The following is a 72,089-nucleotide window of genomic DNA, read 5'->3' as shown; positions in this document are numbered from 1 at the left end:
ATTTAGAGACACCAGGTGTCGGGCCGTACAATATATCACGCCACATATATTCACCGAGCCACCCGGCTATAGCTCGCCTCTCTTGTGATTAGCAAGTTTTATGTTTCAACAGTGTGGTACAATTATCTAAATTGTATTATCAACCCCGGAATGTTGTTATACCTCACAAGTCCCCGACAGGAAGTCACCTCCGGGTTGTAGTTTTGAGGCACCTGACCATGGATTCTTTTTTAAGAACATTAGTGGATAGGTTTTGGACATCAAATTATACGAATTTTGCACCACTATGGTATACCAAAGAGTATATTTTATTAATGAGATCAGTTGAACTTCTTAAAGTTCTGTTGTCAGCCAGGGACACATTATGTATACTTAATCTGTTTACTGCTTTAGCTACGTAGTATGATGGGGATCCAAAAGAACTTACTAGGGGTCTGATAGGTTTATCTTGTTTACAGATTATTGGATCTGTTGGGTTTGTAAATTCTAATTGGTTTCTTACTTCAGGATTAAAAATATCTGTGCATTTGTTAATAATGCGGTAGCTTTACATTTTAAGAGGAAGTTAAAACATAACTTCTTATCTTAATAAATATTAAATTAAGTTTTTATAAAAACATAGTAATCAAGGTTTAGTTTTAACTATATTTCCAGGTAAAATAATTTTCCTTTTAAAAAGTTGAAGTCTTGAAGATTATAGTAAAGAAAGTCCCCTAATTTTTTTTTTATTTTACTATAAAGCCTGGCATGCTGTAACACCTCACAGGCACCCGACAGGCAGTAACCCCCACGTTGTTATTTAGAGACTGCCGGTGTCGTGGTGAGCAATATATCTCGTGTCATATATTCATTGAGGCACCTGGGTGTTCCTCGTCTCGTTTTTCCCTTTACAAGATTTAGGTAAAAACAGTGTGGTATCATTGTTTTTATTTTGGTATCAATCTCACATGTTGTAACACCTCACAGTCTTCCTACAAGCAGGTACCTCTCGATGTGATTTAGAGACTCCCGGTGTTGGGTCGAATAATATTCACCAAGAGACCTCGCTATCCTTGTGGCTTGCAAGAGTTAAATGAAAACAGTTTGGTATGATTTTATTTATTTTGTTATCAATCTGGCATGTTGTAACACCTCACAGCCACCCTACAAGCAGGTACCTCTCGATGTGATCTAGAGACTCCCGGTGTTGGGTCGAATAATATTCACCAAGAGACCTCGCTATCCTTGTGGCTTGCAAGAGTTAAATGAAAACAGTTTGGTATGATTTTATTTATTTTGTTATCAATCTGGCATGTTGTAACACCTCACAGCCACCCTACAAGCAGGTACCTCTCGATGTGATCTAGAGACTCCCGGTGTTGGGTCGAATAATATTCACCAAGAGACCTCGCTATCCTTGTGGCTTGCAAGAGTTAAATGAAAACAGTTTGGTATGATTTTATTTATTTTGTTATCAATCTGGCATGTTGTAACACCTCACAGCCACCCTACAAGCAGGTACCTCTCGATGTGATCTAGAGACTCCCGGTGTTGGGTCGAATAATATTCACCAAGAGACCTCGCTATCCTTGTGGCTTGCAAGAGTTAAATGAAAACAGTTTGGTATGATTTTATTTATTTTGTTATCAATCTGGCATGTTGTAACACCTCACAGCCACCCTACAAGCAGGTACCTCTCGATGTGATCTAGAGACTCCCGGTGTTGGGTCGAATAATATTCACCAAGAGACCTCGCTATCCTTGTGGCTTGCAAGAGTTAAATGAAAACAGTTTGGTATGATTTTATTTATTTTGTTATCAATCTGGCATGTTGTAACACCTCACAGCCACCCTACAAGCAGGTACCTCTCGATGTGATCTAGAGACTCCCGGTGTTGGGTCGAATAATATTCACCAAGAGACCTCGCTATCCTTGTGGCTTGCAAGAGTTAAATGAAAACAGTTTGGTATGATTTTATTTATTTTGTTATCAATCTGGCATGTTGTAACACCTCACAGCCACCCTACAAGCAGGTACCTCTCGATGTGATCTAGAGACTCCCGGTGTTGGGTCGAATAATATTCACCAAGAGACCTCGCTATCCTTGTGGCTTGCAAGAGTTAAATGAAAACAGTTTGGTATGATTTTATTTATTTTGTTATCAATCTGGCATGTTGTAACACCTCACAGCCACCCTACAAGCAGGTACCTCTCGATGTGATCTAGAGACTCCCGGTGTTGGGTCGAATAATATTCACCAAGAGACCTCGCTATCCTTGTGGCTTGCAAGAGTTAAATGAAAACAGTTTGGTATGATTTTATTTATTTTGTTATCAATCTGGCATGTTGTAACACCTCACAGCCACCCTACAAGCAGGTACCTCTCGATGTGATCTAGAGACTCCCGGTGTTGGGTCGAATAATATTCACCAAGAGACCTCGCTATCCTTGTGGCTTGCAAGAGTTAAATGAAAACAGTTTGGTATGATTTTATTTATTTTGTTATCAATCTGGCATGTTGTAACACCTCACAGCCACCCTACAAGCAGGTACCTCTCGATGTGATCTAGAGACTCCCGGTGTTGGGTCGAATAATATTCACCAAGAGACCTCGCTATCCTTGTGGCTTGCAAGAGTTAAATGAAAACAGTTTGGTATGATTTTATTTATTTTGTTATCAATCTGGCATGTTGTAACACCTCACAGCCACCCTACAAGCAGGTACCTCTCGATGTGATCTAGAGACTCCCGGTGTTGGGTCGAATAATATTCACCAAGAGACCTCGCTATCCTTGTGGCTTGCAAGAGTTAAATGAAAACAGTTTGGTATGATTTTATTTATTTTGTTATCAATCTGGCATGTTGTAACACCTCACAGCCACCCTACAAGCAGGTACCTCTCGATGTGATCTAGAGACTCCCGGTGTTGGGTCGAATAATATTCACCAAGAGACCTCGCTATCCTTGTGGCTTGCAAGAGTTAAATGAAAACAGTTTGGTATGATTTTATTTATTTTGTTATCAATCTGGCATGTTGTAACACCTCACAGCCACCCTACAAGCAGGTACCTCTCGATGTGATCTAGAGACTCCCGGTGTTGGGTCGAATAATATTCACCAAGAGACCTCGCTATCCTTGTGGCTTGCAAGAGTTAAATGAAAACAGTTTGGTATGATTTTATTTATTTTGTTATCAATCTGGCATGTTGTAACACCTCACAGCCACCCTACAAGCAGGTACCTCTCGATGTGATCTAGAGACTCCCGGTGTTGGGTCGAATAATATTCACCAAGAGACCTCGCTATCCTTGTGGCTTGCAAGAGTTAAATGAAAACAGTTTGGTATGATTTTATTTATTTTGTTATCAATCTGGCATGTTGTAACACCTCACAGCCACCCTACAAGCAGGTACCTCTCGATGTGATCTAGAGACTCCCGGTGTTGGGTCGAATAATATTCACCAAGAGACCTCGCTATCCTTGTGGCTTGCAAGAGTTAAATGAAAACAGTTTGGTATGATTTTATTTATTTTGTTATCAATCTGGCATGTTGTAACACCTCACAGCCACCCTACAAGCAGGTACCTCTCGATGTGATCTAGAGACTCCCGGTGTTGGGTCGAATAATATTCACCAAGAGACCTCGCTATCCTTGTGGCTTGCAAGAGTTAAATGAAAACAGTTTGGTATGATTTTATTTATTTTGTTATCAATCTGGCATGTTGTAACACCTCACAGCCACCCTACAAGCAGGTACCTCTCGATGTGATCTAGAGACTCCCGGTGTTGGGTCGAATAATATTCACCAAGAGACCTCGCTATCCTTGTGGCTTGCAAGAGTTAAATGAAAACAGTTTGGTATGATTTTATTTATTTTGTTATCAATCTGGCATGTTGTAACACCTCACAGCCACCCTACAAGCAGGTACCTCTCGATGTGATCTAGAGACTCCCGGTGTTGGGTCGAATAATATTCACCAAGAGACCTCGCTATCCTTGTGGCTTGCAAGAGTTAAATGAAAACAGTTTGGTATGATTTTATTTATTTTGTTATCAATCTGGCATGTTGTAACACCTCACAGCCACCCTACAAGCAGGTACCTCTCGATGTGATCTAGAGACTCCCGGTGTTGGGTCGAATAATATTCACCAAGAGACCTCGCTATCCTTGTGGCTTGCAAGAGTTAAATGAAAACAGTTTGGTATGATTTTATTTATTTTGTTATCAATCTGGCATGTTGTAACACCTCACAGCCACCCTACAAGCAGGTACCTCTCGATGTGATCTAGAGACTCCCGGTGTTGGGTCGAATAATATTCACCAAGAGACCTCGCTATCCTTGTGGCTTGCAAGAGTTAAATGAAAACAGTTTGGTATGATTTTATTTATTTTGTTATCAATCTGGCATGTTGTAACACCTCACAGCCACCCTACAAGCAGGTACCTCTCGATGTGATCTAGAGACTCCCGGTGTTGGGTCGAATAATATTCACCAAGAGACCTCGCTATCCTTGTGGCTTGCAAGAGTTAAATGAAAACAGTTTGGTATGATTTTATTTATTTTGTTATCAATCTGGCATGTTGTAACACCTCACAGCCACCCTACAAGCAGGTACCTCTCGATGTGATCTAGAGACTCCCGGTGTTGGGTCGAATAATATTCACCAAGAGACCTCGCTATCCTTGTGGCTTGCAAGAGTTAAATGAAAACAGTTTGGTATGATTTTATTTATTTTGTTATCAATCTGGCATGTTGTAACACCTCACAGCCACCCTACAAGCAGGTACCTCTCGATGTGATCTAGAGACTCCCGGTGTTGGGTCGAATAATATTCACCAAGAGACCTCGCTATCCTTGTGGCTTGCAAGAGTTAAATGAAAACAGTTTGGTATGATTTTATTTATTTTGTTATCAATCTGGCATGTTGTAACACCTCACAGCCACCCTACATTCAGTCCTTCCCAGAACGTTTAACAGATCACGAGACATTTTCCAATATATAATTTTCATTCTGTGCAAGGCCTTTCTGAATCAAAGATTCCATCATCAGGCACTTCACAAATTATCAAATGTTTACATTTTTAAATAATAATTAATTTTATAATAACATATGGTTAACAATTTGGATGTATGGTTAGCCAGTATAAAATATTTAATCAGAATTACATTTTTAATTTCTTTATAAATTGAGATGAGAGTAAAACTGAATTTTGAATTGGTCCGTCTTCATTGTTGATAAGTTTTTCTTGATTTGTGTTAATGTAAAATGTTTCCCAAGCATTTAAGTGTATTGTGTTAGTAACTTCTTTTAATAATCGTAAATTTTTATTAGAGATGGTGTGTCCAGATTCAATACAGTGATTCGCCACAGCAGATTTTTCATTTCTTCCATATTTTATATGTGCAAAGTGTTCTTTAAATCGTGTCTTGATGTTCCTTTTAGTTTGGCCAATGTACAATTTATCACAGTCGTTGCATTTAATTTCATAAATTCCTGATTTGTTTTCGAATGTGGTTTTGTCCTTGGGATTTCCTAATATTTGTGATAATTTGTTGTTTGTTTTATAAGTGATAGATTTGTTTGTATGCTTTTTAAAAATTTTTTGCAATTGATTTGAAATGTTACTGTATGTTGTACAGATGTATTCTTGTTTCTTATCTTGAAGTGGTAGTAATGTTGTTCTAGATTTTCTTAATTTTCTTTTGATGGATTTTTTAAGTATGTTGTCAATAAGTTGTGTGGTGTAACCGTTAAAAATAGCAATATGTTTTATGTAGTTTAACTCTTTGTTGTAGTTATCGATAGATAGTGGTGTATTCAAAAGTCTGTAAATCATTGAGTTGAAACTAGCTCTTTTTTGTTGAGGTGGATGGTTAGATTCGTCGATAATAAATCTATTTATATGCGTCGGTTTCCTGTAAATGTAAAATTCAAATTTCGATTGGTTTCTAATTACTAAGACATCTAAAAATGGTAAAGTATTGTTTTGCTCAACTTCGTATGTAAATTTAATTGTAGGGTAAAATGAATTTAGGGTCGAGATAAAGTTTTGTAGATTTTCATTCTTATTAAATATTGCGAAGACATCGTCAACATATCTTATCCACTTTCTTGGAAAATATTTCATTTTTGTTTTGGCCGCAGTTTCAAAATAACTCATAAATATATTTGCAATGAAGCATGAAAGAGGATTTCCCATCGCTGTACCATCAATTTGAGTGTAGTATGATTCTTTAAATTGAAAAGTATTATGATTCATACACAGATTTATTAACATGGAATATTCATCAACTATATTTTTCTTTTTGTAAATTTATGGAAGACAACCAATTCAATATTATTTCCATTGTATCTCTAATTGGAACATTAGGATATATATATATTTCCCTATGGATTAAATCTTCGATAAATTTAAATCATCTGAACACTCATCACATCTTTACACCCACAGTTTGAACATATGTTTATCATTTCAAGAATATTATGCTTATTCATTTATTTATCTGTTTACATGTATGTTTTTAATTATTTTATGTGTTTTGTTATGTTGTTTTGACCTGAAGACGCGAAAAGCGAAATATAGTTAATTAATATTAATATGTTGGCCTTTTTCTACATATATATATATATATATATATATATATATATATATATATATATATATATATATGTATGTATGGTTTATATATATAATTTTATATGAAATTATTTAAACTCTTATTCTACAATGAAGATACTTTTTGACAATATTTGTTCGATAAAATATAACGATTCTTAAGTACTCTCCAATCAGAGCATGGTCACTCAATAAAACCATCAACCGTGCTTATAATGGTTTTTTAGGTCGACTATATAGTATAACACTATAAAGTGTACATAACTTATATCAGCATTTTTATAGTTTATCCTTTGTCTATAAGATAGTAAGGTTTGTGCTCATATAAGATTATACGTAATCATAGGCCTAGAAAGCATTTTATCTGGTCGATTACAGACATTATACCAAGAATGAGTTAACTACAAAAAATTTATTTTTCATTGCGATCCACTATAAAAAAATAATGAGAATTATATAGTTTCTTTTATTTACATTTATTACGCTTTCTTTCTCTAAAAACTGTCTTGAAACATTAATGACTGATACCACATGTTTTATAGATTTGAGTTTCCACTATAACCCATTGCGCATGAGAAGTAGAGCTATACTCCACAAGAGACACAATTTAATGATGTAATGGCAAATGCACACTTCCTTGTTAGATGTTACTTTAGTTCCAATGGCTTACTGCTAAAAAGTTTAAATATATTAAACTCTTTAATACCCAAAATGTTTGCCAGTAAGGATCCCGCGTATAATCAGATTTCATCGGTAATCTACAAAATTGTCGATTGAAAAAATAACTGTTACAAAACTCCCAATAATGGTTACTTTTTTACTGGCCGAAAGAATATTTTTAAGTTATGTTGATTACTTTTAACAAAATAAAACACCAAGAAAACATTTGAACGTTGTTTAATGCTTTTAAGTTACATAAATATATGTTTTAGTTTTTCAGTGTAACATTGTTTACCGCGAATGCCACTGATAATTTGCAAAGCATACCCCATCAATGGTTAATCGAACATTTCCTGAATGATTGGAATGAGGGAGCATGTAGGACAATCAATATGAATAAAAACAGTTTACATTAAACGTTTTCTATAATAGACTAAATAAATCATTATGGTGTTTACGACTGTTTTATTGCTTATCTTTTATTCTTTATCTTTTATTTTCTTATTTTGTAAATAATAACTATTTTTACTGTCTTCGGAATTTAAAAAATATATTCCTCATCCAAACATTATTAAAAAAGAGTGTATGAATTTAATAAAAGTGGCTAGTCTGGTGCTGACATACGAAAAATTATTAATGATATAAATCTTGATAAGGAAGTGTAAACAATTATACGTATTTATATATTCATGAGTTCCTAAGAGACTACTTCGGAGGTTTTTTCTCCCTTTTGCAAGCTTGATCTTTAGGTTGCTGGGAGGGGGATTTCTTGAACCAGGTCTTAGTGTCCGTCTCTGCTGACTCTTCCTCCTTTTTATTTTTGTCTACCTCCGATTCGCCAGGACTCGAAGCTGCGGGATTAAATGCGGGACACAGGGGATGCTTCTGCAATGAAGTCTCCGTCGAACAGCATGCCACCTCACATGACTGCTACCTCACAGGACTGCCACCTCACAGGACTACCACGACTTCCTAAGCTGGAGGAGGTGTTGATGGTTGGAATCAATAATAAAGATACCCTGCTTCACCTCATGGCTGATTTTTTTTAAGAGTCACAGCCATCGCAGCCAGTGTGCTTAGAAATTTGCGGAGATACCCCTCATTTTTCTCCCGCTAGAGCTTCGCCAAGACTCGACGTCCGGTTGGTGTTGACATGTGATATCGACACCCTAGACCTGCGTATATATATGGCAAGACCCAAAGTAGATATAGTGTTAGATGTATGAGAGAGCAGAGTAGAAAAAAAGAAAAGCAAAATATTTCAACGTTATATGTCACCAAACGGAGATTTGCTTGTTATAGAATTTAGATTGGAATCTGATATTTCCTCTGTGAGATATCAACTGAGTTTGAAACTTTTCCTCCACTTCTCATTAACAGCTTTCCAATTATTATAAAACTTCTAATTGGTTTCCATTCATGAAAGTTTGGAGTAGCTTTCATTTAATAATCTCAATAATTAAAGAGAATTCCAAATAAAGTGTAATAGAATCGAATTCAGAATTCCAATAACAAAATAGAACAAACTATAAACTGTTAATCTATAAATCTCAATAGGCGTGCTTATTTATATATGGAGTTTTAAATATACAGGGTGATTCAAAACTAAACGGCAATCTCTCGAGAGCTTATTCTATAGCTAAAAACAAGTAAAAAAGTTCATATAACCATATGCCCGGAAACGCTTCGTTAGCGAGTTACGCCTAGCGAAAGATTTCGCCCGGATTTCAGAACCCTTGGTGAAGTCAGGCCGTATAAAAATGGTAAAGGTAGTTACAAAGATACAAATACGATTGTTTTTTATGTTTTTATATCTGTCAAATTTATTAAAATTCGTCCCAGAGCTGTAAATGCAATACTTTCAGAGATATCTTACGTAAAACATAAGAATTGGTGCAAAGAAATAACACATTTTTGTGTTTAACGTAAGATTACTTCCATAAATGTTAAATAAAGGACATTTTTTTCTTAAACAGATTTGTAGAACATTTAATTCTGAAAAGATTCATGTGAATTACTTAGGAAAAAAATTAATAATAGGTATTGAAATTTAGCTTTATTTAAAAATAAAACAGACGCACAAAAATGCATATTCTTATCTGCATAAAATATTAACTAATGTTTAGGTTGTGAGTAACAGCTGATCATTTATTCTAGACTGAACATTAACATAAAATGTATTTACCTTTATAAAACTGTAATAATCACCTATAATAGTTGCTCAAAGTGTCCTCCGTTGTTAGCAATGCACGTTTTCGCACGACGAATCCACTCTTTTCTAGCGCTATTACAAAGATACAAATACGATTGTTTTTTATGTTTTTATATCTGTCAAATTTATTAAAATTCGTCCCAGAGCTGTAAATGCAATACTTTCAGAGATATCTTACGTAAAACACAAGAATTGGTGCAAAGAAATAACACATTTTTGTGTTTAACGTAAGATTACTTCCATAAATGTTAAATAAAGGACATTTTTTTCTTAAACAGATTTGTAGAACATTTAATTCTGAAAAGATTCATGTGAATTACTTAGGAAAAAAATTAATAATAGGTATTGAAATTTAGCTTTATTTAAAAATAAAACAGACGCACAAAAATGCATATTCTTATCTGCATAAAATATTAACTAATGTTTAGGTTGTGAGTAACAGCTGATCATTTATTCTAGACTGATCATTAACATAAAATGTATTTACCTTTATAAAACTGTAATAATCACCTATAATAGTTGCTCAAAGTGTCCTCCGTTGTTAGCAATGCACGTTTTCGCACGACGAATCCACTCTTTTCTAGCGCTATTACAAAGATACAAATACGATTGTTTTTTATGTTTTTATATCTGTCAAATTTATTAAAATTCGTCCCAGAGCTGTAAATGCAATACTTTCAGAGATATCTTACGTAAAACACAAGAATTGGTGCAAAGAAATAACACATTTTTGTGTTTAACGTAAGATTACTTCCATAAATGTTAAATAAAGGACATTTTTTTCTTAAACAGATTTGTAGAACATTTAATTCTGAAAAGATTCATGTGAATTACTTAGGAAAAAATTAATAATAGGTATTGAAATTTAGCTTTATTTAAAAATAAAACAGACGCACAAAAATGCATATTCTTATCTGCATAAAATATTAACTAATGTTTAGGTTGTGAGTAACATCTGATCATTTATTCTAGACTGAACATTAACATAAAATGTATTTACCTTTATAAAACTGTAATAATCACCTATAATAGTTGCTCAAAGTGTCCTCCGTTGTTAGCAATGCACGTTTTCGCACGACGAATCCACTCTTTTCTAGCGCGTTTCATAACGTTTGGAGCATTCTTGATAGTTTCTGCCGCCTCTGTAATGCGATTACGTAACTCCTCTATGGTGTTAATCCGTTTTGAATAAACAATTGACTTCATCCAACCCCATAAGAAAAAGTCTGCTGGCGTGAGGTCAGGAGAACGTGGTGGCTATTTTACTGGTCCATTTCGACCAATCCATTGTCTACCGTATGTATCATTTAAATAGTTTTTCACATCATTAGAAAAATGTGGAGGTGCTCCGTCGTGCATAAACCATGCATTTATTCTGTTTTGAACAGGAATATCTTCCAAGAGGGTAGGCAGGTTTTTTCTTAAAAAATTTAATTACGCTACTCCATTAAGTCGATTAGGGAGGAAAAATGGACCAATCAAATTATCACCCAGAACACCAAGCCATACATTGACTGAAAATGTATGTTGAAAATGCCTCCTCGCAGTTTCATGTGGGTTGTCGTACGCCCAAGTATGGGTATTACGAAAATTTACAATTCCATTTCTAGTAAAACAGGATTCATCAGTAACGAGAATACGCCGAAGAAAATACTGATGTCGTAAACAATTTCTTCTTAACCAGCGGCAGAACATCTTCCGTTTATTAAGATCTTGCGGTAATAAGTCTTGAACACGTGTTATATGGAATGGGTACAACTGTGCTTCATGAAGTGTCCGCCATACGCTTGACTGGCAAATATTTAACTGACGTGATAATCGTCTGGTGCTTGTGGTTGGTGATAATTCTACAGCATTTATTATTGCTTGTTCATTATTATAGTTCCTTGCGCTACGTTGACGACCAGTATCTATTCGCTTCGGTTTAAAGCTACCAGTTTCTCTAAGTCGTCTCTCCACAGCTTCAAATGTTTTGCGATCAGGTGTTCTTCGATGTGGAAAAGTATCACGATATTCCTGAACTGCAGCTAAACCATTCTTGTTAACTTTGCCGTAAATCAGTATCATGTCCGTATACTCTTCAAACGAATACATACCATTTACATTATCTGCCATTATTTACTAAGATAATTACATACACTTTTATAAAAATATTTAATAAAATATTTTATACACTTGTATAAAATATTTCCAAACAATCACAGGATCTCACAAAATACAATCTTCACACGCCACAATACAAAAACCTCCATAAAGTTTATTCAAATATTACTTCATGAACCTAATTGTTGATCAGCTGATATTGCCAACCTTTGCAAAGAAAATATGACGATAAAAAGTGTTGAATAAATGATCAGCTGTTACTCACAACCTAAACATTAGTTAATATTTTATGCAGATAAGAATATGCATTTTTGTGCGTCTGTTTTATTTTTAAATAAAGCTAAATTTCAATACCTATTATTAATTTTTTTCCTAAGTAATTCACATGAATCTTTTCAGAATTAAATGTTCTACAAATCTGTTTAAGAAAAAAATGTCCTTTATTTAACATTTATGGAAGTAATCTTACGTTAAACACAAAAATGTGTTATTTCTTTGCACCAATTCTTGTGTTTTACGTAAGATATCTCTGAAAGTATTGCATTTACAGCTCTGGGACGAATTTTAATAAATTTGACAGATATAAAAACATAAAAAACAATCGTATTTGTATCTTTGTAACTACCTTTACCATTTTTATACGGCCTGACTTCACCAAGGGTTCTGAATTCCGGGCGAAATCTTTCGCTAGGCGTAACTCGCTAACGAAGCGTTTCCGGGCATATGGTTATATGAACTTTTTTACTTGTTTTTAGCTATAGAATAAGCTCCCGAGAGATTGCCGTTTAGTTTTGAATCACCCTGTATATACAAGTTAAAAATAGTATTGAACTTCGTTTTGATTTGTTTGATATTTAAAAAGTGAATTTTTAAGTGAAAACAATTTAAGTGAATGTATTACAATTATAACTGTGTTTACTAAAAATTTAGTTTTATACAGTTAGACGGAAGTTTAACTAAATTTTTGGGAGGAGGGAGGGGGATGGTATGGGGAGAGAGAGAGAGAGAGAGAGAGAGGGGGGGAGAGAGAGAGAGAGAGAGAGAGAGAGAGAGAGAGAGAAATAATAGAATTCTACTGAGATAAGATACAAGCTGTAGGCTGCAAACATTAAAATTGGCTATAATCAAGTGAATCAATTACGAACATTCCATTATATTTTTGCAATTTTTAAATATACCTCAATAATAAAGGAAAACCACAACAAAATAAAATTATTCAATAATGTCAAATGAGAATTTCAAATAAGTTATACTTATTCAAAGATTACTAAATAATTTTTCGCTTAAAATTTCAATTTTATGGCATTTGACTAAAAATTGTGAAATGACTGGTATTTATCGATCTGACTGGTATTTTACCGTTAAATAAGTATTTTTAAATTTACTTTGGTGATTGGGGGATATGTCAGAATTGTCTGTTTCTCATATTTGTGGATTTAACATTATTCTTACAGTTTTATAAAAAATAGATGAAAATAACGGCAAATATAAATGTGACAGGAAAGCGATGAAGAGGAAGGATTATCCTAATTTCATGTAGGAGTTGTGGTCACACTAGATTGTTCTGTGCATCACTCCAACTACTAAGTTCGAATGGTTCCTTCCGAGAACAATGATTATTCTTACCTTAATATTTTCGTTTTTTAAGTACTGTGGTCTCGAAGACTACAGAAACTAACATTTAAGTAATCGTGCATGCTGAAAATAGGGTGCTGCAGGCCAGAACAATATCATATTTTTAAATAGAGAAAACGTACCAGAATGATTCACTACTTCCGCTGAGAAAGCGTCAATCGAGGTGATCGTATACACCGGAGTGAATAGAAATACCCGAAATTTAAAATGTATTTATATAATAAATTATTACTATTTATTAATCGAGTTGTGTATTATAAGGCAAAACAATAATTCAGAATTTTAGGTAATTCTTGATAATGTTTGTTGTTAAATGTCTTTCATATCACGTACAGCTTCCATTTATCACGCGTAAAAAGTGTTGACCTGTTTATAGAGTTGAAGAAATAATGAACACGATAACTATTGTGGTTCCTAATATATGAAGTCTAAACTTCACACAAAGTCAGTATTTATAGATAGTTTGGATGAATTCGTTAGCTGTTGTAAAGCCATAAAACGTTTCAAGATGGCGGTAATTCCCATTTGGAAAACATTTTAATATCGAGGATTTCAAAATAAGAAAAATTGATACTTTTCTTAAAATATCCAAGCACTTCTAAGCAACATTTATAAATACTTATTTTTCGATAACCTCTAAGCTTTGCAAGTGTTATGCCATTTAAAGTTATAGAAGAACACAACTGCTCCATTATAATTTAATATAATTACAAAGATATTTTCGAATTATTTAACTACAACTAACTTATGTTCATGTAACTACAAAGAAACTTATATGGTTATAACCATTTTTGTCTTGTAAAGTCTCAAGTGTATGGACTTATAACAAAATTTAAACCTATACATACTTACATACATTATCAAATAGCTTTAGCAAAATTTAAAAAAAAAAATTGATATTATGTCTGTTACTATTATGTGCAAAATGGTAGACTTTTATAAAACACAATAGGTGGTAAAGTAAAATGAATATTCTTCATGGTAGATTATCTTTGCAATATTATAGGTAACAGTATTCCTCACACTAATGCGATGCGATGTACTACATTAGAGCAGTCAAAATTGTGAGATGTGGAAAGTAGAGGCGTTAAATATAATCTAATTCCGGGCGGTAACATTTAGCGTTCTGTACAGATCTGGAGTAATGAGATCCCGCTCAGCCCTTCTTCGCCTTCCCACCCACTACCCAGTGTGTTCTTATACACCGCCAATCGTGTACACATTACTTGCTCCTAAGCAGATGAATACAACACTAGGAATATAATACTTGAATTTTTTGAAGGCCTGTGATCCGCTACCGCTCCAAGTGATCCATTATGCATTTTTAAGTAATTGTTTTGTTGGCGTAGCTTTGAAATGTATTGTATAGAAATCTACGTCATGCAGTCAACTCCCTGATGTAATTACGGAAAATTTCCACAAATATTTGCCACTGTTTTTTAATTATTTAGTATCAGTGGTGTTGTCTACAGTAATAGTTACAAATTTGAAATAATTAAGATGCCTTTACAAATCAATTAGCAGTCTAAAATATTACATATATAGAAATAAATATGAGTAAATAAAATTGTATATAAAAATATATGACAGCCATATAACAAAAAGTAACAGAATAACAGAATTATTGCTATTAACCAAATGTAAAATCTTTTACTGCTTGTATATTATGATCAAGTGTAGTTCAATGAGTAGTGTGCGTGTTCGCATGAATGAGTGTGTGTTTGTACATGTACATATATATGTTAGTTAGTTTATATGGTTTGTAAGTCTTAAAGATGAAAAGAAATTGAAAAATTTGAGAGAATGGTGGAGATAATTTCCAAATTGTAGGATCCTTATTATTGTGTAATTGAGAGCATGATCAACCCACCACTACGAATATCTACAAATATCATAAATAACAAAGATACTGTTACTTGTTTAGTAAAGTTTTAAGAGAAAAAGGGTAGTGAAATTGCATCCCATTGGAAATATCTGAAACTGTCAATCTTTGCTTTATATTTCCAGACTATGATTTCTTTCATGTAGTCTGTAGCATATTCGTTTATATATAGCGATACAGGCTTAGCTGATACTACATGCAAAATTTAACTCGAATTTAACACGCAAGAGTGCTTCAACTAATATAATTTCCGTTAAACTACGCAGCAAACTACACGCAAGAGTGCTTCAACTAATATAAGTTCCGTTAAACTACACAGCAAACTACACACAAGAGTGCTTCAACTAATATAAGTTCCGTTAAACTACGCAGCAAACTGCACGCAAGAGTGCTTCAACTAATATACGTTCCGTTAAACTACGCAGCAAACTACACGCAACAGTGCGCTGAATTCAAATCTGGCCCCACCTTTTAACGTTGCCTTTCAACTATCTTTTTCGTTTACTCTATCAATAAAAATGTAACATGATAAAAGCTTATATTATTGTACTCAGTTTGTTTAAAAATTGTTTATTCTAATATTTTATCGTTGCTAACATGCCGATGCAAAATTTCACACTGCTTATAAAACCGATGCGTAAATATTTGTAACACTCAGTCAAATCCCTTGATTATATATTATATTGCAGAAATGAATTATTATGCAAAATTTCAAGTCTGTAGGTCTGTTTTTTGAGATATCACGTGGACAGGCAGACAGACAGAAATGTATTTTTGAAGCTTGCGGCCACTTAGGACAGACTTTTATTCGTTTCTACTATTATTTGATTGGTTAAAAATACTAGTTGTACATTATCTTTTTTACTCCCAAAGAGTGCAAATGTGGTATGGCAACTGCTTTGGCATAAAATTAAATTCATTTCCAAATTACCATTGTTATGTAAATGGCACTAGCGCAGAATTATTGTGACTAAATATACTTTATCCAAGATAATCACTATATTTAGCATTTGTTTGTCTCACAATAGATGTCTTAAGAGTAGAATCAGGCAAACCTCAACTTGAAGGATAGGATTGCCCACTTGACAATACACTTTAGAATCCTTCTTATTCTTGTATTCATATCAGTCTCAAGAATCCTTCTCATTCATAGCAGTCAACTTAAATTCCTACAATCGTCCAATACGTTGACATATAAAATACAAAAGGTTCTTTCATAATTTTTATTTGTTCCCATAATCAATTCAAATCTATTATTTCCCTTTTTGTATTACAAACCCATCTTATGTATGTGAGTATTAGGGCTTCATTCGATGGATTAGATTACATTATTCAATTTCGTAAAAACATTTCACTCGGAATCTCATAAAAGGAGCTATTGGAGTACTACGTATGGAGGTAGTCAGCGACGAAACTGTACATATAAATTAATCAAATATTTATTTTTACTAATTAGATAAATAATATTACTAAACTAAAGGATAAGGGTTTTGTAAACGACAGAAATTTGTTCGTTCTACATTTTAGATATATTTATTTTATATTATTATTGGAGTTGAAGGTTAAATTTTATAAGAAATTGTTCATATATACTGTATTAATTACTTGTTGGATATTTTATTTCTTATCAAACAATTTAAAATATTACATATTTACATATACGTTTTTTATTGAAAGAAAGTGTATTACAATATGCTTTTTAATACTCCGAAGTATTGGATCGGAAGTGTGAATATTGGCAATTATCCGAATGATTGGTTCAGGCTAAAATCCTCCTCCCACCCCCACCAGTGCACCCCCACCTCGTAACCCACTCCCTTCATTAATCGACTTTTCGTGCATGCCGAGTTATGCATTGTATATTTAGGTATTTAATTATTTCTTTAAACAATTTTTGAGAAATATTAAAAATAGTAACAAACCACTATTGAATTTCACTTTTGTGTACCAAATATAGAATAAGTATGTGGTTTACAGAAGCCTATGTATGAATTAATTTAAACAGAGTAAAGTTTTAAAATCTCATAATTCTTTAATCGTGGAGTGTTATATGTAAATATATATTTATTTTCGTGTTAGAACATATTTAAATTTATTCTGTAACATGAAAAATATTTATTATTATTGTACATATAATATAAATAATATTATATTATTCAATCATTTAACAACAGCATATTGTGAATATAAAGCGTATGTTTAATGTTATATTGATTATAATAAAACATAAATTCCATTTAACATGAGATACTCTCTTTACGACTGAAATCAGTCACTGTATCAATATTAAGTGTTTAATGTTAGTGAAATGTTAAAAAGTCAGCGTTAAAAAATGTTAATGTTAAAAATATGTTTTTTAATAATAATATTAATATTACTGAATAGTGTTGATATTAGAAAGTTATGGTTAAAATAAAGGAGTTATTAATACAATTCGAAACACGTGAATCCGAACATGGAAGGACGGAGCTAAAAATAATAAAGAGCGGATGTTTAATACGAAATTTTGATGCCAACTCATTGACGCTAATCCAACTTAATTCCTGGCTCACGGGGGCGGCATCTCAGCTTGGTCAGAGCTTCTAGGGCTGTATTACGAGGGCCACTTACGAGACCTCTCTCTGGACACTTTATCTCTTCCAGGTATTCTCGAACACGGCATCTCAGCTTGGTCAGAGCTTCTAGGGCTGTATTACGAGGGCAACTTACGAGACCTCTCTCTGGACACTTTATCTCTTCCAGGTATTCTCGAACACGGCATCTCAGCTTGGTCAGAGCTTCTAGGGCTGTATTACGAGGGCCACTTACGAGACCTCTCTCTGGACACTTTATCTCTTCCAGGTATTCTCGAACAATGCAGTATCCTTTTAAAGTAAGGAACTTTTTAAGTTTATTCAGGAATTCCCTGTCATCGGTAACGCTTTTCAATTAAAGAGGAAAAGTGTTAAAAGACGAATGCAGGCATAAAAGCTCTGATTTTAAAATAATTTTGTTTCGTGGCAAGGTAAGATAAGGTCATTTCTAATCCTTAAATGGTAATTATAGTTAACATTTTTTCTGACAGTGAAATTTTATGGTTACGGTAGACTTAAATGGAAAATGTTCCTTATGCGTCAATGAGTTGGCAGTATTAAACATCCGCTCTTTATTATTTTTAGCTGAAGGGTGGGCGCTGACTTAATATTGATACAGTGACTGATTTCAGTCGTAAAGAGAGTGTTAAATGGAATTTATGTTTTATTATAATCAGTGCTGTTGTTAAATGATTGCAATAATAATAATATTTTTCATGTTACAGAATAAATTTAAATATGTTCTAGGATTAAAGAATTATGAGATCTTTACTCTGTTAAATTAATTCATACATAGGCTTCTGTAAACCACATAGGTACACAAAAGTGAAATTCAAGTGGTTGTTTACTATTTTTAATATTTCTCAGCCTAAATATACAATGCATAACTCGGCATGCACGAAAAGTCGATTCGAGTGCATAGGAGGATTTTAGCCTGAACCAATCATTCGGATAATTGCCAATATTCACACTTCCGATCCAATACTTCGGAGTATTAAAAAGCATATTGTAATACACTTTCTTTCAATAAAAAACGTATATGTAAATATGTAATATTTTAAATTGTTTGATAAGAAATAAAATATTCCAACAAGTAATTAATACAGTATATATGAACAATTTCTTATAAAATTTAACCTTCAACTCCAATAATAATATAAAATAAATATATCTAAAATGTAGAACGAACAAATTTCTGTCGTTTACAAAACCCTTATCCTTTAGTTTAGTAATATTATTTATCTAATTGGTAAAAATAAATATTTGATTAATTTATATGTACAGTTTCGTCGCTGACTACCTCCATACGTAGTACTCCAATAGCTCCTTTTATGAGATTCCGAGTGAAATGTTTTTACGAAATTGAATAATGTAATCTAATCCATCGAATGAAGCCCTAATACTCACATACATAAGATGGGTTTGTAATACAAAAAGGGAAATAATAGATTTGAATTGATTATGGGAACAAATAAAAATTATGAAAGAACCTTTTGTATTTTATATGTCAACGTATTGGACGATTGTAGGAATTTAAGTTGACTGCTATGAATGAGAAGGATTCTTGAGACTGATATGAATACAAGAATAAGAAGGATTCTAAAGTGTATTGTCAAGTGGGCAATCCTATCCTTCAAGTTGAGGTTTGCCTGATTCTACTCTTAAGACATCTATTGTGAGACAAACAAATGCTAAATATAGTGATTATCTTGGATAAAGTATATTTAGTCACAATAATTCTGCGCTAGTGCCATTTACATAACAATGGTAATTTGGAAATGAATTTTAATTTTATGCCAAAGCAGTTGCCATACCACATTTGCACTCTTTGGGAGTAAAAAAGATAATGTACAACTAGTATTTTTAACCAATCAAATAATAGAATGCAACCATACAAACGGATCTCTATTATAGGCATGGATTATAATACAAAAAAATATTGGCATTGCAGGTGCGCAGTCTGCAAATTTACATTAAGTGTATGGTAATTGCGTGATATTCAAAACAATGTCCTGTTATAAGAGACTGTGTTAATCTGGACATTGGAGGCAATCCATATCTCAACTATGGATTGCCTATATGGGGAACTGAAAGTACAAAAACTCAATACATCTTCCGCCATGTTGTTATCGTGTCCACAAGCTATATACGGATCATGATAGTTTTGGATCATGGATATTAGAAGTCACAATCAGAGGAAATACATAATATCTCCCGGAAATTCCCTATTGAGGGCGATTTAAATGGGCTGGTTTTAAAGAAATCTACTCAATATTAATTTAATTTTGTTCTTTTGGGACTGTAAATATTTTCTTAATTTTAAAACTATGATCTATCTCAATATTTCCCTAAAATACAACTCAACAAAGTTATAGTTGAATGCAATACAAGGTATAGATCAACGATGTATATCTTATATACATCGATATGTAAGATATATTTAAGTTATTTTAAGACATTTTAATCTTTTGTTACCATCCCTAAATAAGTTACTAAATTTAAATGAGCTGATATATTAAATAAACATACTATGTAAAGTATTTTTAACTCTAATATAAACAATATGTCTTAGTTCAATACATACTATTCTTATTTTTATTAGAATCTTTGAACTGAATTTAAGAGAGACTGTATCCAGAGGTTAACTAGTTTACGTATTAACTCCAGCTATCATTTATGCATGTACTTAGTTTGTAAACTTTTACTTTAAATATGTTTCTTTATGTACACTTAAAATTGAAAACCAGACTCACTATTAAAAGAGTAGAACGGAAAAGTACAACACGGATAATATTTTCAATAACAAGATAATCTACGTCTTTAATACTGTGGGAAAAGCGCTCTTTGACGTACAACCCAAGCAAGGAGATCAAGTGGTTGTGAGCTGCCTTACCTCACGTACGCATTTGGCGCATTCTATGTATATAAACTAAAACCTCAAACTTTATATACTTAAGGTATATAAGCAAATATCATTAAAAAGATTAACTTCTATAAATACAATCATACTTTGTAATATAATGTAATACTGTCATATGGTTATAACGGTCATATGTCATATGCTTCAATATCTTTTATATAATGTGTCATGTAATTGATAAAATGTAATAGAGTGGAAAGTCAACGTTCCAATTCGATTTCTGAATAGATGCGTTGTAGTAACCAGTCTAGCGAATTGCACTGGAATGTTTTATTATTTAAACAATGATATGAAACCTATCTTACTGAACAAACATGTGAAGATATTGTGTGGCAAGATATTTTGAGGGTTATTCCATTTGTTGCTTTAAAATTTTCATTAAACTTCATTTCTACATAGAAAAGACTGAGTTCTAAGAAGGTGCATACCCGTCCAACCATAGAATATAGATACATAATATTCTTATTTTTATTAGAATCTTTGAACTGAATTTAAGAGAGACTGTATCCAGGGGTTAACTAGTTCATCATATTGCTTTATACCAATTCGGTAACTACATAAATAAAATAGCGTCGTGGACCCGACCTGTAAATATTGTCAATCAACCGAATAATTGGTTCGGGCTAACACACCCACCCCACTAGCGTACCCTCTCCTCATATAATAACTACCTTAAATTGACTCTTACGTGCCTTGCCTACACTGAAATAATTTTACAAAATTTTCGAATTATTCTCTGTATCGAAATTTATTTGGAAAGAATGACAAAGCATGGTTGGAGATTATTTATACTTCCATGATCTATTTTGTTCACTCCACGGGGTTTTTTAATTGTTTTATTTATTTTATAGTTACAAAATTTATCATTACATGTTATTAGTACAAAATGAACAGATCTATTTGAATGTAGAATAAAATAATTTACTCCCCTATTCTATACCAAAATCACGTTAAATAAAATTGTTTTCTTTATTGTTACCACCCAAAATTAAAGTGTTTAATATTGTAAAACTTTAATTCTCTTTAAGACAATCGTGTGCATACTTGTTGTTTCACTCAAAAAAGTGCTAATTTTTCAGATGGCATAGAGGAGATATATATTAAATATGAAAAACTAATATATTTATCTAGTTTTGTCTAGTATTTTTAAAACTGACATTGACATACATTTCTAACAGCCAGGCCTGGGTGTTGCTACGATAGTGACTGTTGTAGCTAATGCGATCGTATTATTCTTATTGTGTTTACATCAAACTTTACAACTACGTGTCTGTAATTCTCTTTATTTAAGTAGCCACTTTCTTAAAGTCACAAATAGTAATATTAATTTGTTGGTACTGTATATAGTCTTAAAACAAAACCCTGTTTTGAAATAAAACAATTAATGTTACAAACGAAGGGTAAAGCAAAATACCGGCGCTCTATAAGAATGTGTCGACATTAAATTAAGTTATTGCACAACTCAAACTATTACATGATAGAATTATTTCTTTATACTGATAAATCAATTTAACATGAAACTGGTTTTTGATTAATATCAATGGAAGTCAAACACACTGCACAATTCGGTCGTGAAAATTTAAGTAAAGACTGAGATTATTTTATTCAATCTTTCGTGCAAGTAGGTAAAAGCGCAAAAGATCTAAATTGTATGTAATTAAAGTAATAAAGTACATAAAAAACATATTAAAATTGTACGCAAATAAACGAATTTTCACCCGATAGAGAAAAGCAAGTCTTCTGGGTTTTTTATTTGTCTCCATGTCCATTTTTAAACAGAAACTAGCAACACGATGAACAATATTTATAAATACCTATTGGGTGATATACTCTCGTAGTTGGGAGATCGAGAATTGTGATGTCCGAGTACTAAAGTTTGCGTTTGCTTAGTACTCTGCCTCACACTTACCTTGAAACGTTTAGTTTCTTATATTGTATGTATATACTATGTATAGTATAGAATGTATAAACTAAATAAATATAAGAAACAGCTGATAACTATTGAAAGACAAAATGTTTGCTCCCACCTTTAAAGTGGTCGTACTTATGCACATATTTCGTTGAAACAAATAACGCTGAAATTGATATAAACATCTTGTAGTTGGCGTCAAATACATTTTTGGTAACTTTCAAGAGACGCTTTGTGTCAATATTAAATTTACAAAAATTATATTTTTATATTTTTCTTTTATCTATTCAAACCTATTTGCTAACTTTGGTTTCATTAGCTTAAATATTTTTAGAATAGCCTACATAAAAAATACAAAATGTCGGCTGGCTACTAAACGAGACATTTATTAACCTATGTATATTTTAGTTTGAAATGATGAATACTATTATCCAAGGAAGTTTGTGACACCCTTTTGTGAACACCCTGTACGCACACGCGCGCGCACGCACTTATTTATGGATACTAAAAGGATAATAGAGCTAGTAATGCCTTTGAAATTAGAATAGTTTTAGGAATAAGTTCTTATTTTTACTTGTAACAATTTGTGAATGGAAATTTTTACCAAAAGGATTTTACCAGATAATTTCTAAACATTAATCTTAGCAGTGCAGCCCAGATGCGGGCAGGTGGGCAAGGATTAACATTTTTCATTACAATAGGTTAAGACAATGCAACATTGCCGCGGTAAAAATGTTCTTTTCTTTTTATTAGGTTTAGAGAATTTAATATAATAATATTAAATTATTAATAATAAATATAATATAATTTGGAGCACCTACTTGAAAATGTTGAAGTCTAGCACTATTGTAAGTAAAAATAAGAAAATGACAATCGAAGAAAGAATTTAATAATGCTGTAACACGCAACCTATTTTTACATTTTAACATTTGTTAAAAAAGAGTCTGGCCATTTCGGACCACATTTGATCGATTCAAATATTTTAATTGAGTTCCTGGGGTAATGTTTGGGGATAAATAGAAAGAAAAAAGTTTCATACATTAGTAACTTGGTATGAATATTATATACTGCACGGGTGGTCCTACTCATTATGTACTCGTACATAGATATAAAATTAGTGACTGTATTCATGAGAAAGATTTGCCTTCTAGGTGACACATGCCTGTGATAAATTTTGATTTGCATTTTAAAGTAATATAGTTATTTTTATTTTAAAACAGCTGCATCCATCGTATATAAGGTTATTTTTGGAATTTTAAATTAGTAACCCAAACTGGTTAGAATAAGACCTAAAAAGCAAATGATCGTAGTTATTTTTTTTGTATTCGTTAGTATTTTGTCAAATTCAATGCTGAATATAAAGTAAAACGTTTATATACTTATATATTTGAGATAATACAATTTTATTTACAATGAGAACTAATAAATCTATCCGAAGTTGGATCCAATGAGCACTTACTTGTAATCAACCAAATGATTGGTCCCGGGTAACCTTTTTCCTTCCTCCATATCCTCTCCCTCCCCCTACCATCTATCCGCTTGATTGAGTTTTAACTTCAATTCAGTCACATGAATTCATCATCAATTTGCTAGACAGAGACAATACAGTTTATAAATATATTAATTGCAAAAAATGCTCAATTTAGGTTTGAAATTCTGTCTTGGCTAATTACTTACGTTACATTTAGTAACATTAATATTATTTTAACCAGACATATTTTGCTTTCATATATTGCTAATACCATGAATATCATGTTTTTTTATGAAAAACATTAAACACAGCCAAGTTGTAGTGCATTTATTGATTAGATTTCAAAAGTATAATAATAATATAATATGTCCAAAGCAACAAAAACCACTTTTGTTTCGTTCTTGAATTGTTCCGACCTGTCAGAGCTACTTGTATAATATCCAGAAATATTCAGTTCCACGAGGCTTCTCACAATATATATTCTCTCACGTCTAGTACATATCAACCTCCGGAAGCTATCTGCCCATAATAATTTAAATGGACTCATGGAACCTGGATTTTTCAGAGCCTGAAAGATGTCTCCCTCTGGATTGTTTCAGTCCCTTAAACTCTCGGGATATTTCGGATTTCCACCTCTGAACGTTTGCATTTAGTGTTAAAAGTCTTCCGGTCTGTAAAGACAATGACATCTCCAGGTTATGTTCTGGGCGTTTGTGACGTGTGACGGTTCTCGGATTCTAGAATCTGTTCGCTTAGGAAGCTTCTTGTTAAGTGTTAATTTCTTAGAGTTATAGGTGTCAAATATTTAACATGTTAACCATAGTATTTATTTTCATGCATTTTTTATATTATCTGTAAATCAAAAACCAAGAAACTATTTTTGTAAAATATAAATTTCGCAAGATATACGGGATTAGCTTCCTTTGTCTAAAAGCCTCCAACAAATATTATATGTCAATATTATTTCATTTTGTAAGCTTATGGTGACAAAACCTATAACATTACAAGGCATATTAACTATGTTTGTATAAATCTGATCTTGGGAGCTATATCTTATGATTTATTTGAATAATATTTATTCCCATTATTATTTTTTATAAAAGACAAATGGATTTGTGTATAAATCAATTAACTAACCAATGACATGATATTACGAATATAAAATATAATTTAAGCTTCAACCCCTCATTGCCATGAATATGCATTTTAGGGCCTCTATAGTAGTAACATATAACGTAAACAATAATTCACCGACATAAACAGAATCATAACACCGACTATTACATTAACATAACACAACACTCAAAAAATATTAGAACTAACCGATAACCGGAACTGTATGGTTGCAACAAAACAGCTCGGCCAAAGACAGTCAGAAGTTATATGACGGAAGTTACCCAGTTAGCAGAAGAATGCGCCGTATCCATGACACACATAATAACTGTTAAGAACTGTGTCATAAATTTAAAAAAGGCATTTTAAAATTAAACAATCGTTTAGTGAATATCATCGTTATTAGATGGAAAATGTACTAAATTCAACGCGAATAAATGTGTCAGCCATACCGATAACTATTGTAAGCTTAAAACGAAAACTGTTGGCAAAACAATGCATTACTCGTCCATTGTAGTGTTTGATGTTTACAACCGTTTTGACACAATGGCTTTTAATTAAAGTGTTTTAAAAGCCAATTGTGTAATATTTAAAACATTGTTTCGTTTTTGTGTTGCTACAGTTTTATACATCCATACATTTTCATTTAATATCATCTAATATACATCGGGAAGTGTAGAAGTGTAACACGTTTGTTACCAGAGCTTACAAGTGTTCATTGTAGTGGCACTTTGTAGCATAACTTTTCATATCAAATATGCGTGATGAATAATATTAATCACCACTTTAATATAATTTCAAATCACTAAATAAACCGTGTTAATTGTAAACTGGACACCTACAGAGTGGTGAGTATCAACTACTTGTGATAATTGTAAACTGGACACCTACAGAGTGGTGAGTATCAACTACTTGTGATAATTGTAAACTGGACACCTACAGAGTGGTGAGTATCAACTACTTGTGATAATTGTAAACTGGACACCTACAGAGTGGTGAGTATCAACTACTTGTGATAATGGTAAACTGGACACCTACAGAGTGGTGAGTATCAACTACTTGTGATAATTGTAAACTGGACACCTACAGAGTGGTGAGTATCAACTACTTGTGATAATTGTAAACTGGACACCTACAGAGTGGTGAGTATCAACTACTTGTGATAATTGTAACCTGGACACCTACAGAGTGGTGAGTATCAACTACTTGTGATAATTGTAAACTGGACACCTACAGAGTGGTGAGTATCAACTACTTGTGATAATTGTAAACTGGACACCTACAGAGTGGTGAGTATCAACTACTTGTGATAATTGTAAACTGGACACCTACAGAGTGGTGAGTATCAACTACTTGTGATAATTGTAAACTGGACACCTACAGAGTGGTGAGTATCAACTACTTGTGATAATTGTAAACTGGACACCTACAGAGTGGTGAGTATCAACTACTTGTGATAATGGTAAACTGGACACCTACAGAGTGGTGAGTATCAACTACTTGTGATAATTGTAAACTGGACACCTACAGAGTGGTGAGTATCAACTACTTGTGATAATTGTAAACTGGACACCTACAGAGTGGTGAGTATCAACTACTTGTGATAATTGTAAACTGGACACCTACAGAGTGGTGAGTATCAACTACTTGTGATAATTGTAAACTGGACACCTACAGAGTGGTGAGTATCAACTACTTGTGATAATTGTAAACTGGACACCTACAGAGTGGTGAGTATCAACTACTTGTGATAATTGTAAACTGGACACCTACAGAGTGGTGAGTATCAACTACTTGTGATAATTGTAAACTGGACACCTACAGAGTGGTGAGTATCAACTACTTGTGATAATTGTAAACTGGACACCTACAGAGTGGTGAGTATCAACTACTTGTGATAATTGTAAACTGGACACCTACAGAGTGGTGAGTATCAACTACTTGTGATAATTGTAAACTGGACACCTACAGAGTGGTGAGTATCAACTACTTGTGATAATTGTAAACTGGACACCTACAGAGTGGTGAGTATCAACTACTTGTGATAATTGTAAACTGGACACCTACAGAGTGGTGAGTATCAACTACTTGTGATAATTGTAAACTGGACACCTACAGAGTGGTGAGTATCAACTACTTGTGATAATTGTAAACTGGACACCTACAGAGTGGTGAGTATCAACTACTTGTGATAATTGTAAACTGGACACCTACAGAGTGGTGAGTATCAACTACTTGTGATAATTGTAAACTGGACACCTACAGAGTGGTGAGTATCAACTACTTGTGATAATGGTAAACTGGACACCTACAGAGTGGTGAGTATCAACTACTTGTGATAATTGTAAACTGGACACCTACAGAGTGGTGAGTATCAACTACTTGTGATAATGGTAAACTGGACACCTACAGAGTGGTGAGTATCAACTACTTGTGATAATGGTAAACTGGACACCTACAGAGTGGTGAGTATCAACTACTTGTGATAATTGTAAACTGGACACCTACAGAGTGGTGAGTATCGACTACTTGTGATAATTGTAAACTGGACACCTACAGAGTGGTGAGTATCGACTACTTGTGATAATGGTAAACTGGACACCTACAGAGTGGTGAGTATCGACTACTTGTGATAATGGTAAACTGGACACCTACAGAGTGGTGAGTATCGACTACTTGTGATAATGGTAAACTGGACACCTACAGAGTGGTGAGTATCGACTACTTGTGATAATGGTAAACTGGACACCTACAGAGTGGTGAGTATCGACTACTTGTGATAATGGTAAACTGGACACCTACAGAGTGGTGAGTATCGACTACTTGTGATAATTGTAAACTGGACACCTACAGAGTGGTGAGTATCGACTACTTGTGATAATTGTAAACTGGACACCTACAGAGTGGTGAGTATCGACTACTTGTGATAATTGTAAACTGGACACCTACAGAGTGGTGAGTATCGACTACTTGTGATAATTGTAAACTGGACACCTACAGAGTGGTGAGTATCGACTACTTGTGATAATTGTAAACTGGACACCTACAGAGTGGTGAGTATCGACTACTTGTGATAATTGTAAACTGGACACCTACAGAGTGGTGAGTATCGACTACTTGTGATAATTGTAAACTGGACACCTACAGAGTGGTGAGTATCGACTACTTGTGATAATTGTAAACTGGACACCTACAGAGTGGTGAGTATCGACTACTTGTGATAATTGTAAACTGGACACCTACAGAGTGGTGAGTATCGACTACTTGTGATAATTGTAAACTGGACACCTACAGAGTGGTGAGTATCGACTACTTGTGATAATTGTAAACTGGACACCTACAGAGTGGTGAGTATCGACTACTTGTGATAATTGTAAACTGGACACCTACAGAGTGGTGAGTATCAACTACTTGTGATAATTGTAAACTGGACACCTACAGAGTGGTGAGTATCAACTACTTGTGATAATTGTAAACTGGACACCTACAGAGTGGTGAGTATCAACTACTTGTGATAATTGTAAACTGGACACCTACAGAGTGGTGAGTATCAACTACTTGTGATAATTGTAAACTGGACACCTACAGAGTGGTGAGTATCAACTACTTGTGATAATTCAGAATATCTCTCAGTTGAACCTTGCGTTTGAGGAATGCGAATAAAGGAACGGTTTACTTTAATATTCCGTACACCATGGATATAAAACTAGTTACCGATATCGATGGCAGTATAAAATAAACACAGTTATCTACAATATTTACTACTGTTAAATTCATTAAAATAGGATGAATAGGTGGTGGCTTTCTTATTCCATTGATTAAACTTAATATTGCTGGAGTGCTCTCACCCCCTAACAGAGAATTCTGGTCGTGATTCCCATAAGGACTTGGAACTTTGAAACTCAAAGAGGTTACTGAAATTACCAAGAACTAAGAACTCTGAAAGGAAACATTCCAATACCAAATGATATTTCCGATGGGATAATTTAGTGTTCTCAAATTTGACTTGTGAAACAGAAAAGTGAAATTGGTTATGTTGATAAAACGCACCGTATTAACTTCATTTAGTAGATGTCAAAAACACACATCGTTGCCTTTTATAAAGAGCATGTCTAAATTGGGTATAATTTTTCGGTGTCCAGAAGCAGCTCATGTGCCGCATCCTACAGGATACGTTAAAGCCGATACCACTGTATCTTATGCAGAATTATAACTAACATTAAATTCTTCTAGTTGTTATTACGTCGAAATATTGCGTATACAATTAACTTCTCGAAATATTTCGGATTTACTGTGGGATACTATTTTAGTTATTAACACATGTCAAACCGAAAACTTGACCTATAATAATTTATTAAGGAAAATTGTGAATAGATTCAATATGTGTAGAATAGATATCTTCTTTTCAGATGCTACGGAACAGTCCTCTGGATCCGCTCCCACCTAAGATTTCTTCCATCCCAGGTTTTGAGTAAGGCTTGTATCGATTATTACTGCAAGGTCATTAATCTATTTCTGTTTTGTTAGGATTAAAAACGAACAGCTAATCTTATAAATTCCATTCCTTCTGATGTAAAAGAAGTATGACTCACTATAAACCGTACAATATGTAGGCCTAGTTACAAAGAGTAATATATATATATATATATATTTCTGCGAACAATGTTGTCCAAGAAAACATCTTAGTACATCAAGTTATCCTTTGATTCCCATTGAGTTTTTATGTTCAGGTCATAATCAGTACACCAGCGTTATAATGAAGTACTCCACAGTAGAATTGACAAACAAATGTGCAGAAGTAACTTAAATAACCAGTTTTAGTTAATTATTTTAGGCTAAGTGTTAATCAGTAAATAAAACTTATAAGACAATCGTGTTTAAATGTTTAAGTGTTGGTTATCAAATGTTCTAACTTAGCGGAACGAACAATACACGTGATTTCCCAACGGACTCAACGCGCACTACCCCAAGTCTCAGGAGGCTCAGGAAGGCATTTCTCTCATCCTTGTCATCTTTAACTGTGTCAATATTGTAAGTAAACAATTGTAAGCTTTTGTTCTTCCATGTAGAGTTTGTTAGTTTGATAGTTTAAATTCTGTTTTGTACGTGTAAGGTAAATTGATATTTAAACACTATAATCCGACGTATGGAAACTATTAATAATATATCTCTCATTAGCTTTTCTACACAATATTTGATTATAAAAACTTATCCTGCAGAAACATTTGACTTATTGATGAAGTATAATATAAAAGTAAATACAATTTGAATTAAAAAATGTTTCAAAGTTTGATCATTAGTTTCAACGACTGATATAGAGATTTAGCTTTGAAGCCTTTTGTCAAAATATGTGTGTGTGTGTGTGTGTGTGTGTGTGTGTGTGTGTGTGTGTGTGTGTGTGTGTGTGTGTGTGTGTGTGTGTGTGTGTGTGTGTGTGTGCGTGTGCGTGTGTGTGAACATATTAATATTAATTTACTATATTTCTCATTACTCTTCTTCAGGTCAAAACTAACAACATAACGAAACATAAAATAACCAAAAACATTAATGTAAACAGATAAATAAATTAATAAGCAAAATATTTTTGAAATGATAAAAATATGTTCTAACTGTGGGTGTAAAGATGTGACGAGTGTTCAGATGATTTAAATTTACTATCGAAGATTCAGTCCATAGGGAAATTTAGGTTTTGTGACAATTTAACATGCTTGGTCAAAATTTCTTAATTTTGATGTATTTGAATTATTCAGTATTGATCATACTTTTAGCCCGCGCTGACCTAAAGAATGTGTATCGATGTAAGGATGGTTTATAATCTTTAATTTCCATAAACAAAACATAGCTGTTCGTGTTTTTGTAACCTAAACAATGTGAAATTTAAAAGCAATAGTTTGTATCTGACGAGTAAGTCACCATTGGTGATGAATTCATGTTTTGATTATTTATACTTGAGGTTCGTGATTTAAATAGATTTTTTGTAATAAAGAGTTGCATTTTATAGTCAGTGCTAAGAGGAAATCTTTGCTAAAATTTGGCTTATAAAGAACACATGCAATATCTGCAAGACGTTTTATTTATACAAAATGAAAGATGAAAATTTGAACTTTGATTTCTACTCCTATTGACTCTTTACGAGCGTTTCAAATATTATAAAAATTTAGCCGAGGCGCTTCGTCTGTGCCAACATTGTGTGTATTATATTTTACGTAAGTTGTTCTTTTTTTATATATTGTGAAGGCCAACAATGTATGTGTATAACCTGTTATCTTTGTTTTAGATAATGTGACGCCATACCACAGGAAATGCTGACATTGATTTGCGCGTTAGTGTCCCACATTTTTTAGTGCGTGTGTTACGTAGTATTGCCCTAATGTCTAGTGACATCACTTGGATTCGGTTTCTCCAGTCTGGATTTTATACTGTCTGTGTAAAACTCAGGTAACATTTACACAATCGAAGAGCAGTAAAGTACCACATTTTATATTTTTTTTAGTTTTCATGTGTTAAAGTTTGTTGACACATAAGGAAGAGGATAGAGTTCAATCCTTGAAACGTAGTGTTATAACTTTTGTTAAAAGACAATAATTTCCGAAATCCTACTATCGTTTCAAATAGCCTACGCTGGGTTAAAAACATTTATTACATTATAGGTAAAATGTTTCTCACGGTATATGTAAATAAATAAATTATTTTATGCACTAATATAAGTTCTTATATAGCTTTAATGTCTAGAATATAATACCTTCGTGGTGTTGATTTTTTATTTGAATGTTGAAGTAGGTATTTAAAATTTGATGTAGTTATAGAAAATTATAGAACTAAATCTACACTTATATTTTGTTACAATACAGTGTACAAAATAAGTGCCTAAAATGTTTTCATATCTTGCTTCTCTCTCCTGTATATTTAATACACACCATAACAAAATTTAAAAAATGTCATTAAATAGACGTCCTAATAAGAATCTAAAATGTTGCTTCTTCATACTTTTATATTGTCTTCCGCTTTACAAGACTACAATACTCTTCTTCAAGCAGCAAAGAAATATCGTTAACAACAACCAAGACAATATGAAGCGTAAAAACTCTAAAGTAGCAATACAACAGCCTCACCATTGTTCTGGGATCAAAACTTTCCCAATTAGTTTTGAACAAATAAAACTGTCAAAGTGGAAAGTTTGGAGCAGAGCAGTATAACCACAGCTTGGGTTATTTACCACTGTTGTTCCCATTGTCTTGGTGACCAACGGGTAAGTTTACTTTTTACACATAATAACACACTGTTGTTCTGTGTTCATTCCTTCTCGAATTCAACATTAAAATAAAAAAACTACCGTTATTGTGAATTTGAATTTGGTGTGATACTTAAATTTATAAGTACTTAATCTAATAATTAACTCATATCGCATAAAATAATTTGGAAAAATAAAGAAGAAACTAAAAAGCTTAACCTGATAAGTCTCCCTTATTATTGCAATTGTTGACCAGTGAGTACAATAATTTACATTAATTCACAATTAACGAAACAGAGGAAAACCTTGATGGCTAAACAATGCTTGTCTGAAAGATTAGATTAGATAAAAACACTAAATGTTATAACTCTTTGAGGACTTGAATCCACGTTTTTTCTGTTAAATATTTACTCAAAATGTTTAACACAAGTAGTTTGTCGTATAGAGAAAACTATCCTTGTGTCAAAATTTTCCAAAAATCCCAGATGGGTGCTATGAAGTCTTAAACTAATTAGAAATACAGGTCAAAATAGGTCTGCATTCGCCGATAAACCACACACGACTGACCAGAGGCCAATATCAAAAGGCTGACCTGTATTCTCTAGTTCAGTTTTAATCATTAGTATTGTGTTTAGATTTTTATTAAGTGCGTGTTTACAGTTAGTAAAGTTCACACACAACATGGTGGTTGTGATTCCTGCCTTACGCGTGTCACAACGCTCTGGTATGATTAGTTTATTTTAACCTAGTTTGCAATATTATGTTTTAAGTTAGTTATTTACCTAAAGAAGAGCATATGGCATATTTCGAAACGTAGTGTTGCTGATTATTTTATATCTTATTTGCTGTAGTTATCTTTAAGTTACATAGACTTTTCAACAACTTGTCAATATTTTACTTTAGGGGATTTCCAACTAGAGTTGACTAGTTACATGCAATTGTTATTTACTTTTTATTACCTACCTTTCTACATATTATTAAGTATAAATTACACGTACTAAATCAAAACTAAACTGTTTCTTAAACATGATACCAATACAATAGCAACTAAACCTTCTCCTTTCTTTCTCCTAATTTTGTTTGCAACAAAATACAGCATAAATCTTATTACTTCACTTATAATTAAGGCTAATAAACGTAACGACTTTCAACAAAACATTAGAAGGGTTTTCAGGATATACAATAGTGTACTCACCGAGAAACTAGATGAGACTCTTTATTCCTACCCACAGCATTTTTCTACAAATACGGAGATGAAACATATCAAGTTAACTTTCCAATCTAGTCATAACCCAGTAATGTCTTTAAAATGAACTTTAGGGAACTAATTAAAACATCTATTTTCAAGCAGAATTTTCCAACCAAATAAATATTTACTTTTCTCCTAACATAGAATAATATGTTTGGCACAATATTATAGATATTACTAAATCATATCATTACAGTTTGTCTTAATACATTTTTGTGTCAACATATAACTATCTATTGAAACAGCATATTGATAGTACGTTAGTAGCTGAAATAAAATCCTTTTAAATGTTGTGGAAGGCTTTATTGCAATACGAAATAGTTCAGGAAAATGTACATTTAAATATTTTATTTATACCTCCCAGCATACCTGCTGATAATGAAGTTATTGTTTATATACAATAATATAATATATAAAAAAACCCTATGCGCTTTAGCCAACTTTTGCAAACCATAATGTAAACTATTGAGCAGAAAGTAATTTCAACAGCAACAAACAACGCACTATGGGGACCTGATTCAGGTTTGTGACGGACCATTTCCTTTTATATCTGCCAATCTCCCGGGAAAGTGTTTCTTGGAAAGGTTGATTTCACTCACACATAAAACTCTAATAGAATAAGAGTGATACTCATAGAAGGCAGGCACAGGACACATTTTCATATATAGTTTAGAGTTAGAGACAGATAATTTGTAAACTGTGTTCCAACTTTATTAATAGGCGTAAACACATAATTATATCGTAACTACAAATATACTTCCGTTGTTAGTATTTTTATTAGTATTAAATATTATGGGAAAATGCGTCCCCTATTAGGATACGATATGATTTCATCTGGGACATTTATCCGTCCCCATACCGATACCGATGTCAACACCATTATTGTTTTATCTCTAAGATAAGGAGTAAGAAGAGAATTTTAAATGCATGATATCAGAATATATATGAAATCATAGCAAAAGAACTAGTAATCATTATTGAAAGAGGGACATTAACTGGTATTCAAAACTTGAAATGCTTTCGGCTTACTGAAAAAATGAACAAAAACGAATATACCGATATTCAACATTTACAACTTAGCAATAGTGGAATTTACCAATTATAAGGCAACGAAGATAAAAATACAGTATTGAACAAACTGAAGTTTAATACGGTAGATCAATCTTGAGTTAACTAAATCATTCCTTGTTTCATGGTTTCGTTTACTTTCAGTCCGTGTTATTTTTCTCAAAGTTAAGGAGTAAAGGAAGTTATAGGATATTAAGTAAACAGTGTAAGTACTTTTGTAATTTGTTGGGGTAAAGGTGAAGATTCGAATGTTTTATGATTGAAATGATATCATGTTTATGTAAAGTGGGAATAAAATAAGTCCAAGGATAGAGCCTACTGGGACACCACTCTTAGCTATTAAGTCAGATATTATATCTCCTTCCTGCGGTAATTGCTGAAAGTCCAGTTGGTAAGACTTATACCAATCAATTCAATCATCGGATCAACTATCTTTCTTTAAATTTATGAGGTTAAGATGAGTGTTATACGCAGTTGTAGGCTCAAAAATAAAAAGTTTTCTGCTAATACTTTATCTGGCTAGGTCTCTGTTAGTCTTTCAATAAATTTCAAAACGGATAGCATAGGGCTTTTTGAGTAAGTTATACTGGTACTGTGACTAAACTTGAATCTTCATTGGATTTAGTAAGAATTATTGTTATTAAGGTAAAAATGCTGCTGATTAATAAAGTTTTTGTGACACTTTTAATAACAAAAAATAATACTTAATGGGTAAAATTCAGAGATAGTTTCGAAGATAGAGTCTTTGCTAGAAGAACTGGAACGAGCTTCAAAAAATAGTGACAAAACTTTTTAGTTTAATCTGCTTGTAATCACTGTTAAACACTGTGTTTGTCCGGTCAATAAATTGCAACTTTAAGTAAAAATTCACTTCTAGCTGTAAATTTTTAATAAGTTTATGTGTACAATGATTTATTAGTATTTTGATACAGATAGAAAAAATAATGTTGCCATAGTATGTATTAGAGACTGTGTCAGTGAAGGTTTTAAATCTTTTAATGTGTTGAAAGTAATATTTAATAAATCCATACGATTCACTTTGCATGCCTTTTTATCGAAATATGTATATAAAACCCTACGTGTTAAAATTCTTTCATAATCGAATAAAAACTAAGCAAAATCAATTATAATTAGTATTAGTTGTTTATTAAGGCCTGGAGACCTAAGTAACGAAGTGGGTTTCCGATACCTTACTTTGTAGGCTACACATATTTTATTAATTGGGAAAACAAGGGAATCTCAACCGTGAAATCAGAAATGAGACAGGAAATGAGTTTATGCAGTCAGAATAGACACTTTTAGATCAATTTGACTAATTAGCCCTACGCGTATGTTTATATTATCCTCATTTGGACTCCAGATAAAAAGCCAGTGGAAATATCGTAGACCGATAGAGGATTACAAGGGCCGGAATTAGTCGTTTTTAACTGATGTCGATTGCCGAAACTCACACATCAATAACTCAACTGTGGGTTTAAAATAAAATTGATTCAAAGTAAGAATGCTCCTACTCTTGCAATATTTGAATTAAAATTCAAGAGCAATTTCGCCTCTAAGCTTCTTAACATTGAACGTTTAAATGATGTGTACCTAATATTTATACCTATTTACGTTCGAAACACACGGTGCTATCATATTTTATTTTTGAATGCTTTCACTAACGAAGGTAAGGTTTCCAATTTTGAAACAATTATTGCAAAATCGAGGGTAACTGTTGGTTTATAATATTATAAATAATATTACTTAAAATCTACGCTAAATCCAATACAGAAAAATTTGTAAATCAGTATCGTATCAATAAAAAGGGTCGTGCCCTAAATAAATTCATGGACATAATAAATTAGTCTTGCGCTCCTTATTTCATACTTAACAGTAAGATGAGGCGCATTTTTAATATTATTGTCATATTTTTAAAGTGTCTTTCTACTTTTTAACGTAAATCTAATAACAAAAGTACAAAATTAACGTAAAACGTAGCTACGTAATAAGTTAACCAAGGCTGGTAATTTTGTTGGACGTTAAGAACCAATAGGGCAACAATTTTTGCATCGTTAGAATAAGATCTATGGCTTATTTATATTATATATTTTAGTTAATAAAAATAATGATTTCATAATAAAAAAACCTGTAAAAAATTTGTTTTAATGTGTCTTAACACTATGCTCTTCGTTGAAAATTACAACTTGATTGTTTGTAAACACGTGGTAATATAACAATGCGTTATTGTTATAGCTCCTAAAATTACATAGCTATTAATATTGAAATCAACCATATACCAATGCAGATAAATTACTTTAAATCTACAGCAAAACTAGGCATAGACATGGTTTGCAAATATCATATAATATAAGAATAATGAATACAATTTCGATATTACCAAGTAAACGCCTTTTGTTGAACTGTAGAAAACATCTGTGTTTTTGCAATCGCATCCTAATAACCACCGGTTAAGCCATCTTAGACTCACACACACGATATATAGTGTTAATATTAACTATTGTTTGCCACGTGTAATATATTAAATATTCTAAAAGCTATGGCGTAACTTCTATATGTGGTTGAGATCCTCACGTTGTTCTTGAACCCCCCCCCCCTCTCTCTCTATAATTCCTTTAACAATTAATGAAAGCAATATTAATGTTATCCATTGTAGCCACATCATTAGCACTTCACTTATTTATTCACATTCTTTACTGTCTTGATTGAAGTAGTAATCACTAATTATAATAAACTCCGTATAAAACACTTTTAACATAATATACGCTATAAATTATCCGTCCCAACGTGATACGTTTAGATCATAGTGGTGCCAAATTAACACTTGTATTTTTGATATAAACTGGAAGTAATTGGTCCCTTTTTGTGATTCAATTCTATTTGCTCGATTGAAAGTATTCATGAAATTCTAAATCTAAAACCCCGTGGAAAAAGTTTAGATATACATCATATGTAGTTTAAATTATGTTATATAATTGCAAAACTCATAGTGTAATCCGATTTGTTTGGTAATTTTTTTTTTTATAAATACAGCTATTGAAAAGAGAACAAATTATCATCCCTCAAAGAATTTAAAAAAAATATATTTTGAAGCGTTTTCTTAGCAGGCCTAAGGTAACCCTGTTATTAAAAAAGCAATGATTTGAAATTTCAACCCTAGTAATGCCCTAAAAGTGTGAAAGGACAGTTATCCAGGCAGTTCGAGATTCTATTATACAACATACTACTCGTAACACACGTCCTAAGGGTAACCCCATTAGTTCACTCGGTGGAAAGGGCTGGTTAAAAGCAGCTAAAGAGCTTCTAATGATGGTGTTGGATGCAGTGCCCGCCCGTAAACGTCGATTGATGAGTGTGGGTGGGTCAGGTGGTGGAGGAGATGGTCGGTAAGAGGGTGGAGCGAATTGTTTTAGCCTCAAACCAATCATTCGGATAATTGTCAACATTCAACATATGATCCAATACATCAGTTATTGCTTCTACTTTATTACTACGAGTTTTAGACCATAAGTTTAGTTCATCTTTTCATGAATTAATTTAATAAGTCCTTATTATGTAGCTCCATTATACCAAGAACTTCTAGTTTGAAAATAATAAGTACGATACGTTAAATTTGTACATGGACAATATTTCGTATATTGCACTAATGATACTTTAGCATAAATAAACAATATTTAGTACGTTAAAAAAATAATACATGCACGAAATAGAAAAATAACACTAAATGAACGGAGGCATTGTAATAGAATATGGGTAACGATTCCTCACTTTTTAGGTAGACTAAATAGAAATGTGCCTGTTTGAATCGCCCTCGTAAGGAAATTTCCGGAAAACTTTTAACATTTTTTCCAACAGTAAAATTTAAAATTAACATAATCAGAAATTATTTATATATATATATATATATTTATATATATATATAATATATATATATATATAAATATATATTGCTCCCGGCGGAGCAAGTACTTTTTGCGATTCAATGTTTATTGAAATTATATATATATATATATATATATATATATATATATATATATATATGTGTGTGTGTGTGTGTGTGTGTGTGTGTGTGTGTGTGTGTGTGTGTGTGTGTGTGTGTGTGTGTGTGTGTGTGTGTGTTCTTGTTATATTAAATTCATTCTATCTCAAGAAAGGATTGAAGCCTGCACACTTCTTACACAGACCTGTAATCTATATGGGGAAATTTTAGATGTGGAATGTTTTTTATTGTATATGCTATTCGTTTAATATAGGTGAACAAATTTAGGACGATTTCATTAAAAAACTTGCACAAACCTTTAAAAAATTCTTATTAGCTCTGATTTACGAACGTAATTACTTTTATTTGTGGTAATTTTGTAATAAATAAAGGAAGTATTAAATTTGATATGTACTCTTTATATGTTTGAGAATAGGTTGTTATCTATTTTTCATGCCCCTAGTTTTGATAAGGGTGATCCACCAAATACATTTAGAAGATAATAGTGTTCAAATCGCCTGCACATTTTAAACTGCAATAACGAGACTTTTAATTACATATTAAATCGCCAAACATTATTTGAAAGCACTAAGTCAATCAGGTAAATACGTCAAAAAGTAATCATTTTAAATTCACACAAATTTGCATTACTGTTTACATGTATGACTTTATTCAAAATTATATAATTGTCAAAGAGGAATTGTTAAGTGTACTTGATGTTCTCCTAACCAGTGATTTACTTTTTCTGTAATCTCTTCTAACAATTTTTTTCATTCTATTAGTTATTCTATCCATAAACATTGTAGGATTTTTAGCATTATTGTGAAATATCTTTTGTATTGAAAACTTCAGAACAACATATATTTCTTTATAACGACTTTACGTTTTGAATTATAGACTTTAGTTATATTTGAACTATATTGACGTTTATCTATTTTTATATGAATTCAATTATGAAGGGTAATAACACTGATTTCAAAATACGTGGTCCTAACAGTATACAGAAATATTTACTTTCGATCGGAGTAAATGCAATGAAGTGAATAAGATAAGAATGTCTAGAATCATGTCTTTGTGTCAGAAGCGATCGAGTAATCCTCAGTTACAGCACGTCAATGGATGTAATCTAATGGAAGTACTGATACGCTAGGGAACTTCTGCAAGTAATATTGGATACATGACATAAGTCTTCTCCGTATCATAAGTCTAAGACTATAATTAAGTAAATGTTTCCTTTATGGTGTAATATTGTTCCTCTTTCAGTAATAATGAATGCCAATTAACAATAACTTCAGTTTCTTCTGTTATAAAATTATATTTATTTTATTTTTTTAAGTTCATATATGAGATAATTTGTAACGTACTTTAGGTTGTTTTATACATTTAAATCTCACTTTACTTAATGCCGTAAACATTACTTTACTGTTTCCGTATCAGTAAGATATGTTTTTTATATTTTTACCAAAAACGGAATAACATCTACTTATGTAAAATTTTTGTTCAAAAATCAAATAAAATAATCTTATAGTGATTTTAAAATACATGAATCACTTGCAGTGTAGCAGTCTTAATATTACTATTCTTCCCACTTTCTGTTATACTGTGTTTGGCTTGTGAATTCTCAGTTCTACATTATAATTCAATGAAATGAATTCACTAATTGTTTATATATGCCTGTTCTTAAGTAGACGGCTTTAGTTATATTATTCGTATGGAACATCAATTCCGACTGCAACTTCATTCTTTTTTATGACATGATCAAATCGTTTCAGTACTAGTGGGATCTTTCTCTATTCAATAAATTTATGTTTTCAAAATTTTGGAGTTACACTAGAAAGTGTAAGGATTTTGCTATGATCAATTGAATTTAATCTTTGCGACATTGATATGAAGAGGTGGAGTATAATAATGTAAACCTGATTAATATCAAATAAATGAAAAGTAAATTCATTGGTTGAGTCTATTGCAGGATACACAAGTATTTTCTTTTTGTTAATATTTTAGTGAAGCTTACATTTTGTTCCATTAGAAACTTACAATGCGCCCAATGAATCCCAATTTTTATTGGAAGTGACAAGAAATATTGTCAATGTAAAAATGAAAAATTATAGTATCCAGGCTGGAGGGTTCTCCGAGTTTTTTATGTAGCCTGAACACTGTTTTTCCACTTGTTAATGTTAAAACGCTCTCCGTCGCTGAAAATAATGACTCATAATTTGTGAAATACTGTTAATTTTTTGTCGTGATGGTTATCAAAGAAGGCTGGGCTGTGTGAATCAGCTTTAGCAGGAATTGAATATTCAAATTTCGTCTTCAAAATCTCCAAATTCCATTGTCAACAATTCTGAAAACAACAATGGAAAATGTCTTATTCATTAATGCAAATTGACAAATAATTAATCAAAAATCTACACCATTAAAGGGTATGTCCAACTGTTTTCTAATCGTATTTGTGAGTTACCAGTACTTTTTGTATCTAGAATGTGAGTGTTTCACCTCCAAATTTGTCAGTGGCATTAAAATATGACATGAATATTCCTTCTTTTGTCTTTGCCAGTAATGGGTTTTAATATTTTTCACAATATTATATGACTTGTATTTTAACAATAACATTCACATTCTAATGTTATGGATAAACTATCATATCCTCAAAAATCCTACAAAGCAGCTTTTAAGTGCTGTTGCTACCCTACGGAATGGGTTTTTATATCAATGCCATAAAATCAAACCAAATAATTTAATTGCAGTTAACAATGTACATTGGATATCAAACGGCAATTGTTAAATATAAGTATGTTTATTCAACCCACATCAAGACCACATTCTAACTTACAACACTCAAACATTCACACTCCCATTCATTCTATGCCTATTATACCCATTTCCAGCACTAGGATCTCAGTTTAATGCCAGAAACTCATCAACACTATAAAAAGCGCTTGACACCAGCCGGAGTTTGATACGAGTTTTAATACCTCGAGCGTTGGGGCACTTTTAATTGAGTTTGGCAATCTATTTAAAAAATAAACACTTACCAGTAATCATTACTTGATTCGGAAGTACCTGACTCGGACTACGTGTCATCTGCGTACTACACAAAGTTTCCATACAGAGGTGATGATTCAATATTATTTACATATATAAGGAAAATAATTGGACTGAGTATTGATCCCTGAGGACTCCATAGCTCAGTGGAGTAGATTTTGAAATTTTTTTCGCAAATTAGAAGACCTGTGTACTTTGGTTTAGAAATGACTAAATGCATGAAAACTAATAATAAACCTATCTCGAAGCTATCATTTAAGTAACTCAGGAGGAAGCTCCTTTGAAATTTCCAATGAATTTTGAAGTGAATAAGTAAAGATTAGCTAAAATTTTCCCGTGAAATTAAAAGTAACATTGCTTTAATGCCAATTATGACATATTATCTGAACAGATAAAGATGTAAGAGGGTGCAAATTTCCTGAGAACTTCTGACGCATATCTGTACTAATGAATACTTCATTAAGATTCTGCTTTGAAAATTGAAAGTAATACCAACACAATTGAAAGGTGTATCTTGGTTAACAAGGTGAGGATGGGCAAGAGGAAGGACGGCTGAGTAAGATCTCATTACTCCAGACCTGTACAGAACACTAAATGTTTCTGCCTGGAATTGAATTATATTACGCCTCCAGTTGTGACATCTCACAATTTTTGCCACTCTTGGTTTAATGAACTTGAATTAAGTACAAAATATATATTCATTACCAGTTATAATTAAACTGTTAGGTCTAATTAACTATATCCACTTATGTTGAACGTTGTTAACGCGATTTTTATTTAAATACCGATAACAATTTTTTTCTTGTATTATATTAACATTCAGAAATCCTAACTATTGCTGACAGTTGTAGGAAGGATGATACTGTTTTCCTTATATAGAGTATTTTTGTACTCATAAACCCATGTACGTTTCTTCTGTTATAGACAGTACAATACTATTATATCCCTGACAGTCTATTTATTATTCATATTCTATGTCACTTATTATAGAATTCTATTTTAATAATTAAAATATTAAAACGGTAATATTTTTTTCATCAACTTATTATTTGTGAAGTTACCGATGAATACATTACTAAGTACCTAAAATGAATACAAATACTAAATATTCAATATTTAACCAATTTGGAAATTATAGGTAGAATTTTTAAAGCTTCAAGACCCCATTTTACCTAAAACTACCAACAAAGTTATACCAAGTTATACAGTAAAACCTACACCTATTTAGGGTATTCACATAAGGGTGCCACACACTTCTGCGACTGATGGTACTAATCATACAAAAAACTAATATAAACGTAGGTCAAAAAATGTCTCATATAGTCGCTAGCCGCTATTTTATATGCTTTGTAAAACGCATATCTCTAAAAATAGTTCAGTTAAAGAAACCAAAGTTGGCACGTAAGGTTTGAATAAATAACTGTGTTTTTTTCTCTAATATCAATAAAAATATATCTGTTAAAATTTTAAGAGCCAAATAAAAAACCAAAACAGTTATAAACAATTTACTTAAAACTAATTATTTAATTAATTTTATTTACATTCTAACGGTACTTCAACGAAATCTATCAACGTACAAGCGAGCACGACCACTTTAAAGGTACGCTTGTATACGCCGGGAGCGCTAAACCTGCCATAGTTGAGAAGTGCCGGTATTAACTGTTTGTTGCTCCTGGGTTGTGCAAGTGTAACTGTCAAGTGGTCGTGCGTTGACGCATATATGAAACAGTCTCTCTTTTAATAAATTACAAAATAACTAGTTATAGTAATTAATTATCAATAATTACACAACACAGTAGTTATATTGATCAGTGATTGTCGTATTATACATTAATACTGAACATATTTGAATAGATGTTATAAGCTGGTATATACATATAACTCATAGCACTTGAATTTTCACGATGTTCATAACTATAATTATAATTTATTAAATGTATTTTTAGGTCTTTGATTTATTTTTTTACTGTTTATACCATGAAAATACACTGTCTGGCCTGGCCACAGTTGAGTTATGAAAGTATATAAGTTTCAAAAAGGTCTTTCTTTAGTAATATAAATTTCTGTGAGTTTGTCCCAACACACAGCTAGTACTTACAAATAGTACTGTTATATTGGTTAGTTACTAGCCTATTAGTCTTTAATTGTAAGATAATTATAATGTTGGGTATAATTTTGACAGCTATATTTTATCGAATTATTGAAAACCCTATAATTTTTAGAATCTGTAAATTTCAAAATTCATTCTGCGAACTATAAAAATATTCGAATGGTAAAATAATAACAGCAGTTTGTAAGAAAACACACGATAATAATTCATAAATATTGTTGCTTTAATAATAGTATACTTTTAGAACCGATGCTTTTTCATTGTTTTATCAATAAAAAAAGCGATGACTATTTAATGTAATAAATTTTAATGTTTTTTCAAAAGAAACATATTTTAAAATGTTGTTTTACTCGTTGTATCGACTTATTTAAAATATGTTTAGTATAAGTTGTCTCCATAAAGTGAGTGTAGCTTTGCATTCTGACGTACCATTTCAGAGAGATAACTCAAACATTTTCAAAATAACTAGCCACATTAGTTTGATTCAACTGTGAAAGCATTTCCTTGTAGAATATTACAGATTTATGAAATCGAATCGTGGGAGCATTTCGATGGATATTTCCAGTAGCATCTGGTGTCGCATATATCTCCACCCTGTCGATATTTGCATACAGAGTTCGTTCATTTGTATTGGGTGGTGGTTTACACCACACATGACTTACTGAGCTTTAAATATAATCCACCATTTTCTCTGTATGGTGGTAACGATCCCACTAAACATAAACAACGCACAATAGTTGCCAAATAATTAATTTTAGTATACATTCAAAGAGCTAATTGGCATTGAACAAGCAAAATAATTTGTTTTTGTTTGTTTATCAATAGAGGAATTTAGTTAAAAAAGAAACTGATCGCCAGCCACTATGGTTTGGTAGAGGTAGAAATGAGAGGATACCAAAAGGACTACTTATAACAAACCATGAGGCACGTGAATAAATATTAAATCAGGGTCAGCTAACCACATACAGACCTGAAAGTGGTGAATTACATTCTCTTTATTTAGTTGTCTGTCGGTGATACTACTATCATCAAACGGTCGGTTTTAATTGTGGCAGGGTAGTAAGAAACTAATCTTTTCTGGTGTATTTCTTAATATTTTTTTATCCTTTCGATGCCCTCCCAATTATTTAAACCTCCATGAAAAATAGCGCGGCTGACGATACATTTTTGCGTAGGGATAATTCCAATATAAATTTTGAGAAAATCTTGTTTATAATGAAAGTTTAACTGAAAACTCCTGTTCTTAGTCCTAGGATGTATGCATATTTTCTTCATCTTAACAACAAGACATACGCAACTATGGCACTGGAAATAACTTAGAACAAAAAGAAGGTTGCAAAAGACGTAATTATACCATTCTTGACAGAAGTAGTTTATGTATATATTATCTTGATCGGGACGATAAAGTAAACTCAAATTTCATAACGTTAATACATTAGACTGTTAATTTAAACAGCCGGAAGTAGACGTCGAAGGCTAAATCGAATCGTCTAAACAGTTCTAAGTGTTTACATATATTCTTTTCATCAGGAAAATGTGGGGAATTCTAATATACTATGTACTGTAAATGACATACCAGAAGTCAACTCTTTTTGAGATGAGCAAGTTTTTTAGATCTACACACACATATACAGATATAAACATTTTTTTGATCGAGTAAAAAAGGGAACCCAACTATAGCGCTGTAAATAAATTAGTCTGGAAGTGAATTGAAACTCCAGGAACTAAAAACTTTTTGACCTAAGTTGGCTTCTCAGTCCTAAATCGGGACAACGGGACAACTCATCAATGGCACTGCAAATATATTAGACCGGAAGTAGATCACACTAGCTGGAAATAATTTGTTTAGTCAAAGCAGCTTTTTTTAGACCTGCGTATATATTTTCTAGGTGAGGGCAACGAGACAAACTCGGCTGTGATATCGAAAATATAATTAATTAGAACCAAAAATGCTCCTATACAAGCCAAACTTGATATAAGAGTTAGTTCCTCAACCTCTGATCGTATAATCATAAACACTGAACTAATATGAACCCGATCGCATGCCTACTTAAGTTCGAAAAATATCATAGAGGACCATCATATAACATGAAATGTGCTTTGATAAAATAGCTTACGGACTCGCCGCGGGTAATAATATAAATTCGAAAGTGCCTTTGCTTCTTTGTTCTGTTTTTACGCGTTAACTATCTAACCGATTGTACTGAAATTGTAATGACCGTTCTTATGATTCCTGAAATAAATATAGGCCTATTCTTATTTCTAAAATCCCTCCTGACTCCTTTAAATTCCCACTGGTCATTAAATTTGCAACAAAATCCCGCCTTCGTCTCTAAAGTTTTGAAATATGTCAAATGTAAACAACTGTTCTGTCTAAACATTCTTTGCAATTCACTATTACATTTAATTATTTTTGATTCGTTTACATTTATAGTGATACATTCTAGAAGAAACAATCATCATTTTTTCGAGGTTTTTAGATTTCAGCGATTAGATTAGTAATCATACCTTATAAATTGTACTAAAACGAAAGATAGTCAGAATTTTACTCTGAAGACTACCTCTAAAGTGGTTGTCAAGAACTATGCCAGATGGAAGTTCGCTGAACTGTGCTTTTGAACTAACGTACCAATTCAAATGCTCTAAAATATTAAATATATTTTTCAGTTTATAATAAACAAACACGTAAATAGTGTCATAGTTAATGTACTTCTAACGGCTTATTTTTATCAAATATTAAGTATTAGATATAAAAATAAAAGTTACTATCTCACTTTTATTATACATTTAAAAACTGTAATAAAACCTATCTTAGTTTTCTTTTGACAGAAGTAGACTTCTTTGATCTATGATATACACTTTTCTTGATCGGGAAGCAAGGAAAAGTTATCTATGAAACAAAAACTACTAAGGACGGAGCAAATTACAATGGCCATAATATAAACTTTATGATGTAAATTCTTGCTCATAACACAAATGTAAACTCAACATTGGCGTCGGAAAAATAGCTCACTCAAACTAGCAATGGTCATACATGTGCAACGCCAACTAAATTGTGTGGAAAACAGCCGGAAACTGCTAGCAGTGCAGATACAATATGCAATGTAGTCTCACATCTATAATACATTTAAAGACTGTTATGGAACCTATTTTAGTTGTCTTTTCTTATGCTTTTCAGACTTGTATATTTAAAATGTCCTTATTATCAAAAATAAGGCAAAAACAACTATGAAGACGATAGCTATAAATATTCACTTTGTAATATATTCTATTGGTCGTGGAAAGAAATAAAACTCAACATTGGCGTCGGAAATATAATTAACTCGAACCTGAAGTCCTTATACAGGTGCGAAACTTACGAAATTGCGGGCGAAACCGTGGGTAACTGCTACTCAAGCTTAAAATCAACGGAGTAAAAGCCAGGTAGATGCGGTAAGCATAATCTAGCTGGAGCAACCTCGAATGGTTCGGTCGTCCATTAGTTGGGAGACTGCAGGGTTACTCTCTTTCCTGTGACGAATTAATTTGGTTAATTTCCTACAATAACTACAGCTTAATAACTTAATTGTCGCCTTGCCGCGGTCTTGAATCATAATTGTTTACCCGTGACTATTTATTTTATGTAACTTTAAAATGATCAAGAATATTCAGAATGCTCTTTTTTTTAATAGTGAGGCTTAACCGAATATGTATTCAAATCAATATAACGCTGACTAAGAAAAGTGTAATCAAGGAATGAAGTTATTTGGAATAAAAACTTAAAGGCCTTCTAAAACACTTAAAGCCATGGACCAGCGAATTAAAAGTCATCACTAATGGCCGAACTGGTGCACTACTTACAATGATGGCATCACTCATCTAAAGAACAGGTAGGTCTGATAGATTTAATATATGTATAAATGATAGTAAAGCAACTCGCCATGAAGTAAATTCTTTTAAATGATTAAACTTTTCATATTCAAGCAACAGCTTAATAAAGTGCTGCTGACTTAATCTTAAATCTTCACACACCGCCACAAGGAAGTTTGTACCATGTAATTCGTAACAAAACACACACTGTTAGAAGCATCGGTGAAGTGTTATTCACTCCTAGCTGTGCATGTAAGCTCAGTCAGCAACAGTAAATTAACAACCATTACAGTTGTAATAAAACTGCAGAGTTTATTGTAGCGGGAATGTGAGTCCCATGTACGTCGGGGTTTATTACTCTTGCAGTGTACGCCACGAGGGCTTAAAATATCTTAATAAATCCTCTAAAGCACTAAAAATGACGTCTTTTGTCAGCAGCCACGTTGATAAGTTTTTTTATAGGTATTGAAAAAGCCACATAACAAATTTTTTCAAAAAAATACTATATAAAACTAAACCATAATATTTTTAAAAAGTACTTATTGGATTCTCAGATTTATGCTTGAGGTATTTTAGATACTAAATTTCCAATCGTTATCCACGACTTCTGTGAGCTCATTCGCCACATATTTCTTGTATTTGCACTTTTTAGGGTGCCTTTATTGTCGTTATTTTCGCACTCTTTGTAATGTAAGGCAAATGTTATTGTAGTTCCGAATTGGCAAGTCACAAATTAAATATTATATTACAATAATATAAAGTGAGTAAATTATTATTATAAATCTGCAGACTATTGTAAGATCATTATGATCATTTACATGTTACGAGTTGTAATCGAGTTTCAACTATAAATATCAAATCATTTTTTATGTCAGACGAACGCTTGTAATACTCGTACATTATATAAAAACTGCGATTTGTTACTCAAGGACCTTACTGTGCGCAAGATACGCTATAAACGGTTATTTGTGAAGGCGTGGAATGTTAGGGCACGTGGAAACCGTGGTATCACCGGGATTGTATGAAAATGACGACGTTAGACTACAAAAAAAAAATAGCCGATGGTTTGGTGAATAATGGACTTGTGGTAGGGTGGACTGTACCGTTCACCAGGTGGTTACTCACTATGATACCTTTAATCTAATTCTAAAGAAATTTGATTCTTAGAATCAAGAAAGATGTCCTGAAAATTACTAAGGTTGTGTCTGAACTACGTGAAGATATTTTCAACCTGTCCAAAACTGTCTCTGAGCTTGGCCTTCGCCTTACAAAAGCAGAAAATTAAATTGTGTAATTGAAACAATCCGTCTCTACACTTTATTACAATCAAGTACATTTGGACTTAGAACATTGCTGCTCCGAAATTATTGATTGCGCTTCCAGCATACGCAATGGCACAATGCTATCCTCATAACTTAGTAGGAAACAACATCCGAGACAATAAAGTTAATAAATTTCGCAATCGTGCTTTCATTAATCGCATTTTTGAATCAAATGCTTTCTCGCCCTCTAGTTTCTCTTTCTATAGATTGGGCAAGATTTCTGGAAGTAACCCTAGACCGATAAAAGTAATCCGCGCCAGCTCTGATGTCTCCAGGGATCTTTTGACAAAATTTTCTCAAGGACGACCGTATCTCCAGTGCTACGAATGCCCGAGACAGGACCTAGACTAGCGCACATACATCGATGTAATCCGTGAGCGCTTAGACAAACGCAAGCAAGAAGGAGAAAGTGGTGTTACTATAAAATATGTCAACGGCACTTCAACAATAGTTGGAAATAGCCAAATAGCAAAAAAAAAAACGTGAAGGAAGTTAATTTTTAAGTTTTAATAATTATTAGGTTTGTATGCAAAATTCCCATAGAACATTAGAACCATTAGGCCCACCCCCATAATATCGTTTAGTTCATTATCCCTCTATTTAGCAGCAACGTGGCAATATATTATTTTATTTTTAACATCTAGAAGTGGTGCTTTCACGTTTATTTGCCAAACTTAAACATATAAGTAAACTATACAAATCGAGTATTCATTACTACGATCTCAACGTTATCTAACTCCATGTGTTTCGTCCATTCGGTAGAAGATACCGCTCAAATCCTGTCTGTTGCCTTAGCACTTTTATCAATACAACCTTGCGCTGAATTAGCTCCCCCATTTATTATGTTTTAAAAGATCCTTAAACAGGCTAGTGGCACACGAGAATGGACAAAGCAATGCTTAAAAGGGGATCGGCCTACCCTTTTATTAAATTATTAAGAAGCCAAAAGTATTTGATTAAAATAGTAGTGATTGTGATAGTAAAATAGATAGTGTACTTTACTATGTAAGAAATTAAATAACTTTATATCATTTGGCAGTACATCCTTGTCCGTTATTTAGAAAGAATAAATAATTAATTTCCTTAATAGTTGCAGGGGAAAACGACTTGTGTATCTAATCTCATACTGGATTTCTTATCGCAGTTGAAAATCTACTTGTAACTATAAAATTTGTAAATGAGTATATCCTATCTACTCCGGTACATTATGTAAGTGTCCAAATAGCACCAATCACGTCAATATTTTGCTACAGCAGACTTCGTGACAATGAAATGATGTGCTGTTAAATTGACTGGGTCACTTTATGCTGAATGGGACACCAGAACGAAAACACTCAACCTAGAAGTACAATACCAGTACTAAGATTCGAACCTGGAGCCCTGAAGAAATACTTGGAGTGGCAAGAAGAAACGATAGGGACTAATGTCAGAGGCAAAGAGAATTGTTCGTGTTATATTCTACTATACCATATGTAGTGTTACGCTATTGGTAAACTATCCTCTTGAGTCTTGAATGTGCTGTCTACATGTTGAGGTAGGCAACATAAACCACAGAGGTAATGGTGCGGTGCCTGCGGTCTATTTTACATATGACCGACCTGACCTCAGCTGTCTCAATACAGTACATATGTTCTCAATTATGTGTGCCTATTCGTACCTCTTTGGTTGTGTATTAGGCAATTTGTGTGTAATGAATAAATATTATTTTAAACTTTAAATTGTGTTATAACAATAATTTTATTTACATTTACGAACATTGTCCTTTTAACTGTTGAATAATAAGTCACTTTGTAATTCCAGACTATAGAGTAGGTATTATTAGTCATTCATTGCGAATATACGTTCAAATTAAGAAGATAGTACTGCTGAGGTACTTAAGCTTGAATTTTATATTATGTTTAATACAGTGTTGAAAGTAATATTTTTTTATTTATAAATGCTGAATAAAACGTATAATTTTATGAAATTATATTTTATGGTTATAAATTTAAATGCTTCAAAATATTAATAAAGTGTAATTTATTGAGAAAAAATAAGTGGAATGAATGCATGGAATCTTGTTATATTCTAAAATAATTATTTAAACCTTCTGTGATCGCTTGAGTGAAAAATAAGAAGTTGATCTACCACTGTATTATATGCAAACTATAGATGCAGTTAAAACATAATAGAGTAAAGGCAATGTTAATATTTGGTGAAATATTTGATTTCAGCGCAATCTTGCGCTGCAGCACGCCCTCTACTTTAGCGGAACTAAATGAACAAAAACGTGAATCATGCTTTAAAATTTGAATTAATTATATAAGAGTACATTCTCAATTCCGTTGATCGTTATTAAATCCTACGCAGTATGTTGGTACGGTTTCCTTTTGCCCGCCGGGGGATGTGAACATTTCTTTTTCGTATAACGTACGTACATCTATATATCTGGTCACAGGACACCTCTAGAATGAAATGAGCTATAGGCTTGGAATTTCGCATGCAACCTTAGCTGTATTATTTTTAGGTTTAAACTACTTTTTTCACTAGTTTTTACATAAACTAACAGTTTATATCCCACCCTATAACAATTATATTTCGTTTTTAAATATTTAAGTTTCTAATTTCTTACCTGCATTCCTACACTTCTATTTATAGTTTTCAAGTTACTTTCTTCGGAACGAAACAAGCAAATTTAAATATAACTCGGAAAGGAATGTATCCCTTCCCACAATAACAAGCCATGTTTCCCCAGACTACGATAGCAGCAATCTCGCTGTATTCTTGCTTCCACGACGCTCCAACATCGTTGTTATTGCTGTTGGGAATATTTGTGAACCATTCAATTAAAAACTGCTCACTTCCGAGGTTGCGATCAGCCTGACTCATGTTATTATATTATAATTTTAATAATTTATGGGGTTTGGTAACAGACAAAATCAGTTGTTAGTTTTGAAAAAGAAAAGTAAAGTATTCGAATGAGTTTAGCCCTCAAAACTTATACTTATTCACCCAAGTCTTATCCTCATACATGCATTTAAAACGTGTTGTTATACTTGTGTTGAATTATAGTAAAAACATTTCAAACGGTATATACATTACTTAAACTACGTATTTTGATAACCTAATAAAATTTAATTTATGTGACACTTTATGACCTAAGTGTAAAAGCTATGTTACTGATTTTTATCGTCGATTGAAAAATTATCCACTATAATTTCAAAGCTTGTATTAAGATTTTGTATAAACAAATTACTAACCCCAGGTGAAGCGTGGGAGTGGGTTTCGCAGCCTTAACTTCACATGGTAAAACAAGACATCTTTACTTAACTTTTGCTAAAGTAAAATTATGACTAAATATTATTTATTTGTAATTATAAAGTTATACATACAGTTTCATTAAAAAAATTGAAACATAATCTTTTCAGAATGGAAGGATCAATAAATTTTAAAACTAATTTAGATTTTTTGTATACATAAACACGTACAATTATATTTCACATTTATGTTGAATTTGCCCAGGTATATTTAGTAATATACACCATGATAATCGACTGACATGTAATGAAATGAGGTGTGTATACAATCTGGCTACATGACGAATCTCCTCGTTAACTAACTATACTATTTGGTAAGTGAAAAAGTGGATAAATAACATGGTAAGATTCCCTGCATTATATATAAAAACTTTGTGCAAAGAATAATACATTGAAGTTAAAAGTTACATTATTACTAGTCCCCTTATAATTTCGGTAAGTACCTGAACATTATCTCAGATTTTTAGATCAAACTTGAGCATGTCTATTTTAAATTCCACACACATTTAAATGCAAAGAATCGATGAGATCTTATGTAACAGTTTCAAATATGACAGCTGCGAGAATGTGTCACCAATTTGCAACTTTTACATAAACAACTCTTTTCATAATATGCAAGTAATTATTTATTTTAAAAATACACTTACTCGAATATGACCTCTTTAGATTGATTACCATTAACCATCGCAATGAGGAAGTCCTGGTAATCTCCATCAGATTACAATTTATTAGTTAAGTATTCTCATTACTATCTACATATATTACTGAATTTATATAATTTTTAATTAGTTTAAAAATAAATTAATAAAAAGATTATCAGTTGCATAACTTTGTAAAATCCAACAATGGATTTGTAAATTTAGTGCATAGTATATACATTGATATAAATGAAAAAGCCCCGCTTATAGTAGACCTTTTTTCTTGAAATTGTTTGATTTTTCATGCGAAGGAAAGATAAAAAGTGATTCTGATCCATATCGTTCATATGACCAATATGGCACTGCCATCCACACAGATGATGAAATAAATTAACGATCTAATGCGATTCATTATTCTACATTCTTGGTGCTGCTGTTGATTAAAAACCTCCAAACTACTGCAGATTTGTCAAGTGAACCTTCCTGAACTAACACTGAATTAGGTGTGGTTAGATTAGTGTAACAATACACCAAAATTTCAGTATCAGGGAGTTATAATTACACAGATATTGGTACCACGTATTTAAAAAATATTTAAACCTAAACATTACGCAAAAGTACTGCTTAAAGTAATATCTGTACCAAAAACTGTTACTGTATTTTTTCGTAATCATTGCCACCATAAATTAGGTACCTATGGATAAAATAAATTGATTTAAAATTTAATGAACAAAATTCAGTTATCAGTAAAGTCTCATTTGAGAAAATAAATATACAATTATTGTTACATTACGTAGATATTTTTTAATACTCCGTAAGTGGTAGTTTCTTTATTTTATTCCTGATGCAAAACATCCACAAGGTCACGAAATTACTTAGAATCATTGACCTCTACAGTTTCACTTTTGCTATATACTCTATTTTTAATTCATATTTATTGTTAAGATTGTTATGTATATATATATTTTCTTATACGGAACGCATAAATCATATCCCTGTCCTTCTTATCCTGCCCGTACTTAGGACCACATAGTCTGTGCGTCTATTATCATAATTAATTACATACTAAACGTGTAGTAGTGATAAACAGTTCAAGATATACACTTCGACAGAACAAGCTGTACGTTAAAATACAGCAATAATCAACATATACCGATATACTTTTATCAATTTATAGTCTTTGTTGGTTGAAGTATGCCTTAATGTTTTAATAACACTTGAGAAGACGATAAAATCCAACCCTTGAATTGTAGTGTGTAACATACAAATATGCAAATTTTCAAAATCCTGTTATCGCTTTACATAGTCTTTTAATAAAAAGGTTGTATAGCCAACCCAACAAGCAGACTTCAAACGGTGTACTTTTTCTCATAAATAGTTACTTAAATTTATACACATTCTGAGAAATTATTATACATTGTTTTAGATAAAAAACTCATAATTTTAGTTAACGTAGGCAGTATGCTATGTTCATTAAACCTACATTATGTGTTCTATTTAAAAGTTTTATTCTGTAAAAACGTGCGCAGATGTAACCCGACATAGAAATCTCGTAACGTTTCTTGATAGTACCCATTCATAAAGCTATGTTATGTAACATAATAACACATAACATGGACAACACTCAGTGAATCAATGCAGAATCCAGGGTTAACACCGGAAATGAAAGTCGCTTGCCTGAACTTCCGGCTAACGGGTAAATGTCTGCAGTTTCGTCATTTCCTGTGCGTGGAAGGTTGTTAGATTAAGAATTTTGTCTTGTTTAAACATACTTTAGACATGGATAAAACCAATGAAATTCTCAATAGAAGTATCTTAATTTTTCTCGAATTTGGGAATCCTGTTTTAAAGGCGTTTGGGTACACGAGCTGAAGTAAATCAGGCAAAAAAACAGAAACTTCAGTGAGAGAAGTTTTGAAGTTCTTGCGTGTTTTTAAGTTATGAATCTGTTGTCATTACTAAATTAATTTTAAATAGACAGGATATAGAATAAACAGTTCTACATATGCCCTGTAAAATATAAAGTAAACTATCACTTTAAATTAACAATATTATGTACATTAACAATGGTAATTTATCCTCTCAACCTTATCATATACAAGGTTGAGATGTTTGGTTTACATAAGTGACACGTGATCCTGTCGCCATAAGGGAGCGATCCAACCCACAGTTTTATTTTCTCAGACGCTTTGTAGAAATATTTTCCTGCGATAAAAGTGCTTAAAAGTTCAATTTCAGTTTATAAAACCTGATTGAACACAGTTTTATTGGTACTGTACCGTCATAAAGTTTACAAAAAACAGTTTTTTTTTCTTGAACTGGTCACGAATACAATGACAAATACATATGTTTCTTGAACTAAATAAGTAAATAATTTATAAATATACTTCTTGTTAGTAAATTATAAGTAACAGAAATTAAAAACTATTGATATTACAAAAAACTAATATTTTATTTATTTAAACTCTTTATCAAACGTGAACAAAACCGAACGCAGTGAGGAGAAGGTGTGCGCAGAAATAACACTTTGACTATCAGTCTGTGAAAATTACAGCTCACTGATTCATTATTTGCATGTGAACATGTATAACATTAACAGGTGGCATGAGCTGAGAGAGTCAGGCTGGCAAGGTTTATGTCAAAATAACCTAAATAACAAATCTGTAACATATACACGTTCGTTGTTACGTTTCCAGATTATGAAATTTAATTAATGCTGATGTAATGAAATCGTAACTACAATTGCGCTTCTTAAATTAACGTAATTATGCAACTTTACAGACTAAACTAATGAACTGCAATTTATTCTCATGAGTAAACCAAATTACCGTCTAATGATAAACAGTCTTTCATTACACATATTATCAATGTTCAAACTAAGCGATTATTTAACGCTATATAATATGTGTAAAACGTTTATGTTCTAATAAATATTTTGATTCAGAAATATTTTAAGATAACATTCTTAATTTCAACTTTCTGTAGTTTATACAGACATTAATTAATTCCAACCTATTCTTCCTATGACAACGAGATATCCTATTATACAACTTATACAAGAATCCTATATTTATGATGTTCATCATTAAAACCCTTACTCTAGTTAAAAGGAGTTATTATTAATAGAAGCTATTTATGAAATGAGGTACATTAAATTCAATAAAACCTAAAAGTAAGCATTTTACGTATTTGTGGTTTTTATCAGTTTACTCTTTTCATACAAGACATTCTTAAAAACCATTTCATATAGGTTAAAAATAGATTACTATTTTTACAGCTGATAAAACATTTGTGACAAACATCCCGGATTTCTTAAGATAGATCTTAAGTCATCCTGTCAGCGACAGTGGGAGGGGGTGTGTCTGTTACCGTTTATTTGCCGCTCATCACCGCTCTGTCCTGACAGCTGAAATGGGAGGATTGAATATTCAATTAATGGTTTTATTGATCGTGTCTAGTACATAAATATATTGAAAAAAATCCAAAAATAACGTAGTAATATTCCTAATAATTCTGTACTAAGACTAGAAAAATGCATACATACTTTAAATAAAGCAATTTTGTTCCGATAACGTTACTGAAATAAGGTTCATATTTGAGAGCAGGATTACGTTTTTTACGAAATGTTTTTGATAGTAGCTCTGTTAGAAATAAAGAAGTTTGCAAAAGTGGTTTACATTATCTCAAGAACGTAATGTTTATATTCACAATAGAAGTTTTACACAACTAAAGCTTCTTTAAACTATTTTGTAACTATTTAAATCGTTCTACTTAAATATTAGCGTCAATATTATTATAAACAGTAGGAGGTAGGCCTATTATAAATAGTTGTAGTACTATTTTAAATAAAAACTACACTATTTTTATAATCACAAAATATTAACTTGTATTAACGGAACAAATTGTGAGTAGTAGATACTATGGGGAGGGTTAAATAAGAAGTTTGATTACATTTAGAACAATAAAGATGAATAAATGTTCAAGCGCCTCTTGGCATTGTACACATTCGTTGGCACACAGAGACTTTATAATTCCAGTGAGGAGGGGTGCTATGGTAATCGCAAAACGTATTCTGTTGTATTGTTTAAAGGAATTGTATAGAGTTTAAGTGTATCGGCGAAGACATTTTATATTGTGGAAGGACAAACATTCATGTTTAAATATTATTCGAAAATAGGATCTGGAATATACTGTATACTCTTTTTAACACTGATATTTTTGTTTACTTAGTTATTTATTTACTCCAAGGGTACGGACCATTTTTTACAATAGGGTACAAGTTAGAGAGCAAAGTGTAGATGGTACATATAAATCAGCAGAGACCAGTAAGCACGTAAAAAGCTAAATAAATACATAAGTAACAATCCACAACAAAGTATGATAACAAACAATAAAAGTAAGAAAAACTATAGAATTGTAAATTGTAACAATAACAAAAATTAGTATTAATAATTTCTTAGTAATTCAGTAATATAAGAAAATATGAACAACAGAAAGTACAATTTTCCAAACAGAGTATACAACTAGAACAAAAGTAAAATGTATGACATAATTGAATAGATAGATCATTATTGATTGACAAAGTTAGTTAGGAGAAGAACTACCTCATAGATGCATTGAATTGTTGTCATTAATTATGCATAAACTTCAGCTCAAATATAAACAACACAGCAACAATGTAATTTAGAACAAATATTGTTTGTGTTTTATGATTTAATTGATGATGACATTTAATTTCTATACAATATATGCATTTTAAATCATGCAAATTTGTTAAAATCTTAACAGAATGAAAAATGGCATTCTCTTAAACTTTTAAAAACATATATTCTACAGATTTTACATTTTTTCTCTTCTGCCATTTAATTGCACACTTTTTATACCTAAATTTTGTACTTTAAATTACTGTAATTTCACGAAGAGTAAAAATGTATTTTAATATTCAGGGAAGTTATCTTGAAGGCCTATCTATGAATATAACAAATATTATTTTCCAAGTATAACGGATTGCTACACGATTATGGAAGCGAGAAAATCATTCAGCTGCTATTTTGTATTCTTCTTATACATCAAAATTATTAAACAAGGTTAAAAGAATTGACAAAACTAAATAGGAGCTTTTAAATTAAATGTTATGCTTCACAGAAATTACTTAACAAAATATTTCTATCATATTATGATGGGATGAACTATTTCCTCAAGCCAAGCGTTAAAAGTTCCAGTGTAATGTATTTACACTTTTTTGTTAAAACTAAATCTACATGATTATCAGCTATGAAATGGAACATTCTGTTTCAACAATAGATGTATACCAGAGTGTACATTTACTCCTCAGAAGAAGCAGAAGCCCAAATAAGCAGCTTACCAGGATCAGCTGATTCACCGACAATCTACTTTTACCATTGGTGTTCCGCCTACACACTGGAATAAATATGTTTCTTTTCAGTTAAATTCAAGTTCATTACTATTTTTGTCATTACTTTTATTTGTTACTCGTGAAATTGTATATACCTGTGAGAGGTCTGAAATTATTCTTAATAGATAAGGCACTTTTAGGTGAAATATAGCCTTGTGTACTTAGAAAGCTCATTTAGTCGTACGAAATAATCGATACGGGTCAAGTTAAATTGTGTTAAATATTGCTGATTAATAAAAGACTCTTTGATAGCAGTGGAAATAGTTCAGGTAATTCTTATGCCAAATCAATAAACTGGTGGGGTTCTTCAGTGACCATTGGACCTATCGTCCAATCTAACGGTCGCCTCTCAATGGTGGACACTCATACTTGTCCACCATGCTTGATACCGTCTGTCTGTCTTCCGCCATCCAGAAGAGTGCCTCACTCAGATGTCCGCGCAGTCCGGTGTTACATTTGGAGCAGTTCTGGAGATATGGTCCGGTCGCGATAACTCACAAAGTCTCGCACTTTGTTCTCTCTTTATCCTAGAAGTACCGTCATGGATCTCTATAACCTCTTTTCTCGTACTTGTTAGAAGTTTTACCTTCGGAGTCGATCTGATCATCACATTCTCCGGTCGCGGTCGCTTACAAAGGTCCAACCCTTTGTTCTCATGGTAGTGGAAGTGTCGTCCCGGATTCCGATACCATTCCTGAACGCGGTTGCCGAAGGAGTGCCGTGCTGAACTCCCCTCGTGTACGATGAACAGATGGTTTCTCTCTGAACTTGCTTCCTGCCTCAATGCCAGAGACTTTTCTTAGTGACAACAGAAAGTGACCCATGCATCCCACAGCCCTAAAAGAGCTGGAAGTTCCCCCTCGGATGGCGCAAGGCAAGAAACTATATCAACATCGGTTAGTAGGCATATATTCTCATTACATGTTACCAATTCCGGATGAAAATTCTTTCCATTTTAATTTGATTTGTGCTCTCTCAAATATAACATTTAACATCGAGCGGTGAACTGTATGAGAAAACTATAAGTAAAAAGCTTTGCATTAAACTAAAATTCACTCAAAATTTTATACCTATTTAATTATAGGCTGAGAGCCAATTTCCTCAGCATAAGCACACAACCTGGGATTTTCTACAAATCGATAAATACATTTTCCCTTAGAATTAAATCGATTGTCAGCCACCACAATTAATATCAAGATGCTTCTAAGTTTTTATGTCACCTAAAAATAAGATGAATAAATGATATATGAGTGAATACAAAAATTAATTAATACTAGGTTAGTTCATAAAGCTAAAGTAATACTAAGCCTAAATGTTAAACTATTGTTCTTAATGGAATGGTGGCTTCTACTTCTGCAAATGAAATAAATGTGTATTGTAATCACAGTAATCACAAGAGTATGGAATGGTTTGTAATAAATAAGTACGACAGATGTATTGCAGGTCTGTAATCTAGGGGGAACTTTTCATATGAATTATATTGTTTTCCTAGGAGGTACTAAAAATCTTTACAAAATCTTTTTGATACATAAATACCAAATGGTAAATTTAATTTATTGCATAGGTAACGATGTATTCTATCAGCGATTTCACAGTGTTTCATATATCTGGTAATATTTTAAACTGCTTGTTAGAAAGTTATCTCGGTTTAATTTAATGATCTCATTGTTATACAACGAAAAATCAGGACAAATAAAACTAAGTTTAAGATAAATTTCCGCAATTATACTACAATATAATCACGCAATACTTATTTTTTAGTGAAGGCATTTCGATATAAATTATTTTACTGTGTTTTGGAACCAAATACAAATGCCAGATATATTTTTATTTCTTACAGTTTAAATGTATTATTAACTTGAATAATGTATTAATGTATGAATGTATTAACTTAAATAATTTTTAGATTTTCTAGTTATTTTTCAATACGGTAACAGATTAAAACAAATAAGTTTGAACCATTCAGGTTTGTAAAATAAAATAAACAAAAATAATGCAAAACACATATTAACTTTGTCTCTATAATGAGTGATCTCGAGTATTGTAACGAGCCAGGATACCCTAAGGCGTCTGTCGGAGTCAACGTGTTAAATTGCTCTGCAATAACTGTCTAACTATAATGTCTTCACTGTAGCTTTTCAATGAATGATCTGGCGCACTTTAATGAACCAGCATGTTATAAGGTGCCAACTCTGATTAATCTTGTTAATTAAGATTCATATTTGTTTTATGATTTTGGTGATTAATTGACCCAATACAAATTTTTAATATCCAAGTTCTAGGATTGGCAAAAACAAGCTATATCTGTGTCCAAATACTAGCCCCTAAAGCAGTCTATACTAAATTATTGTACATTCTGGGCTAGTAGCTAGCTATACTGCGCGTGACTTAAAAATTTACCCCGTGTTTTTGTGGTATTTTATCGTTTAGCATTATAGTAAAAAGCTTTCACTGTAGGAGTCTCAATTGATAAATTAAGACAGAAAATTAAATTATCGTTGGTAAAGCATTCCTTCTTTCAATAATTATAAGCCATGAGATAATATTAAACCGATATGTCATGTGTTAAGATTGTAAACCTCTTTCGGAGATTTTTGTGAGAGGAGGATCCCCGTTACGTCTTTTTCTGCCTATCCCCATAGACCACTGAATCTACAGAGCATTCATTCCCTACAAAACAAGAATTAATTACTATACTCCTGAAATAAAATGTTACTCAAACCAAGGATTTGTCAATTAAGAATACCCGCCGCAAAAATTGATTGACTCATAATCGACTTGGGAGAGGTTAACTGTATACATATAAGAATGTACAAGGTGATAATTTAACAGTTTCACCATTGGTATCTCAATGAGGGCTAAACTTACAGGAAAGTAAAATAGGAAACCAGCAACGGTTTAGTAACAGTTAGAAATATGAACTTTGAAGTTTGGCAGCTAATTTCTGATTTATTACGGAACACCTAACAATTCCTTCCATATTCGGATTATAAAGTTTTGATCTCTGACAATTGTTTTTAATATCCAAGTTAGGATATTAAAACACTCACTTAGGAACTACAGCCTACTAACAGTTTAAAAATTTACATTTTTGCTATGTAAAAATCCGTCTCGTACTTAATTTGAAACTGAATAGAAAAGCTAATGACGTTGTTGTTAGTTGGCAGCAGTATTGTGTACAGGTTAATTAATAAACTTAAGTGTAATCGATAAACTACTAACAGGCGTATATCATTTTAACAGTACGAAAATATTGCCCACCATAACCGACAACTAAGAGGACGTAACTAATTTATTTTTGAACCAATGCAGATAAAACATTAAAAATTGATACTATGCATAAATATCCACTTTTGGATGCAAATATCTTAGTTTTATCATATTAGGTCCATAGTGATTCAGAAAAAATCTTAAAGAAGAGCATAGGTTGAGTAAATTCACTCTGTTATAAATGAGGGAACTTAAAATATGGAGGTGCTTACTCGAGAAATCACTAAACGACTGCTTCTCTTTCAAACCAGAAACTGATTCTCATCATGTTTCTATATTTTCTATAGATTTCTTGTGATACAGATGCCCAAGGATTTTGACTACTAAATGGCATGGACGTTGTTCAAATGCAGAGTTAGATGAGGTGGATGTAGAGGTTTTTAGTCTTGAATTGTCTTAACCAGATTATTTAAGATTGTTTCTGCTAGTTTTAATTAATTATTATATCTTACATATAATATATTTTTAGCTTTGGAAATATATATATATATTTCCCTCCTCGACGAAGCCACCATATCCATCACCGTCACCTAAGAGACGTGCCCCGTTGATCATGAAAGGAACAAAGGAGAACTTGACGCTGACTAGCACATGTGGCTGCCTAACCTACATTTTGCCAAAATTAAATGTACTTTTGCAAACATTTAACCTTTAACAACAATACCAATTTTTAGTTCTTTTTTAGATCAAGAGGAATCTATTTACCATTTTTTCAAGGCTCTAGGACAACTTTATGAAGAGCTATTGCACAAATGGTCAGGCAGATGGACATACAGACGAGCAGACGAGATTTTAATACGAATCGCATTGTTAACAATAATCGGGTATGTCCTGTTTACAACAGAAAACATATATTTCAATAAGCTGGTAACTTGGAAGCAACTATCGTAAAATTGAAATAGATTCCACATATCTATTTTTAGCATGATCACTTTGTCTATTCATAACATTCTATCAAATATTGTATGCTACATACGTAATGGCAAATTCTTCGATTAATGGCAAATAATCAATTTACCTTGTATAGTTTCGTTAATTTGTACGATTATCGTAAATTCAGTAAATTCGTTCATTCGTAGGAATTGGCAATGCTTTACCTCTACTAACAACTCCCTATAACTATCAAAATTTTGAGATTGGCAATAAATCACTGTCTTCGGTAACCATCTCACTAGCATCACGTTAAAATTGGCAATACATCACTTGTACAACCAACTCCCTCTATAAATAGCATAATTTCGAGATTGGCAATAAACCACTTTTATCGGTTACTATCTCACTATCATCACGTCAAGATTGGCAATACATAACCTGTACTAACAACACCCTCTAACTGGCATAATTTCGAGATTGGCAATAAATCGCTTTAATCTGCAGCCTTATTTCACTATCATTACGTAAGGATTAGCAATAAATCACATTTACAAACAACTTCCTCAACCTGTCATCATGTCGAGATTGGCAATAAATCACTTTCGTCGGAAACGTATTTCACTATCATCACGTCAGGATTGGCAGTATACTACCTTCACTAGCAGCTCAATCTAATCAGTCAACTGGAAACATTGCAATCGCTGGTAACCATATCTTGTCAGCCATCACCTTACGATTAGCAATACATTACCTTCCCCGAACACCTTATATTACTAACTTTTCCTCATGAATATTAGTACATCATCTACAGAGGCATTTCTAACTAACTCACTAGTACCACGTCGCAAATGGGAATATATCACCTATAGAGGCAAATATGACTTTGTGTTACTCAGATGTGTAACATAAAAAGTTTTACAGTCGTCTCTGTACTGTGGCAACTTTGTAAGTAATAAGAAAGTACATTCTGAAGAGAATGTTATGAACAATGCAATATTTGATTGCAGAACAGCTTATTTCAAAATATACAAGGTTTAATTACTTTTCATCATACAAGTAAGTTAAACACAAACACAGTCGGTTCATACTCAAGTGCGTTTAAAACATTTTTCTATCGTACGCTTTATACTGATTTATATTGTTTTATATTATATTATATTTTATATTTATATTGTTCCTACATCAGATACGTTGAGGTTAGAGAAATAAAGAAAAGCTCAAACTTAGAACTAAGCTAGTTTATTTATCCTATTACTATTTTAGTTTTATACAATTGACCAAGTTCCTTTTTATTATAGTACTTTTATTTACTGTGGTGGTAAATCCACATTAATATTAATGTTTTCCTGTTTTATTTGTTTCCACTATTATCCATTATTTAAAATATTTGCCTACTACATACTACAAAAATATATGTTATGCATGTTAATTATTTTTTAAGACATTCCTTTTAATTACTTTTTAAATTGGGGATACAATTATAATTACTACTCATCTTAATTTGTACTCCCAAGGTTGATAATTGTCAAATCTGCTATACTGATAGACTATACACATGATACTAAAGCAACCCAAACAACTTTGGGAGCTCTTTCTATACTTAGTATATACGTCCTGTCAATTATAATAGAAGATTGCATTTTAACACCACGCAGAAATATGATATGAATGGAGCTGACTGGTTTTACAGTAGCCTCAATGGCATTGGAGATATAAGAGCAACACAATGTATATACGTGCATGTATGAACAAATGGAAGAAAGTGATTGATTAGCCTTCTGTCATTCATGGACCTCTGGCCCATCGGTAGGCTCCCGACTACTGACGCTCATTCGTTGACAATGGGTGATAATAAAGAGTTAGTGACAAAGAGGAAATTAAAAAAAAAAAAAAAAAAAAAAAAAAAAAAAAAAAAAAACAGTTTCCATGAATAAATATTAATCCTTCTTATATTCGACAGAAATTGCGATTCTATATAAAATATCTCGCTAATTACCTACTAAAATTGTGTTCTGTTTATCGAAGGCTAGCAAGTAAGTTGTAGTAGTCTCAGATAAGACGTTCATTGTCATTGTTTACACCGGCAACGATTGTTATTTGAGTGAAACATTTCTGCCATGTTCATTATTGTGTGAAAGAAACCCAAAAAATCTCATTTATTTTCATTATACTTTACTTAGCGTGTGAAAAGATAAGAAAACACGATATTGTTTGAAAATTATATTTATATGTTACTATGCTTAGCAAATGCAATTAGGTAAATCATTTTTATTTTGTTATTTTTCATTGAAACATAAGCACTACTTACCAGACATAGAAACATTATATTTATTTATTCAAAACATAACTTTATACAATTTTTAAAATAAAAAATTTAATAAACTACTCGTGAATTCTTTTCCTGTAACTGTTGTATTTCAAGTGTCGTTTAAAATATTGAAATTCACAATGTATTCGTATTTTTACACTTTATACTTATAAAGTATAAGTTTCTGATTCGTTACAAGACAATGGCACACAACAATTTATATACACATTAAACAGTACATTTTAATATTTAAAGCGTCCCCCTTCATATATAAATCGCTTGTAATTCAAAATTATGAAAAACAATAGGGAGGTAAATCTTGGTTACTCATTATAAAAAAGTCCAGATACTAATCAGACTTTTATGTCATGGCACATACGTATAACTAGATAATCGAGTTAAAATTTTAGAGAGAAGCTGATCAAAATAAAATATTTTTGGATAAGATCTAAATCTGAATAAATACAAGGATATAAAATACTTTTTAACAAAATATCAAAAATAAAGTTTTGCCTCAAGCAATTCATCAAACTAGAATCCACTGAGGGAAAGGGCTTAAACAAAATAGAATATGAGACGCTAATTGTTTTTTCAAGGTAATATTTTCTTAGCTTGATACAAATAAAACTAACAGTGAGATATATAGCTACATAAAGAGACAAATTCGCCACTGTCCAGGGCCTATGTATGATTAGCTTACGCTGTATTAACTTTACTTTACTATCGAGTCTGAGGTTTAAGCTAACTGTGCCAAGCTAGAAACGTAATATTTTATACGAGCTAAAATATAATTTAAATCAATTTAGCTAAAGAAACCGTAAACTTTTTATATAAACGGAAAATATTACCATTTCAGAGTTTTAATCATTTTGATACCCTTGCGTTTCGACGTCCTCATAAAGTACCACGGCTCATGGTCAATTCTTTTTTTGGAAACATTTCTCCATCATTTTCGAGAACTAACTTGAGTGATATTACAGTTTAAATTGGCTACCTGGTCTTATATTATAAGTATACAAGTGATTTTTGACAACAATGTGCGTAAGTGTGTGATTGGGAAGGATTCTGTATTATATTTATAATTGACGCTTATTACTGACGAATTTGCCAACAGAAATCAATTATTATTTATTACAATATTTTTATGGTTATCATGCACTTTAAGATATTACATATGAAATAATTTCAAATAGTATTTCCGCTCTGTAAATGATTGGTAACACCAATTAATACCATACTAGCCAAAAATTTTAAATATTAAATTCGGTGTTGGAAATGAAACCAATGTTACAAAAACGTAACATTTGTTAAAGAATTCTTTACAACAGAAACTGTTGGCAAAATAATCTTGTTTTCCTTTATATCCGACGTAAAACTGAAAATTCCTTATGGGACAGCTGGGTTGATGTAATATTATTAAATAATAAAACAATATTAATTTAGATGAAAATATGTTTTTATGAAAGTCGATTTAAAAAGCATTTTTACTCAAACATAACCAAACTTCTTGATGTTAAAGCTAAAATAAATTTAAAAACCTTATTTAAATAATATAAAACCCTTGGTTTAAAGTATATTAGTTCATTGTGTGCTGCTAAAAATAAAACAAAAATTAAATCACGCTGAGTTCTTTTCATCGCTGTGTTCAAATTGTTTATTTAATCCACGCTTTACTCTCGCACCGTTGATATTTCTTATTCATGTCTTTTTAATAAATGTTAATGTTAATATTTAATTTGTTTCAGTTTCCTGTATATTTAAAGTTTAAGATGTTATGGTTGCCATAGTAATATATGAAGACCTCTAGATAACTCTGAATTACCAATAAAAGTGATAGCTAAAATGTTTCTATAGAAAGACGTAAACATTTTTTGGTAAGTTTACAAAACCATGTATTTGGTTTTTAAATAGCCCGTGCATATAATAATAAAAACATTTTAATTACGTTTAATAATAATAAGTTTTAAAAATTTACCTCGATTTTCTAAACCTTGTCAAGATAAATATAGGGCTTTCTCGCTATATTTAAATATTTAAACGTTTTTACCAAGTAAATAATATGCACATTTGATTGTTCTTAGCAAATTATACGCAACTTTGAACAAAATTCACTTAAAGTATCCAAGAAAACTCTTTCTGTTTTCAATGAAGTATTTTTAAATCAGCCCTCTAAGCTCCTTTGTGGCTTGCGAAGGAAACATCATTAAGAACTTTCATATTTCTACCAGATATTTACAGTTTGGCTTGACGTCAGTAAGTTTTCTTGTTATATAGATGCTACAGTTATGAACCTTTATACTTTATATCACGCTTTAAACATGTTTTATATGTTAATCAGTGGTAGTATAGTACTTTCTGTAATTATCTTTGCCTATTCTCAAAATATTCAATTGTTTAATGAAACATAACTTTTGTTTAAATACAAATTGTGAATGTTTTGATCATCCGCACACCTGTTTTTATTCACTGTTGTTACAGTATAAAAATTCATATATATTTTTCTGCTTATATTCAGTGGTTCTTCAGAATTAAAATGTAAAAATATTCTCTAACGCCCATCCAAGAACAATGGATTGCCAAATAGTTGGTATATAGTAATGTTTATAGCAACATATTTTCTTCTCTGATATATTCAGACCTATATACCAAATATATATGTGTGTGTGTGTGTGTGTGTCTTATAAAAAAAATACTAAAGTTTTTGACACCCTTTTTTGAACACCATGTATATACATATATAATCATACATATTTAAGTATATAGTCTGAACAAAATCTAAGACTTATCACTATAACATATTATATAAATTATAAGTAGGCCAAACCAAATAATTTTGCGAAATTTTTGTTGACTATGATCTTGTTAGGATATCGGGGAAAATATATTTCTGCACATTGTACCTGGTATCAGTATATTTGAATTGTGAAAGTTTTCACTTTGTAAGTAGGACTAAACTTGTAGGAAGTAGACTTGGCTGGAAGTGGAACTAGTCTGAAACTTGTCTAGCTTGCCTATAACTTGATGAGCTTTGAATCCTTTACAAGGTAGGAAGGATATATTGCATCTGTCAAGTTTGATCAAATTATAGTTATTTATGTCATTCATCATTGGAATTTATTAATAATTTAGAGCAAACAAAGATGAATTTACAACTTTTGACGCATAAGAAAACTTGAGAGATTACATGAAACATAACTCACAGATATTATTATCGTATCATTAAAAATTACTTCAACTTTCGCTCAATTTATTTTATTTTATTTGCTATTAGTGTTGAGCCACACAAGCATAAAGCCGAAATCGGTTTCATTTATGACTGTATCTAGTAATTATGATAATTTCGTTTAAGTGATGAATGAGCTAGTAGTACTAACTGAAAAAGGTGAACAGATAAACCCGATCTATAGAAAACCCATAACTAAATCGATAAGAAAACCTAAGAATAAATTTACCAATGAATATCTTTGCATGGTTAACTCACACAACAAACCCATCGTCAGAGAATCAACAAAATCTGAATATTCATGCTCTATTAGTAAGGTCATGCCATAACTTTCAGGTAGCGTACTGTCCTTATCCAGCTGACGAATTCTACAAATTTTTTCAATTATTTATGGACAATAATTATAATATCTCAACAATGAGAATAGTTCAAAAATGGAACATATACATTTCCATCAGTTTTCTGTAAAATTATTACTTCTCTATTTTAGTTCAAATATTTAAAGTTAAAATTAAAATTTCGAAATTTAATTAGGAATTTCGACAATCACTCTTTGTTGGTAAATCTTGTACATGTAAGGAGTATACTAAATTTTGGTTAAAGTTTATTGTTCAGTTTTAGAATATGATAAGCCTATGTAAAATAAAAACATACAAACTGACAGATAAGTGATAAATAAATGGATATAAAACATTGGTTGCATTTAGTTTTTGCTCTTCTTCGTTTATTAAACAATATCCTAAATTTTGTGGTAAGAGGTTAGAAACAACTAATATGTGCACAAATTAACATATTTAAGGTATTAGGTGGACCATACATGTTACACAACATAAAGGTATTTTTTTAATTCTTATAATATTTTAACAATTAAAAAAACACTAATCACTATTTTCAACCTAAAATACTATTTTTATAGTATTTTTAGAGGTCTATAATATTGTTATAAGAGGTAGAGAGGGGTCACTTTAAATTTTCAAATTGCAATCCCTGTCTTTTGACATGTAATTTTAAAGGTGTATAATTTGTGATCCTGAAGTCATGACAAATCTGTAACAAAAATAATAATTTGATTTTTACGAAATTCGGAATGAGTATTATAATTTATAAATGTATTGCCAAATAAACCTGTGCTACAAAATACATTTGATAATCTATATGTCAAATGGAAAAAGAGCGTATTCTTTTAGCACTCCTTTTTTGTCCAGTTAGTTAGTCCAGTTAAGTTCAATTAGTTCAATTTGAAAAAGCTTTGACTAATACTACGAGTATTATATGTAGTATATTTTGAAACAGCAGCCTAGTTCTGATATTTACTCATAAAAAGATCTAATGCTAAGATTGAATATTTTGTTTCAAACATTAACCTTTTCTGCTCGAGACTGACCTGGACTTTGAGCATATTTGTTTTTTTTTTTACGTTTTGCTCATAGTTTTGATAAAAGCTTATTTCTTTAACACGGATTACTTTCACTCTACATATCATTTAACATATGATACTGTCTATACAGGTTTCTCTTTTTGTACAAAGACATAACTGAATTTTAAACAGAAACAGGAATCTACAAGCTGCATACTACTGAGGTAGTGTTTTGTTACCGTCAAAAACAGGGCGGAAACAGATTTTTGAAAGTGAGGAAGTAAAGATAGATTACTCAATTTGCGTTTGTTTGGCACCAATAGCCTATCTTACAGACAAAGCCATCTTAGTTGCTTCCCCATACATCGTGCAACCCAGGTGAGTTGATAATATCCATCCTATTACTTTCCCTGGTTTAGTTTTATGTTGGAAGCAACTGTCCTCGCGATTCATGTGAAAACGCATAAGTAGATTTCTCCAGTTCTTTTTACCTAATGCACATGATTGTATACGTGTTTTATATGTGATAGTTGTCGTAGCCTTGTGTGGTGCACGTGTGTATCTATTGAACATGAGGGGATATGAAAAACGTTCATTCTACATAACTGGTTTATTTAACATTATAAGAAAAAAAAAAAAAAAAAAAAAAAAAAAAAAAAAAGCAATTGATGACTTTGGAATAATCATGGAAGAAGTAAACAGTAATATTTTTAGAAAATGCGATTTTTTACATTTAACTAATATTAAAGAATAATTGTGCAATATTTTAAACATCTGGTTAAGACACTGTAATGGTTAATCAGGAAAAATGAAACAAAATAGTGTATAGAAAAAATATAAAAGCTGCGTTAAAAAAGAATTATGGTAAGAATTGCAATATCAACAAATATGTTTTCAGAATGGCTAGTATAGCTGGAATGATCGTTTTATTACCATGAATTATGTATGCTCATTACTGTACGGAGAATATGGAGTCAAGTACAGCTCAAACCGTAGCTAGAGCGTTCACACAGCCACTCTATCCCATCCCCTCCCCTTATGAGATAACTTAATAAAGCCCACTCCAAACAAATTGTTGTCACCATCAGTTACTTTTTCACATAATGTGACGGGTATTGTTTAGTAAGCTTACGGAGAGGTCCAATCGATTGCGCCGCGAGAGGAGAGCTATTTTTGGCATTCGAAGATTGTGTTGCGGTAAACAGACTGTAGGTCCACGTCATAAAACTGCCGGAAGCATTTCTTACCTACTTCTTAAGGGGTGGACAGTGGGTCCACGGTCCCGGCCTGGGACCCACTGTCCGACTCACGGGTTTCTTTTGACGAGGGGTTGACAAGGAATCGTACTCACACTGCAGGACTTGAATGGATATTTGGAATCTAAACTCTATATCTGCTAAATAGTTTTCAGTACACTACATAAGACAGCTGCAAAAAGAATGAAACAAAATTATATACATAAAATAAAGTGAGGTTAGTTACGCCATTTCTAACTTAAAAATGTCTGTAACGATTATAGTGGTCTTTGCTTTATTGGATACGTTTTCGCTCCGACTATGAGAACAACGATTAAAGTATCGTAAGAATGTTCAGAAAAATCAGGTAAAGAGAACAAGACATTTATATAATAGTATAAGAGCCTGTTAACTTTAGTCAATTGTTCTGTGTAAACATTGTTTTATAGTAGCACAATCATAAATTAGCTTACATTTTTAGTTGTGAAAGCATAGAGTAAGCTTGATAATAACAACACTTCTTATTTCATACTATTTTGCGCCCACTGTTGAGTAAAAGTAAGACGAATATTTAGATAAAAAAAACTAAAAGTTTTATTAAAACTCTACTTTAACTGTACACTTTAGTAAATATTGAGTATACATGATGAGTGCTGTACGCAGACATCAAAGGAATGTACTATATAACTTTTATATAGTTATAAAACGCATAGTTTATTTGACTTTTGGCAGAAGTAGGCTTCTCAGAAGTTTGTATGTACCTTGTTCGAGAAAACAAAGCAATATTAACTAGGGATTTTTTATTAACTAAACACCAAATTTTAAAACTTTTAACGGTTAACGGTTTATTTTAAAGGGGAATAAAACTAATAGGGTGTAAGAATAAATTAAGGAATTTGGAGGAAAAAATTTAACCTCCCTCTACTCTCCGGACTTCACGCTGTATGGTTTTGTCTGTACAAGGAACAATGGGAGCCTGCTGGTGCACGAAGTCGTCGCCTAAATCAGTGCTCTGATACACTTGTGTATAATCTGGCACTACTTTCCTTTTCTATGGTTGGTTGTCTAATTTCACACTATATAGTGGTGAACTAATTACCTTTTAAAAATATATTGAGAAATTAAGTTCCAAGCAAGCTTAAGTTTACAATGTTAGGAGAATGTATTCTTAGCTAATATTGTAAGTAAAATATAAAATATTAGTTTATGAATATAAATACAAGTATAGCAAATAATATTAAAAACAGTATTTAAAATATAAGCCCCGACTAAGTTATTTCGGTCTAGCTGACGCGAATAAGTCACTCGGTGGTACTTAAATATATCGCAGCTTAATTATAAAGTAACGTAAATTTATATTTACTGACTAGCCACGAGCCTAGTGAAACCCCCTTGCTGGCCAGGATTTGCCCACGGAAAAGCTTAGCACATTTGTATTAGGAAATGTATATACATGACTTTTTTTCGCTTTTGATATTTTATGTAAAACATATACTATTCATTTCTTTAAAGAAAGACTTTGTAAATTGCAAATGCTATGTTAGTA

Source organism: Homalodisca vitripennis, chromosome 4, assembly GCF_021130785.1.
Source record: "Homalodisca vitripennis isolate AUS2020 chromosome 4, UT_GWSS_2.1, whole genome shotgun sequence".
Taxonomy (NCBI): Eukaryota; Metazoa; Arthropoda; class Insecta; order Hemiptera; family Cicadellidae; genus Homalodisca; species Homalodisca vitripennis.
The sequence above is the reverse complement of the archived record's forward strand: the minus strand, read 5'-3'. Positions refer to the sequence as shown.